This window comes from Lontra canadensis, unplaced genomic scaffold (genome assembly GCF_010015895.1).
Source record: "Lontra canadensis isolate GAN:19392208 unplaced genomic scaffold, GSC_riverotter_1.0 scaffold4, whole genome shotgun sequence".
Taxonomy (NCBI): Eukaryota; Metazoa; Chordata; class Mammalia; order Carnivora; family Mustelidae; genus Lontra; species Lontra canadensis.
This window is the reverse complement of record NW_022630998.1, coordinates 42,974,218-43,046,306: the sequence shown is the minus strand read 5'-3', so window position 1 is coordinate 43,046,306 and position 72,089 is coordinate 42,974,218.

Genomic DNA, 72,089 nt, shown 5'->3' with positions numbered 1-72,089 from the left:
GTAGATCCAGGGCTGTTGGCCGCACTTAATATCTGCTTCCTCAAGGTAAGGTTGCTGCTTTCAAGGAGCAGGGATGGGGTGGGGACAGTGGGTGTGGAGAGAGCCCTGGGTTCAGCCAGTGACCACGTGGTGTTAGCAAGTGCTGTGATAGAAGGAGAGAGAACACGTCTGGGACCTGGGGATGTATTTTGCCAAGGGCTTATGGGAAGACTTCACAGAGTTGTGAGTGACATGCGACTTTTGAATTGGGCCCTGAGGACTATGGAGTAGGTTTCTAGGTGGAGGAAGCAGACAGGGCACTTCAGGCAGTGGGATGAGCTGGGAAGAGAATGAATTTATAAAAGCATGAAAGGGGTGAGGTGCCCAGGGAGGCTGACTGTATCTTGGAGGGAGGGCCCATCCTCAGGGGCTCGGGAGAGAGAAGGAAGAAATTTTGGTTTCCAGACTTGTTTCACTCAGGCACTAGAGAGAACACGACTTCTCTTTTGTGGGCAGTCCCAAGGGCAGGAGAACATATCGGACTGTGCCAGCAGGGAGCTGTCAGCCAAATCCAGATGAAGCAAATTCTACTGGCAAAACGTCGTGAGCTCTTTGACGGATAAGTTATAAGGAAAAAAAAAGGATCGAGGGGGTATTTGCAGGTTTGAAGAGACTTAAAATACACCTTTACTTTTTACTAGGCAAGACTAAACCGTAGTTTTTAATCACTTGAGTGAAAAACTCTAAAGGAACCAAAAAAGCCCTCTTTAAAAATCAGACTGGTAATTGCTTTGGGGGGAATAGAAGGGCTCATGGCTGGGGCATGTGAAGGGGTTCCTGGGGTTTCTAGCACAGTCCTGTTAGCTGACCTGAATGGTGATTAAAGGGCTGTTTGCCTTAGTTGTTCAGTAAACTCTACCTTTAGTTTGCGAGGTTTTCTGATTTTCTGTATGAGAAGTTTTAAATGAGGGATGCTCTTCCAGGAGTGAGCTGACTCTCATGCAGAGGGTGGGTATTATGGATGGAAGAGATCTTGCTGGCACCAACCCCAGCTCCATCTTAACTGAGCCAGAGTGACAGTGACAGGCAATCCCAACGTGCTGACTATGACAGTGATCAGCTGTGCCGCATGCTGGCTGCTCAGAGCCCCGGAGCTGAAGGGGTAGTGTGCTCTGCCTAGAGGACAATTACCTTCCAAAACCACCTTTCCAAAAGGAGCATCTTGTATTAAAACAAAACAACAAAACAAAATACAACCGGATAACACAAGTATCCCTGACCCGGGTTTCTCTTGGCCCCTAAGCCTCAGTTTAGTGCAACCTACTTTGGATGAGTAACTTAATTTTAGTTAACTTGGCTTAGTATATCCGTTCACTCTTTAATTTGCCTTTTAAGATGGGGATCGATGTGGTTCTAGGGCAGAAAAAGAAAAAAAAACACATTCATGTAAACCGCCTGCCTTTTCCTTTTCCCAATAATCTATGCATTGAGCAGTTTGGTGTTAAGTTTCAGATCACATCTCCCGGTTCCTGAGACGCTCACACATGTTTGTTTTATAACAAGGAGTTAAGCCTCTCAAACTGTGGGTTTCAGCATCGAAGGTACATGACCACAGTGACATTACTGATATTAAACAAGAATAATAATAAAGCAATAAGTAATCCGGTTTCCTGTTTCCTGTTCTCTTTGTCTTCTTCAAATACTCAACGCAGAGGTCTCTGTCCTTATTAGCCCAATGCTTTGCTCCCCTGTCTCCCCTTCCTGAGGCACGGGTGGGACCAGTGTGTCTTCAAGAGTTCTTTCCCACGAGTAAGGGTGTCAGACTCCCTTAAATATAAACAAGGGAAATAAGGACTATTTTTGTGCTTGTGGTGTTTTTGATACTGGTCCCTGTAGTAATTCTAGCTTACTCGTTTTAATGAGTAAGGTTTGGACCTTGCTGTCCCCATATGTACATTAAGTTGTCACACAAAGGCAGGGTGGATATGGTGTGAATAACAATTCAAGGATCAGAGGCTTCAGGTCAATAGGGCCTTCACAGACAAACACTGTTCAGTGTTATAGCCAAGGTCAATTGAGACTAAAGCCACTTGGCAGAGGGAGACAAGACCAAGAATGAGTCTTCAAAGTTGGAAAGGGATTAGTTATCAAGAGTTAACCAGCCTGGGGTTAGCTATTTTTATAAAACAGAGCTCACTTTGAATAGTTTTCATGCGGAACTCTCGTCTAGAATTTGTGAGAGAGTAAGAATCTCCTTTTTCCAAAGCCTCACTTCTTTTGGGATGGGTCCTTTCAGAGAGCCAAGCATTCTGACCAGCCAGAAATTCACCTAGTTAAACACAAAATACTTTAAAATTATATTGGTTGAAAAACTTCCTGGAAATTGTTTCACATAGTCCCCTAATGGCCAATAGAAAGAATGCACACTTCGGAGGGCAAGAGGCTTGGAATACTCAGAGCCCTATTTACTCACTGAGCATCTTTGGTTAACTATCCTTACCTGGCCTCAGTTTCTTAATCTGTAAAATAGGTATAGTTGCACCATATAGTAAGTATTAGTTAATTGTACAACACTGTACATACTCTTAGGTATTGGTTTCTATGAGGCCACTGGCCTGGCCCTAATCTTCCAGTTTATGGAATGTTAGATAAATGTTAGATAAACACCTGGGAGAACACCAATACCTAGAAGGGGCTCAGAAAGGATGGAAGGACCCCTGGTTTGAGAGGCCTTAGGGGAGACTGGGGTGGTTTGGGTAAGGTTGGCTCTAATGACTGAGTAGGCAGCATCTTTGTGATGTGATCAAGAATGATCTCCTGCCCCCAGTCTTTCCCATCTACCTATGGGAATCAGGGTGCCTCTTTTGAGAGCTGACTTTAATGCTTGAGAAATTTCCTCTTAAGCAGAATCTTGGAGGATGTGGCAGACGTGACAAGTCACCCAACAGATACCCCTGTAAGCAAGGTCTTGCTGCACAGCTTCAAAGAGTGTAATTAGTTGTAGCTTCCAGCTGTTCTGAAAAAAAATGAACTTCTGTTGTCTGTAAGGCACCCAGTCTGTGGCATTTTGTTAGAGCAGTGGCACAGACTAAGACACCAAGAGTGGGGTGGGGAAGTCTACCCAATTGAATGAGGACCAAAAAAGTAAAATTTCCAGGCAGCCAGGGGACAGCTCCAGGAGTTGGGGTTGTAGGGAAGAGGGTGGGTGAAGGTGAAAGCTGTCTTCCTCACTATAGGCTGAGGACTGGAGTTTGAGGGGATCCCCTTGGGGACACGGTAATCAGACAGGAACACACACAGACAGAAGGAGCAAGGGAGTTTTACATACATGATCTTCAACCTTGCAACAGCTCTACAAGTTTGATATGAATGAGAAAATATGAGCCTCATAGGAGTTAGGTAACTTGCTCCAGCTAGGGAATGGTGCTGGTCTATCTGATAATAGATCCCTTGCCCTGAGAAGTCTCTGGAAAGAATGAGATGTAGATTTATTACTTTTTTTTTTGTCTGCTCAGCACCTTTAGCCTTTGGAAATGGGCTGTCATGTAGCTTTACCTTTCTCCTTTAGGGGGTGTGGGTTGGAAGAGAGGGGACAGGCTTGGATTGGCCCATCAGATGACTCAGAATCCCTGGGTCTAGTGAATTGTCTGAAAGAACATGTGACTCAAGGGGGCCATAATATTTTCAGTGATTGCTATGGATGTTGTGGGGGGGGGGGGTTGTCTCCTTCTTTTTACTGGGATTGGAAGCCAAAACACAGTGTAAACCTGGATCCACTGGGGGCATCTTTCCCATCATATGGAGAGAGCCATTTTGAGGATAAATCCATCAAGATGATATAATTTAAGGTCACTTTAGATACATAAGAGAAATGGATTATTTTTGATTCCTTGGGCTATTTTGGGTCTCTTCTATTTATTGTAACTGTGTATTTTGACAAAGACAATGCCAGTTGTCCAAATCTATCCTGTTGCTAAAACTGATACTGCCTCTAAAAAGTGTTCAGTTGTTAATCAGAAACTAATGTGATTTTTTTGAAAACTAACATCTGTTTCTAAAAAAGATGGCCTAGTCCTGTTTACTTCTTAAAAAGAAGCCAATTATAAACTTGTTTGTAGGTAAAAAATAGTCATTTCTCTTAGATTTGTCAGGTTATATAATGCCTTATTCTGATGCAGGGTGTTCTATCAGGGAAATACCCAATTTTGTAAAAAGTTGAGCATTCAAGAAAAGCAATTGAAATGTGACCATTGGGTAGCAACATGAAACTGGATATCTCAGGGTCTGAGAAAAAATGAAAATGAAGATGTTTTTAGATTCTAAGCCTGTCCAAAATGACATATTTCTTTCTGATAAGTTACAAGAATCTCACTCTTCGAAACTGCTCATTAAAGAGAGGGAGAAGTAGACATCTGGGAAAATCATCCCACGAGTTAGTCTGCCTCAGAAATGATTCGTTAGTGGCAGTACTGCAGAGAATGAGGTATTTCTTCATTTCAGAAAAGGTTTTGGGTGATTCCCTTCAAAGGAAGCCATCAACGTAAAAACACCTACGGTTGTCGACAAATCCTCTGTAATCTTGGAAATGGAGAGGTGTAAGAACAAGTCTTAATGATTCAATACAGAGTATTAAAGAAGAAAGGTTGTTGAATATTAATTCAGATTACTATTCTGAATTAATATTACAGACAGAGGAAGATACTGTGTCAGCCTGAAATCCCAGACTCCAGTGACTGACTTAACACACCCTCTGCAGACTTCTTTGGGTTTGACTGAGCCCCACCTGTTTCATGTTTCACTGGCTTTATGGGATAACTGCACTAGCTGCTGGTTAACGTGGTTGGCTTTGGGTTAAGAGCTCCCTCAGCCCCTCTGGCTTTAATATTTTAATTCCTGTTTTACTCAGATGCTCAATCCCTGTGCTCCCTTCCCCCATCCCTGCCACCAAAGTTTGATTTGAGAGATCTATTCAGTTCTTGGCTCATCTGCAAAACCCTATCACCCACTGACGGCTAACTTGCTCACTTTCCCAAGTTCTCTGTTCTGTCGTTTCCTAACACTGGACAGCTCTGTTAACATGTCAACCAATAATTACTGTGCATTTATATATACCTGGCCCTGTTTAGGTATTGAGGTTGTAATGGTGACAAGATAGACAATTATCTGCCCTCTTGGAGTTTCTATTCTCTGAATAACTTGCAAATACAGTTTGACAAGTGGGAATGCCCTCAATGGATTGCCCCACCCCATTCCATAGATAAACTTCTCTGTGTACATATGCATCCTCCCCCTTCCTCTCATGGACAAGCTGTTCTTCAACCTGTTCAAAACTAACCTTGCTACCTGAGATATGTCTCATCCCCTCCTGATGCCTCATGGCATTTCCCCCCCTAATCAATTCCTCATTCATCAATTTTTGCCTTCTTTACTTTATCAGCTAGTTTTCCTTTGCAGATAAATATAAGCCAAATATAAATGAAGGCCTCGTGCAGTCTTTGGTTGGTAATGTAACAAGGGAACAAGCAACAAGGGGAATACGGGTGATGATTGCATGAAAACAAACACACGTGTACAAATCATAGACCATGAACGCATTTTATTCTTGGTCATGCTTTAAGAATAAGTTTCCTAGCACCCTTCCTCAACTGAAAACTCTTGACCAACAGCAATCCCACAAAAATGCTGTATCAACTGAAAGTCTTAATTAGCTCCCCCCATCTGTCTCCATTCAGGCTGCTATTACAAAATACCACAGACTGGGTGTCTTAAACAACCCATAGTCATGTCTCATTGTTCTGGAGGTTGGGAAGTCCTAAGAGTGAGGTGCCGGCAGATGCACTGGTTGGTGAGGGCCCTTTCTCTGTTTGCGGTGGTTGCCTTCTTGCAGTACGTACACAAAGCAAAGAGGAAAAGAGAGCTAGCTTTCTGGTCTCTCTAAGGGTGCTAATCCCATCAAGCATACCCTATTCATGAACCTCTTCTAAACCTAATTACCTCCCAAAGGTGCCACCTCCAAAAGCATCACATTGAGGGTTTCAACTTGGACATTTTGAGGGGACACAGCCATCTGTCCATAGCACCATCTCCTGGTAATTCAGCCTAAATTTCCTTTGTGTATATTGAGACTATGTTGTTAGATGTGTATTAATTAAATTTTTTTAACATTTTATTTATTTTTTCTTTTATTGGAACTTAATGTCCTATTTTATTTTATTTATTTATTTATTTATTTATTTTTAAAATTTTATTTATTTATTAGACACACAGAGAGTGAAATCACAAGTAGGCAGAGAGGCAGGCAGAGAGAAAGGGGGAAGCAGGCTCTCTGCTGAGCAGAAAGCCCGATGCGGGACTCGATCCCAGGACCCTGAGATCATGACCTGAGCCGAAGGCAGAGGCTTAACCCACTGAGCCACCCAGGCGCCCTTAATGTCCTATTTTATAATGTTATTGCCTTAAAATTTATTTTGTCTGACAACAGCTTTGTTATCAGCCTTTCCTATTATATTTTCTTAGTATATCATTTCCATCTTTTTGAACTTTTCGGTGTTGTTAAGTTCTAGGTGTGACTCTTTTTCATAGCTTATAATTGGATTTAATTATATATATATATTTTAAATATAACCTGAGTACTCCTGCCTTTTAAACAGAGAAGCTTAACCCGTCTGTATTTGATGCAAATTCTTGTATATTTGAATTGATTCCTGCCTGCTTTTTTGTGTTTTCCATATATTATTCTTTGGCTTTTTTTTTCTCTGTTTCCTTTTCTGACTCCTATTGAATTGCAACTTAAAAAGACTTATAATCCTTTTACTGGTTTTGGAAGTTAAACATTTCATTTATATTCTTGTGAGGTTTTTTTCTTTAAAATTTCTACCTTGCATACCTGACTTAAAATCTAAATTACTGTTGCCCAGTATTATGGTTCCTTCTTGTTTTTAAGAACTTCAAAATCATTTATTATTATTAAAGCATATTTAATTTGCCCATTGAAAATGGATCTCTGGTCATCATTGCACCCAACTCCTCCTTTTTGGGATCACTTTTGTTCTCTCTGAAGTACACTTTGCCCTGGCCTTTTCCCTCAGGGTATGTGAATTGTAAACTTCTTCAGTATTTGTTTCAAAATATCTTTACTTTAGCCTCACTCTTGAATGATATTTCCTTTGGGTATAGAATTGTGGGTTGTCTGTTATTTTCCCTCAGCTCTCTGATTTGATCCTTTTGTTTTTTGGATTCTATGTGTTAGTGATGAGAAATGTGCTATCAGCTGTTCTATTGCAGATACTCTGTTCTCCCTGGTTGTTTATAAAGTTTTTCTCTTGATCCTTGAATTCTGAAATTTCATTACAATGCAATTCCGTGTACTTTATTTAAATTTGTTTATATTTAATTTGCTTGAGACTCAATACACTTATTCAGCCTAAAGATCAAGAGTTTAAAACTTCAGGAAGATTATTGACTCTTATCTGACATATTGGCTTTCATCCATTATTTTTGACCAGTGGTCAGTAAACTATGGTTCTTGAGCAAATCTAGCCGCTGCCTGTGTTTGCAAATAAAGTTTTATTGGAACACAGCTATACCCATTTGCTTATCTATTGTCTTTGGCTGCTTTTGTACTAGAACTGCAGTGTTGAGTACTTGTGACAGAGATTACATGGCCCACAAAGTGTAAAAGATCTACACTTTGTAAAAGTTTGCCAGTCTAGGCTCTAGACTTTTATTCTGGAACTTGTATTGGACATAAGTGGACTTTTCATGCTACCCTTGTATCTATTTTTTTCAAGGTTTTGTTTATTTATTTGACAGAGAGAGGGGGAGAGAACATAAGCAGAGGGAGTGGTAGGTAGAGGGAGAAGAAGACTCCCTGCTAAGCAGGGAGCTGGACAGAGGACCTGATTCCAGAACCCTAGGATCATGACCTGAGCCAAAGGCAGACATTTAAATGACTGAGCCACCCAGGCACCCTATCCCTTGCGTCTATTAATTTCTAGCTCTACTTTTTATAATTTTGCTTCTCTATGCTGCAGTCTTGTTAATATTTTTAAGTCCAGTATTTTTCAATATTAAGTTTGGCATATTGTATTTTATGTATCATTTCTGTGAATGTGTATCAAGATTCAGGGTTGGTTAGCTAGGTCCTCCATGTTTCAGAACCAAAAGTCTGCCTATCCTGTTAATACATCATGCTAATTCAAGCACTCATGGCAGCCATTAACAAGTAACCTAACCATCTGGTATATCAGAGTTCTCCAGAGAAACAAAACCAGTAGGATATTTATTTGTTTTAGAAATTTGGCTTGCAAAATTATGGAAGATGGCTAGTCTAAAATCTGCGGGCCAGCCGGCTGGAGATCCAGGAAAGAGTCCGTGTTGTAGATCAAATCCAAAGGCAATCTGCTGCAGACTTCCCTCTTGCTCAGGGTTAGTCTTTTGTTTTATTCAGGCCTTTAACTGATTGGTAGAGGCTCACCCACATGTTGAGGGGCAATTTGCTTTACTCAAAGTCTGCCAACTTAAATGTTAATCTTATCCAAAAATACGCTCACAGAAGCATCCGGAATAATGTTTGACCAAATATCTGAGCACCATGGTCCAGCCACGATGATGCATATACCATCTCAAGTCCACCTTTTATCAATTGAGCACCCATATTCATCTTCTTAAATCATGTTTAATCTCCATATAAAGATAATCATAGAGTCAAACTTGGGCTTCACATGACACAACTATCCTGCACGCAATCAAAAATGCACTAACCCTTTCCCCAGAAAATGATACATAGTCCTTGGTGATGTTTATTTTTCTCTTTGATATCCTGTAACTAAAATATTATGATGTAAAGTTAGCAATTATTAAACACTATGCTCTAAAGTCACTGTATCTTATGTTACATGGTAAGGGGATAAGAGAAGAAAGGCGGCAGAGATATTTGCTACATCAACAATATGTGTGCACACAAATATATTCATAAATCTATAAATACTCATAACAGTTATAGTCCTTGTTTCTGTAACTGGTCACATAGTTGTAGCTGATATTAGAAAATTGTCTTTTACTACCCATTCCACATTATCTTTACTCTCAGTAAGCACCTCATTTGGTTATAGTTCTTTGCTTGGTGGGATGACCCAAAACTTCATTCCTGAAGAATCTGTGCCTTTAGAAGTCCTTCTTGGGTAGGGTTGTTACAGCTCTCCATGGACTTTTATCACAGCACATGGTAACACTAAGAGATATCCTAAGGGATCTCCTATATTCAAGCACTCTTCCTTACCTCCATTGTGGATTAGCTGTCCACTTGCTCCTTGGTCATCAGGATCCATCACCCCAGCCCTCAGTGTAACCTGCTTTTTTGCTGTTGATTGAGAGGCACAAGGAGGCCAGAGTAACTGGGTGGCAGTCTTCACTTCTAGTTCAGTGGAATCATTATTGTGCCTCCTGGTGGAATTTTTCCTCCTATTGAAATGAAAACGTCTAGACCAGCAGCAGAGCATAAAATTGTAGGGACAGAAAACAAAACCTTTGCTCATCAATCTTTTGGGGGTAGTACTGAAAGGTGCCAATTTCCATCCCTAATTCTATCCCTAATTCCTGGAACTCTAAATTGTGTCTGTAGGACAAAAAAAATATAATTAGACATTTATACAGAACATGTCTATCCTCTTGGAGAACATTGACCCAGCCCCACAAGATAATGTCATCCAGCTAGCAGGTGCTGTAACCGAGTCTTCAAAAGGCCATTCCACTGTTCTACTAAGCCACCTGCCTGGGGATGGTGGGAAACACAATGAGACCAGTGAATTCCAAGAGTACAGACCCACTGCTACAATTCATGTGCTGTGAAGTGATTTCCTTGATGAGAAGCAATGCTGTGTGAAAAGGCATTCCATGAAGGCCATGGCCGGTGGTTTTGGCAGAAGCACTGTAGGCAGGAAGGGAAATGTATATCCAGGGTAAGTGTCTTTTTTTCTTTCCAGCACACAATGTACTAAGTCAAATCTCCTTTCTAAAACTGTGTATAATCATAAACACAGCTGGTCGACTTGTTGTAGGTACCAGAAATAAACTGGAGCTATGGGAAGCTTGTGGAAGAATTAACAGTATTTTAAAACCAGGAGAAATATAATAAGTCTTGATATGACACCACTGAACCCACAAAAGTATTGAAGCATTCATATTCCAAAAATCAATCTGAGATACAGAAATGATTAAAACCTCTACAAATACATACTCATTTTCCCGTGTGGTAAACATAGCCATCTTTTAAAAGGAAACACCAGTGATCCATATTTTTAAATGAAAATACTACCTTTAGTAAAAAAGCAAAGCCATTTAAAGCAGCTAATTAAAATGACATTTAAGGCATTACAGTGGCCACCAGGATCACAAAATCATTCACAAAGTAGCAGCTGTGTCTGAAGCTTCCATATCTTCTTGAGGACAAGTCAGCTGGCCAGGCTTCAGAGACATCAGATAACTGAAGTCACCCCATGCCGTTACCTCCTCACATTTCAGTGTCCTAGTTCTTTTCTGAAGAGCACTAGAGCAAAGAAGAAAAAGCTGTGGTAAGGAAAACACACCACGTCCTATGGTAAGGATTGGTCTGAAGTTGAGGCATAAAAGTTTCGTGTTGATTTCTATATATAAGCCATCTAGGTCACCTACACATTACTTGCATCTGTTAGTGCTTAGTGGGTGACTCTGGGGAAAGACAAGAGACCTCAAATGCTGGGAGATGCTTCAGCCTCGTTGGAAAGACTTAGATATTGAGTTAAAGCCCAAGGTGTGTACTGCAGGGCAAAATCAGGTAGTACCAGCTAGGAAGGAATTTGTGCCTCCCACACAACACAGCACTGCTCAGCGGGAGAGGCAGGGATTGCAGCAGACAGCGGAATATGGGGAGGGCCTGGCCACTAGGGCTCCTCACCCTTAGTAGCTCTTGATGCTAGGAATGAACTCCTATCCAGAAAAGCCACGTCTTATTTGGTTCTGATTTGCACAAAACCTTTTCATAATTTAAACCACCCAGTCATTTTGCTGCCTGGAGTGAGAACTTCCCAGGAAGCCCAGCACTCCTGGTCCTCTTCAGTGATGATGCCATGTCCTGTGGGGCTCTTACTTGTTCTCCGGCTATACAGACAGACCTTTAAGGCCAGGACCAGGTACCCCAGAGCAGGTGGTCTCAGGTGTGAAAGGGCAGGATGGCAAACAGCTGCCTTGAGAGCAGCCTCCTTCTTGGTATGTCTTCCAGCGTATTCTCCCTAACTCTGGACTCCAGACATCCCTGAGCCTCTACCTTATAGCTGTGCCTCAGCCTTTCTGCCTTTCCAGGTCCCTGGTTGCTCTTGCCTGACAGCTGATGTCAGCCTTGTGCTTCCAATTCTGTCCATTGCCCTTGATGGTTTTCATGGTTTCTCTGACTTGTCATTCCAACAGATCTGTTCTGTTAGTGGGACTCTGAGTCCTAAATACCCCCGACACCTGAATCCATTGTGCCCTAGATGGTCTCACTCTGGGGAAACTGGCAGAGGAAGATAGTCCTTGAAGTGACTGCCTTCAGGGGCACAGTGCTGGCTTTCTGCCCTGCCCAGCCTTTTCATGTAACTATTCCTCAGGGCCCTGTCCTTGACCCACTTCTTTTTTTCACCCTGACACTTTCTCTGTGGGCCCTGGACACTTTCATTCACCCCTGCAGCTTCTACCGCCATCTTTTCTCTGAGGAATCCCCATTCTCTGCTTCAGGTTCCAGATTATAAACTGGTTAGGGATCTGAGCTTCAAGCTACAGAGGCTTACTCAAGCAAAATGTAAATTATCAAAAATATATCGTGTAGCTCCCGGAATTTTTGCAAAACTTAAAAAGAAAGCCCCAGCAAATGGGCTAGAAGAAAGGGAAGCCAAGAGTCTAGAAGGGTCCCTGCTGTCCTAAGCACTGGACACCATAGTTTGCACTACCAGGGACCATTTTTCCTTAGAAAGTGGGTGTGCTGCTGCCTGCAGAATGAAGACTCCATTTTCCTTGTTCCTTTTTTTTTCCCCCTTTTCTAAGATTTTTATTTATTTATTTGACAAAGAGAGAGAGATCACAAGTAGGCAGAGAGGTAGGCGGGGGCGGGGGTGGGGGCGGGAAGCAGGCTCCCTGCTGAGCAGAGAGCCCGATACAGGGCTCCATCCCAGGACCCTGAGATCATGACCTGAGCCAAAGGGAGAGGCTTAGCCCACTGAGCCACCCAGGCACCCCATTGTTCTTGTTTCTTTAAGTTACTCATTCCTAATTTATAGTCTTGGATGGGTGCAATTGATTGGTCAAACCTGCCTCAGGTGTACATATCCTAGCTACAATGGGGCAGAGAAAACAAAATCTGGCCCTTTAAGATTTTATACTGGGATGTGGGCTCTCTCTCATTGGGACTCATTCAGTGGGGAATTTCCCCCTATACAAAGCAGGAAACATGGGCAATGGGAATAAATAAGGAGGAAAGGGAAAGGAAAAGAAAGAAAAAACAAATACCCACCACAGAAACATATAGCCAATTGCCCACTGTTCAACTTCAGTACATCTCCTACAAACACCTCAAATTCTATGTGTTCAAAAGTGAAATCTCCATCATTTACCCCCCAACACTCCTCCTACTCTCTTTCCTTTCTTGGTATCTGATGGAACTCACTCATCCTGCCACTCAAGCTCCCACACTCAAGTTCTTCTCCCTTCCTTCTTAAAGTCACTGGTCATCAAATCCTATGGATTGTACATTACAAATGTTTCTTATATTTCCACTGTATTTAAATGAGATCCCCAAATCATCAATTCTTATGTAGATTACACAGGCATCCCAGCCTCAAATATCTGTCCATGGCCCTTGGCTCCACCGCCACCCCATTTGTTATGGGATGATTGGCTATCTGTCCCTCCTCATCTCCAGTTCTACTTTCCTCCGATCTGTTCATGCCATGTCTTCATGCATCTGAAAGTAGAACAGTGAGAGAACCATCTAAAAATGGAATTAAGTTTGATCACAACTCAGACTGCTGCTCTTGGCCTTTGCTCACTCTGAGGTTAGGAACGCCATGGAATGGCAATACTCCCCTGTAAAACAGACTCCCAGGAAAGAATAAACAGGAGGGGGGAAAAAGGATAAGAGGCTTAGTATATCAAATTTCTCATCAGGCCAAGCTGACTGCGCTTGGGTCTGGCATGGTGCTTATTCTTATTATTGAGCTAGGAATTTGGTAAAAACCCCTTAAATGGTACCCAGAGGACCACACCTTATAGTATATACCATTTTATGTTTCCAGCCCATTGAACCTGGGCTGGATCTTTGCCTCACTTTAACCAAAGAATTTGGCAGAAATGACCTTATGCTAGTCCTGGGCCAAAGTCTTAGGCAGACTTGGTAGCTTCTACTTCTATGCTTTTGGAAATCCCAGGCTGCCATATTAGAGATGTGGCTACCTTACCAGAGAGAACTCATGGAGAGGCCATATAGAAAGGGAATCCTGTGGGAATTCCAAGCCAACTGCCCCAGTGACCCAGCTGTACCCAGTCTTCCAGCTGTCCCCACCATGGCACCAGTTCTTATGAGGGCTCCAACTTGGAGGATCCAGTCTAATCATGCTTCCAGATGACTGCAGCCTCGCTGACATCACACAGAGCAAAACTGCCCGGATGAGCCCAGTCAACTCACTGCATCATGAGGGTAATAAAATGGTTGTGGTTAAATCCACTGTTTTGAAGTGGTTCCTTACACAGTGATAGATAACCGAAACAGGGGTCATTGATTATGTGTGTGGTCTTGTTTAATTATTCATTTAACTGAATTCCACTTGCAGGCATTTAGTATGGTTTTTCTGTGGGTTAACACTAGCTGTTCAATGCAGAACTCCTTTTGTTCACTACCAAGACAGGACTTTGATTTTTTAAAAGATGGGCTCATTTCATGGCCCTTATCAATATTTGAAGCCCAGGAAAGCACATGCATAACAAAACAATGAGCTTCAGGCTATCGCTTGAATTGGCCAGATTCCTCCTGCCTTTTCTCCATCAGACTTAGCATAGCATAATTACCTTGACCCATAAAGATAGTCGTTTAAGACCCTGAAAGAGATAGATCTAAAATTCCTTTGGTAAGAAATAAGGACAATGATAGGTAGAAGAGGAGTGAAGTTTTGATTTGGAGAAATTGTGTGGAATAGGAGGGGAATAAAACAAACTCTCTAAATCAAATAATGTGCCTCGTGCTTGAAGATGCTATCCTTTGACCTAGTGGCAGCAAGGAATGAATGCTGTATTATATTGACACTGTATTCCCCCACCACAGGATAAGGCTGTCACTCGAAGCAGCTGCCTGGCTAGGGACCGTCCTTCCCAGCACTCTCTGCACCTGGGTGTGGCCGTATATTTGGTTCTTACCCATGGAATGCCAGCAGAAGTCCTGGATTACTCTGAGTCCAGAATTTTATGAAGTCAGTATACCTTTTCCATGTTTTCTTTCCCCTTGTGCTTGCTGGACATGAGTGGCTTTAAGGTTCTAGGGGATGGCAGCACTTCCAAATGGAAGAAAGCTGGGTGTATGAATCATGATGGGGAAGAGAGTTATTTACCAACTGGGAAGCCACCTTAAAGTATTACATGAGAGAAATGATTTTTTTCTGTGTGTGGGCTTTTGCAAACTTGAGTTTTATTTGTTACAGCAGCTAGCATTCCCCTAATGAATATAGTTGTTCATTCTTTTAATTTGTTTCATAGGAGACATCATGGCTAGTTTTAAAATTGTGAGGAATTGAATTCATCTTCCTTAGCTTCTGTGATCACATCTATAAAATAGATATATAATGCTTGTACCTCATAGGACAATTATTGTGCTAAATGAGATGTTATAGTATCTCATCTATTGCAAATTGCCATGTGCCAAGCAGTTTATACTTACTGAATCCTTTCAATTATGCTTTGAAATAAGTTATATTAATATCATGGTTAGTAGGCAAGAAAAAGGAAGCTTGGAGGGGTTACACTCTTGTCTAGTGTTACCTGACTAGTGACTGCAGACCCAGGGTTTTGACCTGAGCAGTCTGACTTCAAAGGCCATGTGCCTAAGCACTAGACTATCATCAGGCTCAGCACAGAGCCTGACATAATGAATACACAGTAAATATAAATTTCATTTCCCTTCCATTTCAAGGAAAGAAGCAATACAAAACAAAAGTAGCAGTGTATGCATTTGCGGCTAAGTGTCCAACACACACGTACACACACAGAAACTTACGTGACTTCACCCCTCACGCAGCCTGCTGTGTTTAAACTGGCAGCAAACTAGAATTTACTTGTGGTCACTGCCGCAGAGCACACGTAGGTCCTCTCACCCAGAAACATTATTTTGTGCTCACAGCCCAACTGCTGTTGCACAGTCAGAAGGACCAGCAAGAACACTGAGGAAATGGATCCCAAAATGACTAACGCATTTTCAAGTTGCTTGTGAAACATTCATGTTATCGACCTGCTGGAGGAAAATTGACAGAAAACCCAGCTCAGGATGAACATTGCTACAGGAAGTGGAGGGAATGCTGGGTCCCTAAAGTCTTTCTTATTTCACTTATTATACCACATATTTCTTGAAGGAAACTAGTTTAAAGCATCAGTCTCAGCTATAGCTTAGAAATAGACTGACTGTCATAGCTTTGGTCATGTGGTATTTTATATACCTGAAGTACTTAAAAAAGAATTACAAAGCATGATAGGAGTGCTAGTGTTTTCTCTAAAGTCATATCAGCTATTATTAGATTGTCTACAGAACCAAGCTCCGAGTGCTTTTTCAAAAAGGTACAGTAATTTCCCCCATTCTAATTGCTGTACCAAGAGTAATTTGTCTTCTGGGCTTTGGGGTGGCTGAACTACTTTCTTCTTTTGCCTGAAGTTTTATCAAGGCAATATGCTTAATCAATGTTTGCTGATGTTTCTGGTCTAATGCTTACTGACAGCAGGTGCAAAAAAAAAAAAAAAAAGTAAATCCCCATCTGCATAAAGATCTTCCTTAAATTCACCAGCATGCTGTTTTGCTGTAATTTTAGTAGACAGGTGATTTTTCATGGCACCTTTGTGCGTTTCATCCACCCCCATAGCTGGCTTCCTTTCCCTACCTGCTGTTCCCAGAAGCTGTGCTCTGCTTTGCACCACCGTGTGGCAGATCCTTCCAGTCTATCCTACTTGGCCTGTTGATGAACTCTCCTTAGAGCTTGGTGTTGACATGCTGGCCCAGGAAATAGACCCTCTCTCTGAGTAATGTAGACTCTGGTGCTAATCCATCAGTTAAGCCAAGCCAGAGGTGGGCTATGAAACTGGGCCTTCTGGATAACAGCAGAAACCCTAGAAGGGCTTTTTTGACCCGAAGGATCTATTTCCAATGATTTCCAACAGATGGAAATTTAACCAAGGGAAGCCCATTAACCTTGATGATAGTCACTTGGCTAATTACCCATCAAAACCCTGGGAATGTGCATTTAGATGACGGCCTCTTCCTCATCAGTATTTGTCTACTGCAGCAAGGGAAGGGGCTCACCTTTCTGCTCCCCACTAGAGAAGCATAGTTTCTAAACCCACAACAGGGCTCCAGGCAGGCATTTTTCCACATTGACGTCCTCATTTCAGCTGGCCTTTGATTCTTTTCGGCAAAGGGAACACCTTGGCTTCCATTTCTGCTGAAGAGGAAAGAAAAGAAGAGGGTTTGTCCCTTAGAGAGTCTCTTCTCTGTTCCTGGAGGTTCCCAGTGCCCTCTGTCAGCTTGCATGTCCGTTCCTGTCCTACCAGTGTGCGGGGTTGTGCTGAAGATCACGTGAGGTCCCACACAGATCTGAAATTTAAAGTGTTATATGAAGGCAAGGCCTTATTTTACTCTGCAGAAGGAAAATTTCAGTAGCACCGTGCACGGACAGCAGCCATGTTTGAGGCTCAGGCTACAATAAAGACAGCAGAACTGAACCGCAGCATTAAGTGACTGTTTGGTTTGCTTGTTCTTATGGAACATATGAAACTGCCCTGCCTCGGTGCACTCCAAAGACTCTCTGAGAATAAGGTAGACATTTTTAAACGGAATGAAGTTGTAAATACACTACTGCTGTTTCATTAATGCGGCTCCCTTCTCCCCACCACACATTATTTCCAAAACACTACATGCAGATCATGCTAAATCAGCTTTAAAAAATAAGAGGAGGAGGATGAAAGAAGAGGGAAGGGTAGAAATCAAGCCTCTCTGGGGGTTCAAAGGCCAGACATAAAACGACAAGCAAGTGAGAATTAAACAAAGCTTTGTGAGAGAAATCTCAAAACAAGATGCATCAGAACCAATAGAAATTCAAGATCAATTGTGTCAGCAGATCAAAGACGAGACCTAGCCTAGTGAAGAGCGTTAACCATCATCAGGGGAAATGCATCCTACTTACTAGAGCGAAATAGACCCTTTCCTTCTCTGTGATGATCGGACTGGCTTTTGGGTAAAGAACCAAATGAGAGAAGGCAGATCTATTCATCCATAGTTTGAGTTTAGAGAAACTGAGAAAAGAGTATATTAGCTTTGTAAAAATACTCTAGAGAGCTTGGGTACTAAAGATTATAGAGGCTAGAGTTGATGATCCTCATTATAGGAGCTTTTCTATTTAAACAGGATCTGTACCCCACCAGCAGGTATTTTGTAGGAAGATTTCCTCTGACTGGGTTTCAATGAGTAACCCTTGCTGCTTATCTGGCAGATAAGCAAAAAACCTGTTCCTCAATTTTAATTTAGCAGCCTTAAATAAATGTATTGTTGGCTGAAAATCAGGACCATGGAGTGATGGTAACAGTCATGGTAGAAAGACTTGGCAGGAACAACTGCACAGATTTGTCCAGACTCTATTTAGAGACCTGCATTACATGGAGGGTGATAGACTGCCAGCACTCTGCCTAGCTGCCAGGAGTCTATATTCATCTCAGTGCTGGCACATTTAAAACAATGCTCAAAATGAACCGTACTGTCCATGCAGGATGAGTGATACACATACCTACAAAAGGAAAAAGTTACAAGTGTAACCATAAAATTGAAGTGTTTTGAAATCTTTGTCTTTTGGGTTAAGATAAGAAACAGTACTCTCTTGCCAAAGATAAGACAAAGGTCCATTTTCTTGTTGGCCCATGGTCAATAGTAAAATAATTCTTGATTCCTAAAGCAAAGAATGGTGTAATCGGAGCTAGAGCATCAGGAGCAACAGGTGTGATTATTATTATATATTTCCCCTTTGTTTGCTTTCCATATCCTTATGTTTTTGATGTTCCCTCTTATAAGCATCATATCTATTTGTCTTTTGTTGACTTCCCTCACCTCAACTTTGCTGCAGTCCTAGATTATACAGAAAAAGTTCTATATTCTAGCCACTACCTGTGCATTGTCTGTTCTGTGGTGAGCTCAGGGATATCCTTGTTTCTCCTGGGCATTCATAACATTAACATTTGAAAACCTATTTTTAGGAGGTCAGACTTCAAGATACCCTTTCAAGAAACCAGTCACATCAGATGTAATTTCTGTTCTCTTTCAAAATTATAGAAAAAAAAAAGCCCCCTACAAAACAGAAAATACGATCCCAAGTTTACTAAAAATGTAGATGGCATCCAAAAACATGGGAGGCTATTTTCCAAATGACTTCTATGATTGTTTCAGAGCAGTGCGTTTTATAGATGGTGCTAGTTTACTTAGATATATATGGATTTGCATATCCTCAATTTCAAAAGTGAAGGTATAATATCAGAAAAGAATAATGCACGTACACATATATATTTGTGGTTGTTTTCCCATGTGTAAGTCTGGCATTTCCATCAGCACTGTATGACCTCAGATTCATAAGACAATAAGTTTAGAAAGGAGAGGCGAGGGGATGTGATTTAATTGTCCTTTAGTAGTGCTCTAGAATTTTATGTCTGAAATGTATTTTGAAGGCCTCTACTGAATAATACTCCTCACAGCTCTCCCAAGAGGCTTTCCCTTTGATGATCAACTGAAGTTTTAAGATGTGCTAATGTGTTGAGTCTCCGTTGAAAGTCAAGTTTCTCTCTCTTGGTGTTCCTTACTTCCTTTCCTGGTTCATGCCGCTCTTCTCCATCCTTAAAATCCAATGATTTGTGCAAATGCGGCTTGCCAGCTGGACTAGAGTTATGGCAAACGAAGTATTGACATCATCTGGCCAAACACATAGCTAAGGAAATGAACAGGCCTGATATACGTGTGTCCTGATTTACTTTGGAACACCATTGCACGGCTCACAAAAAAAGTCAGTTGTATTTTTTCCATATGGCATCCCAAAACCCACATACTCGTGGCCAAAGGTTAGGGTGTTTTTTAAGTGGTTAGGGAAAGACAGGAAAACCGGCCACATCATATGTACCCTGAACTGTCTGATTAGGGAGAGATTATGTATTTGATGTTATGTTTTGAATAGTTTAACTCCAGGATTTCCATTCTAGACTCTGTGACCTCACCTGGTTATAATCTGCATTTTGCCAGAAGAGTCCGCGGAGCACTAACCCCTTTGGAGACATTACCTCATCAGTCCTCCCCGTGATCCTGCAGGAGAGATGGGGTCAAGCGTGTTAGGGAAGAGGAAGCAGAAATCAGGCTTTCCTCTTTGGACTGCGACTCAGAGGCCTGGGCCCCAGTTCAGAAAGGAACGTGGGCTCCTATACCTGGGAAGTCATCAGGGGAATAGCTGTTTCTTTCTTCCTTCCTCTCTTTCTTTCTTTCTTTCTTTCATTCTTTCTTTCTTTCCTTCCTTCCTTCCTTCCTTCCTTCTTTCTTTCTTTCTTTCTTTCTTTCTTTCTTTCTTTCTTTCTTTCTTTCTTTCTTTCTTTTTCTTTCTTCTCTTTTATAGTGTACCTCCTGTTCCTATCTACATGATGATGCTAAGAACCTTCTGATGGGTGTTCTGTTCTTTGTTTCTCTTTTTCCCTATGATTTTTTTAATTTCCCAGCCCAGCCCAAATCCTTTTAGAGTTTAACTCAAACCATAAACCAAACACAACTTGTTTGGTCCCCTAAATGTCATTCTCTGGTGTTTAGCCTCTTGTCCAGACTATAAACTTATGACGGGGGTGGTATTTTGTGATTTATGTTATCACTCATGGCGCCCACCCAGAGCAGCACGACCCATGCCTCCTCTCCCCACTTCATCCCTCTCTAGCTTTCTACTCAGCATTGTTGTTCTGTTTTGTGCTTTTTACTTAGTGTGTGTCTCCATCTCTAGAATGTAATTTTCTTAAAGGCAGGAGCTTTGTCTGTTTTGTTCTTCCCTGTGTCCCAAGTGCCTAGGATGGGGCCTGGGACATAGGATGCCCTCATGAACAAGTAAGTAGTCATTGAAGGATAGAACTAACATTTGTAGGAGAAACTCAGTTACAGGATGGACATATATTTTTGTTGCTATTAATTGTTGGGGTCTGGTTCTCCAATCACTTTGTTCTGATTGTGTTTTGTTTTTTTCTTTTCCTGCTCTGAGAGTGTCCAAGCAAAAGATCACAACTCATGACTTTTGGATTTACAGAAATGATGAGCCATTTTTAAATGGAGAATAAATGAAGGAGGCAGAGAACTCTCAAATGAATGTCATTTTTAGAGCATCTATGTTGCCTGGCATTGAAGAGAGCTATATTCAAATGACATAGAAAATGTACCCTCTATCAGAAGGGCAGGGAGAGTGCCATCGAAATGCCAACAGGGAACAGGACACTGCATATCCATAGACTCCAAGAGGGCCCCCACAAACAGGGATGTAGGCAAGGAAACTGGGGTATGGAAAGATACAGTCATTTACGCAAAGTAACACAGCTAAATAATGTCTGGGCTGACTTTTGATCAAGGCAGTACATTAGATGATCCTTAAGAAGTTTTAATGGAAAAAAAAATCTACTAGGGCCTGTATCTGGTAAGCTCCCATGGTTTCTCAGCAGCCCAAATATATGTTAGCTAGTTTTACAGTTAGTGTTCATGTAGAATCAAGTGTAGCATGTTGTTCAGCTTCTGGTCGTAGCCACTCAAACCAAGTTCACCTGCTTTGGTAAGTGAGGCAGACCTTACAGCAAGACACTAGTTCCCCATGTTATAGAGTGCTCAAGTACAAATCCAGCTGGTCCCGTAGATGCTCAGAACTGCTTATTGCCTGTGAGTACACAAAAAATCACCCTGGCAGGGTGCTCCTCAGGTCCGGCTTTGTGAAAAGCCAAGCAGGGATAGAATCAGGTACTTGCTACGACAGCTTGAGGACAGCGTCCTTTTTTTTTTTTTTTTTTTTTAAGATTTTATTTATTTATTTGACAGACGGAGATCACAAGTAGGCAGAGAAGCAGGCAGAGAGAGAGGAAGAAGCAGGCTCCCTGCTGAGCAGAAAGCCCGATGCAGGGCTCCATCCCAGAACCCTGGGATCATGGCCTGAGGCGAAGGCAGAGGCTTTAACCCACTGAGCCACCCAGGTGCCCCATGAGGACAGCTTCTTGAAAAGGAATGGAGCACGCACTCCCCCTGTGTGGGCTGTCAACGAAAGGTAGTGCTTTCCTTCTCTCCTCGGAGCTCTTGGTAATCCCTGCCCATGGCGTGGCTTTCTGATCTCCCCTCTTCTCCTCTTAGCCTTGTCATGTGAACAGAAGATAACACCGGAATGAATCTGAGAGGCTCAGAAACAACTTAAAACCTCCCTTTCAGCAATTGGAATCAAGTTGACACTCTTTGTGTTGATAGAATACCTGTTCTATGAAAACGTTAACTTTGACGTTATAGATTCATTCCAGAACCTGTACGTCTTTCTTAGTAGGACACAAGTTAGTGGCAAGGTACTGCTCATTACCCACTGTATCTTGTTCTTTGTCTCTCCTTTACGTTCACTCTTTTATCTCTCCTTTTCTCTTGATGGTCCCTTCCTCCTTGCCTTCCCCCTCTGCCTCCCTCCTACTCTCCCTTCCACTCCACTCTTGCCCGGGTCTTGGGCCTGCGAGGGATACTCACAGCTGTCTTAGGTCTGTCATCAGCAGGCAGAAAAGTTCCTGATTCTCCAGTTGTCAAGATGTTCTCCAATATGGTAATTTCTCTTCATTCAAATAGAATATTCTAGGCCGTGGTTTCCTATTGTTGCTGTAACAAATTACCACAAACCCAGTGGCTTACAGCAACACAAATTTACAGTCTTATTTCTGGAAGTAAAGAAAACCTAAAAATCAAAATATCAGGTGGGCTGAGTTTCTTATGGAGAATCCATCCCTTTGCTTTTGCTAGCTTCTAGAGGCCACCTGCATTTCTTGCCTCATGATCCCTTCATCTTCAAAGCCACCAGTATAGCATCTTCAAATCTCTCTCTCTCTCTCTCCCTCTTCCATCATACATGGTGGCTTCTCTGGCTCTAACCTTCCTATTTCCTTCTTATAAGGGTATTTGTGATGAAATTGGGCCTACTCAGACAATCCAAGATGGTTCCCCATCTCAAACTCCTTAATTTAATCACATTTGAAAACTCTGTTCTGCCTTGCCATGTGGATATTTTGGGGGCCATTATCCTTTCGACCTGGGCTGTGAAACCAGTGACCTTGAAAGGAAGTTACTGGCTTGAACATTCTCATTCAAAGAACAAGCAAATTTATTTAGGTCCTCTTGTGGGAACAAGCTCAGTTTCCAAAAACAAAACAAATGAAATAATGAGCAGGGTCTTGCCCAGAGATTGGATTGTAGTTGCTTGTGGGTGAATTCCCATCTCTAGTGGTTTGATTTGGGAAAGATAAAGCCACAGGGTGATTAAGCAGAGCTTTGGAATAACCTAGACCCTGAGTTTGAGGTCTAGCTCTGGCATTTGCTATAGGATCTTGTGTGTGTCTTTCTTAATTATAAGCAAATCTCTACTTAACTATAAAATGGGTATGATAATTCTTCCCTCATAAGGTTGGAAGATTAAGACAATTATATATGTAATATGTCTAGTATGGTGCCTGGCTTATAGAAGTTACTTATTTTAACTCTTTCCTTGGTGATTAAAGGTCAAGAATGAAATTGCAAAGTGGCCCAAAGTAATTAGGTTGAGAGTAATCAAATGGATGTTGAGCAATGGAATTTTAAAATAAACTCAGAGGATATTCTTACACAATCCAATGGGAACTGATAAAATCTATTTCTTCTTATCTGGCTTTATTCTGATTACATTTTATGTCTCCAAATTGAATGAGGATATGTAAGGGAAGATTTGACCTGTCTCATGTCTATACCTGACGAATTGTAGAAACATAGCAAATAGCTCTCATTCTCAAGTTTGACAGAAACATAACATCTAAAGTTCCAGTGAGTCTTTAGGAACCATCCAGAACAACCTCACAACAAATGTTGGTGCTCTTTGCTTGTTTTTACTTAAATGTTTTCTGCAACGAGAATTTTATAACCTTTCGAAATAGTTCATTGCATTGTTTGCCAGTTCTTATTAGAAAGTTCCTCTTTATTTTAGCTAGTGAACTGCTTCCCTAAAGTTTCTTTTCTTTTTTAAATTCTATTTCTTCTCTCTAAACTTACACAGACCTAATGCAGCATTTATAATAACAATCCTACAGATGCACACTCCCTCAGCCTTGTCTTTCCTAAGTTAGAATTCCAAGGTTCCTAAAACTTATTGTCATTTACTATTCTTTTCAGGTCTTTCCAAATCTTATAGTTGCCCTTCTTTTAATGTGCTGTAGTTTATCGATGTCTCCCACAAAGTAAGTTATCCAGAGCTAAACAGAGTATTCTGGAGGTAGTCGAATTAGTATACAGTATGCAGAGACTACTATTTCTGTTGGATCTGGCTTAACTTTCCAGTGATGAAGTCTAACTTCATCAGTTTTTTTAAACATTAGTCTCATAGTTTTGTCATTTGGCTTTTTCTGAGCTTATAGTCAATCAGTGCTTTATAAATAAGCATTTCTTTTCCCCTATCCTTAGCTGTCCAATTGATTTATCAAAATGTTTATTGTACAAACAATATTATGAGGATAGATAAATATGAAATAACTAACCCGGGGTCTTTCTATGCCCATATCTGCAATTTTCAATTATCCATATACTTTTTTAGTCCCTGCTTGTAAGCTTCTGTGAATTTTACATAGTTTTCAATATAATCTAGATTATATTTACACTTTAAAGACTAACATGCTAAAATAGTCCCATGCTGCTACATTATTTTTTATAATTACACTCAAAGATACATTAAATTCTATAAGATGTACCCTATTTACTCATCCATTTCCTGTCCCAGACATTGAAGTTGCTCTATCAATGTCCATAAAATGTTTTGCTTTGGGGAGATTTTAATATAGTCCTTGAAATCAATGACTTTTTGGACCAAAGTTAGAATTTTATGTTTCTCTATTTCAAATTTCCTCCTTTTTAGTTTTACTCCTTGTTCAGACCACTTCTTCATTCTCCTGCTCTTTGCTCTTAACATCGTCTTTCAAGTTTAAACAAATATTAGAGAGAAGTAAGACTAAGAATTCAGATTTTACCATCCACATTAATTCCTACAGTTAGTTCATAAGAACCTCGCCCTGAAACAGCAGCGCCTGTCAATGCCAGCCTAAGAGCTCCAATGTCAAGGGCAGTTAGGAAACCCATTTCTACCCTTCGGTGCTTTTTTTCTTTCTGGTCAGCTGATGCCTGCAATTAGTGGCTGCCGAGTTTGGTTAAGTTGCTTGGGGGCAGGCTCTGGGTTGCTTTCCCTTACTATATAACAACCTCCTCATGGAGGGCTCCCAGTTAATACTTCATGGTAGAACAAATGAAAGAAGATAATTAAAGATAAGACTTAACCATTTAAATCAGCCTGGGGAGCTACATCTTCATTCACATTAATGAGTAATTTGCTGGTGTTAGATATTTCCCTGGGCAAAGATTTCACTACGAGAAACAAAGACTGTGAAGCGCTCCAGTCCTGTTGGAGAGAAGATAGTAATGGACTTGAACACCTCAGATAGGTACATTATAATTTGGCCCAGGGCCAGTCTTGGACTTTACAGACCCAAACTATTAGTGCTGGAACTAACCCCAGAGACTTAGAACTTCTAAGGCTCACAGATACTACTCTCAAATGTGTGGGATGCTTTGTGGCATTTTAGAATGTTTTTTTTTAATATTTTTTGTTTAGATATTTTTATTAACATATAATGTATTATTTACCTCAGGGGTACAGGTCTGTGAATCATCAGGTTTACACATTTCACAGCATTCACGATAGCACATACCCTCCCCAATGTCCATAACCCAACCACTCTCTCCGTACCTCCCTACCCCGCAGCAACCCTCAGTTTGTTTGTGAGATTAACAGTCTCTTATGTTTTATCTCCCTCCTGATCCCATCTTGTTTCATTTTATCCTTCTCTACTCTCCAAACCCCTCACCCTGTCTCTCAAATTCCTCATATCAGGGAGATCATATGATAATTGTCTTTCTCTGATTGACTTATTTCGTTCAGCATAATACCCTTTAGTTCCATCTATGTCGTTGCAAATGGCAAGATTTCATTTCTTTTGATGGCTGCATAGCATTTCATTGTGTATATATATCACATCTTCTTTGTCCATTCATCTGTTGATGGACATTGAGGTTCTTTCCATAGTTTGGCTATTGTGGACATTGTTGCTATAAACATTCGGGTACACGTGCTCCTTTGGATCCCTGCATTTGTATCCTAAGGGAAAATACCGAGTAGTGCAATTGTTGGGTCATAGGGTAGCTCTATTTTCAACTTTTTGAGGAGCCTCCATGCTGTTTTCCAGAGTGGCTGCACCAGCTTGCATTCCCACCGACCATGTAGGAAGGTTACCCTTTCTCCGCATCCTCGCCAACATCTGTCATTTCCTGACTTGTTAATTTTAGGCATTCTGACTGGTGTGAGGTGATATTTCATTGTGGTTTTGATTTGTATTTTCCTGATATGAGTGATGTGGAGCACTTTTTCATGTGTCTGTTGGCCATCTGGATGTCTTCTTTGCAGAAATGTCGGTTCATGTCTTCTGCCCATTTCTTGATTGGATTATTTGTTCTTTGGGTATTGTGTTTGTTAAGTTCTTTATAGATTTCGGATGCTAGCCTTTATCTGATATGTCATTTGCAAATATCTTCTCCTATTCTGTTGGTTGTCTTTTGGTTTTGTTGACTGTTTCCTTTGCTGTGCAAAAGCTTTTGATTTTGATGAAGTCCCAATAGTTCATTTTTGTCCTTGCTTCCCTTGCCTTTGGCAATGTTTCTAGGAAGGAGCTTCTGGGGCTGAGGTCGAAGACGTTGCTGCCTGTGTTCTCCTCAAGGATTTTGATGGATTTCTTTCTCATATTGAAGTCTTTCATCCATTTTGAGTCTATTTTTATGTGTGGTATAAAGGAAATGGTCCAGTTTCATTCTTCTGCATGTGGCTGTCCAATTTTCCCTACACCATTTGTTGAAGAGACTGTCATTTTTCTATTGGACATTCTTTCCTGCTTTGTGGAAGATTAGTTGACTATAGAGTTGAGGGTCCATATCTGGGCTCTCTATTCTGTTCCATTGATCTATATGTCTGTTTTTGTGCCAGTACCATATTTTTTTGATGATGACAGCTTTGTTAAATAGGTTGAAGTCTGGTATTGTGATGCCACCAACTTTGGCATTGTTTTTCAACATTCCTCTGGCTATTCAAGGTCTTTTCTTTTTCCATATAAATTTTAGGATTATTTGTTTCATTTCTTTGAAAGAAATGGATGGGATTTTGATAGGGATTGCATTAATGTGTAGATTGCTTTAGGTAGTATAGTCATTTTCACAATATTTATTCTTCCAATCCATGAGCATGGAACATTTTTCCATTTCTTTGTGTCTTCCTCAATTTCTTTCATGAGTACTTTATAGTTCTCTGAGTACAGATTCTTTGCCTCTTTGGTTAGGTTTATTCCTAGGTATCTTATGGTTTTGGGAGCAATTGTGAATGGGATCAACTCTTTAATTTCTCTTTCTTCTCTCTTGCTGTTGGTGTGTAGAAATGCAGCTGATTTCTGTGCATTGGTTTTATATCCTGACACTTTACTGAATTCCTGTAGGAGTTCTAGCAGTTTTGGAGTGGGGTCTTTTGGGTTTTCTACATAAAGTATCATATCATCTGCAGAGTGAGAGTTTGACTTCTTCTTTGCTGATTCAGATGCCTTTTATTTCTTTTGTTGTCTGATTGCTGAGGCTAGGACTTCTAGTACTATGTTGAATAGCAGTGGTGATAGTGGACATCCCTGCTGTGTTCCTGACCTTAGCTGAAAAGCTCTCAGTTTTTCCCCCATTGAGAATGATATTCGCTGTGGGTTTTTCATAGATGGCTTTGATGATACTGAGGTATGTACCTTCCATCCCTACACTTTGAAGAGTTCTGATCATGAAAGGATGCTGTACTTGGTCAAATGCTTTTTCAGCATCTATTGAGACCATCATATGGTTCTTGTTCTTTCTTTTATTAATGTGTTGTATCACATTGATTGATGTGTGGATGTTGAACCAACCTTGCAGCCCAGGAATAAATCCCACTTGGTCGTGGTGAATAATCCTTTTAATGTACTGTTGGATCCTACTGGCTAGTATTTTGGTGAGAATTTTTGCATTGCTTTTCATCAAGGATATTGGTCTGTAATTCTCCTTTTTGGTGGGATCTTTGTCTGGTTTTGGGATCAAGATAATGCTGGCCTCATAAAATGAGTGTAGAAGTTTTCATTCCATTTCTATTTTTTGGAACAGTTTCAGGAGAATAGATATTAATTCTTCTTTAAATGTTTGGTATGATTCCCCTGGGAAGCTGTCTGGCCCTGGGCTCTTGTTTGTTGGGAATTTTGGATGACTGCTTCAATCTCTTTGCTGGTTATGGGTCTGTTCAGGTTTTCTCTTTCTTCCTGGTTCAGTTGTGGTAGTTTATACTCTCTAGGAATGCATCCATTCCTTCTAGATTGTCAAATTTGCTGCCATATAGTTGCTCATAATATGTTCTTATAATTGTTTGTATTTCTTTGGTGTTGTTTGTGATCTCTCCTCTTTCATTCATGATTTTATTTATTTGGATCCTTTCTCTTTTCTTTTTGATAAGTCTTGCCAGGGGTTTATCAATCTTATTAATTCTTTCAAAGAACCGGCTCCTAGTTTCGTTGATTTGATCTACTGTTCTTTTGGTTTCTATTTCATTGATCTCTGCTCTGATCTTTATGATTTCTCTTCTTTTGTTGGGTTTTAGCTTTCTTTGCTGTTCTTTCTCCAGCTCCTTTAGGTGTAGGGTTAGGTTGTGTACCTGAGACCTTTCTTGTCTCTTGAGAAAGGCTTGTATCACTATATAATTTCCTCTGAGGACTGCTTTTGCTCTATCCCACAGATTTTGAACAGTGGTGTTTTCATTTTCATTTGTTTCCATGAATTTTTTCAATTATTCTTTTATTTCCTGGTTGACCCATTCATTCTTTAGTAGGATGCTCTTTTTCTTTTTTTAAAAGATTTATTTATTTGACACAGAGAGAGATTACAAACAGGCAGAGAGGCAGAAAGAGGGATGAGGGGAAGCAGGCTCCCTGCTGAGCAGAGAGCCTGATGCAGGGCTCGATCCCAGGACCCTGAGATCATGACCTGAGCTGAAGGCAGAGGCTTAACCCACTGAACCACCCAGGCACCCCTAGTAGGATGCTCTTTAGCCTCTATGTATTTGAGTTCTTTCCAGCTTTCCTCTTGTGATTGAGTTCTAGCTTCAGAGCATTGTGGTCTGAAAATATGCAGGGAATGATTCCAATTTTTGGTACTGGTTGAGACCTGGTTTGTGACCCAGGATGTGATCTATTCTGGAGAATGTTCCATGTGCACTAGATAAGAATGTGTATTCTGTTGCTTTGGGATGGAATGTTCTGAATATATCTGTGATGTCCATCTGGTCCAGTGTGTCATTTAAAGCCTTTATTTCCTTGTTGATCTTTTGCTTGGATGATCTGTCCATTTCAGTGAGTGGGGTGTTAAAGTCCCCCTCTAACCAATACTCTATTGGTGCCCTCTAACCAATACTATTATTGTATTATTGTTGATGTGTTTCTTTGATTTTGTTATAAATTGATTTCTATAATTGGCTGCTCCCATGTTAGGGGCATAGATATTTACAATTGTTAGATCTTCTTGTTGGACAGGCCCTTTAAGTATGATATAGTGTCCTTCCTCATCTCTTCTTATAGTCTTTGGCTTAAAATCTAATTAATCTGATACAAGGATTGCCACCCAAGCTTTCTTTTGATGACCATTAGCATAGTAAATTGTTTTCCATCCCTTCACTTCAAATCTGGAGGTGTCTTTGGCTCTAAAATGAGTTTCTTGTAGATAGCATATTGATGGGCTTTGGGTTTTTTAATCCATTCTGGTACCCTGTGTCTGTCCTTTGATTAGGGCATTTAGCCCATTTACATTCAGGGTAACTATCGAAAGATAGGAATTTAGTGCCATTGTATTGCCTGTAAGGTGACTGTTACTGTATATTGCCTCTGTTCCTTCCTGCTCTACTACTTTTAGGCTCTCTCTTTGCTTAGAGGACCCCTTTCAATATTTTCAGTAGGGCTAGTTTGGTGTTTGCAAATTCTTTAATTTTTGTTTGTCCTGGAAGGTTTTAATCTCTCCTATTTTCAGTGACAGTCTAGCGGGATATAGTATTCTTGGTTGCATGTTTTTCACATTTAGGGCTCTGAATATATCATGTCAGTTCTTCCTGGCCTGCCAGGTCTCTGTGGATAAGTCTGCTGCCAATCTAATATTTTTTCCATTGTATGTTACAGACTTCTTGTCCCGAGCTGCTTTCAGGATTTTTTCTTTGTCACCAAGACTTGTAAGTTTTACTATTAGATGACGGGGTGTGGACCTATTTTTATTGATTTTGAGGGGGGGTTCCCTGTGCCTCCTGGATTTTGATGCTTGTTCCCTTTGCCATATTAGGAAACTTCTCTACTATACTTTGCTCCAATATACCTTCTGCCTCCCTTTCTCTTTCTTCTTCTTCTGGAATCCCAATTATTCTAATATTGTTTTGTCTTAAGGTATCACTTATGTCTCACATTATTCCCTCATGATCCAGTAGTTGTTTGTCTCTCTTTTGCTCAGCTTCTTTATTCTCTGTCATTTGATCTTCTATACCACTAATTCTCTCTTCTGTCTCATTTATCCTAGAAGTAAGAGTTTCCATTTTTGATTGCACCTCATTAATAGCTTTTTAAATTTCAACTTGGTTAGATTTTAGTTATTTCTCCAGAAAGGGCTTTTATTTCTCCAGAAAGGGATTCTCTAATATCTTCCATACCTTTTTCGAGCCCAGCTAGCACCTTGATAATCATCGTTCTGAACTCTAGTTCTGACATATTGCCAATGTCCATATTGATTAATTCCCTAGCTGTCGGTACTGCCTCTTGTTCTTTTTTTTTTTTATCCAGATATGAATATATGAACAAGAGAATAAAAGACTAAAAGGGTGGCAAAGACCCCAGAAAAATATATGCTAACTAAATCAGAAGAGACCCAAAAATGGGGAGGGGGGAGTAAAAAGGGAAAATTAAGATAAAAAATTTTATATATATATATATTAGACTGGCAAATAGAACAGAGCCACCCAGTTGATTTTGGTGTATTCTGGTCTCTTAGAAGAAACTAACTCCCAAAATTTAAAGAAAGAAAAACTTATATATATACAGAAAAATAAGGGTAAACACGATGAAGTGATGGAATATGACTGTAAAGATGAAAATTTAAAAAAGGAATTGATAAGTTGGTTGAAAAAAGAAAAAAAAGCAAAAGAGGTGAGAATGTGTTCAGACTGGAGACTAGAACAAAGGCATGTGCTAGATTTAGGGTATATTTTGATCTATTAGAAGAAATTGTATCCCAAAATTTTAAAGAAAAATAAGTCCTATATGTATACAAAACTAAGATTAAATACAATGAAGGGATAAAAATGACTATAACAATGAAAATTTAAAAAAAATTTAAAAAGATAATGTTAAGATAAAATAGTTTAAAAATGTTAAAAGAGGAAAGAGGAAAAGTTAAAAAATAGAAGAAGAAAAAAATAAAGTTAAAACAAATTCACTTTGCGAGTCTAAAGGATCATGGGAAAAATGCCATGAATTCTATGCTTTGCTTTCCCCTAGGTCTGGAGTTCCACTGTTCTCCTTGATTGGTGAGGTTGGTCTTGGCTGGATGTCCTTGCTGATCTTCTGGCATGGGGCCTGTTGCAGTGATTCTCAAGTGTCTTTGCTTGAGGTGGGGCCTTGCCAGGGGCAAGGCTAAGTAATCTGCTCAGGTTTGTGCTCAGGAGCTTTTGTTCCTTGAACTCCTTCCATACAGCTTTGGAGGACGGAAATAAAAATGGCGGATTCCCAATCTCCGGCCCAGAGGAGATGAGAGCTCGGGGCCTACTCCTCAGTGTGCCTTCAGAGAAAAGCAGTCAATCACTCCTGTCTTCCTGGTCTTTGGCTGCACTCCATGCTCACCCGGCCCGTGACTGGGAGTTTCTGTCTCTGGTGCATGGCCCTGTTTGGAGTCTCCAAACCCAATATGCTCCCCCACCGCTCCTCCCAGAGGAGGAAGGTGAGTCTCCCCGGATCTGCCACTTGTGGGGTCCCTGCTCAAAGAGCAGTGGCATGACTGTGCCACGGATCACAGTTTAAGATAACCCTGAGCTGAGAGCTCATTCCTCGGCTCCATCTCTGCAGCCGGCTTCCCTACTCATACCTGCGAGCTCTGCTACACTCAGACACTACCGATCCTTCTGTGACCCCTTGGGACCTGAGACCACACTGTCCCCACAATGGCTCCACCCCCCACCTAGCCTCTAGAGTGAGGTCCCTCAGTGGAGCAAACTTCTAAAAGTTCTGATTTTGTGCTGTGCTGCTCCACTGCTTGCCAGGAGCTGGCTCCTCCTCCTGCAGTCTATCTTCTCGTTGCTTCAGATTCACTTCTCTGCACGTCCTACCTTCCAGAAAGTGGTCGATTTTCTGTTCCTAGAATTGCTGCTCTTCTTCTCTTCTATCTCCTGTTGAGTTTGTAGGTGTTCAGAATAATTTGTAACTATTTAGCTGAACTTCTAGGACCTAATGCTGTTTCAGTCTGCTCCTCCTCTGCCATCCAGCTTCCTTCTTCGCCTTTTAGAATTTTTGACTGATCTGTTTAACTTGGGCTGATGCTACCAAACAAGAGAATTTGCCCTTGCTTTTACTACAGAAATGTCTAGTGGGGGGCGGAGAGAATAATGGGAAATAGTGAAGACTTGATAGGATCTATTGAGCTCTAGTAATTCTTTACCTAGGAGCTAGCAGGATGCAGATGGCAGATCGGTATCATTTCATGGTATTCATTGTTCAATTCAAGACCTGACTTGTGAGAAGGATTATGAGGGTAACCCATCATCTCAGTTTGCCTAGGAGTCTCCTGGTCCTCATCCTGAAAGTTCCACATCTCTGGAGACTTTCAGTCCTGGCCAAACTGTGACAGTTTGTCACCCCTGTCCAAGAGCTTACCAGGAGTCCTGACATGATTCTCTGAGAATTAAATGGAGAAAAGCCAAAGTATCCCCACTTTTGTAGATATCTCTCAGTTTTCTGACCCTGTCCCTTGGCAGTGGCCTATGGAAGGTAAAAGGAAGCTTCTTCTCTACCTCCCCTTTTTGCCCTGAATGTGAGTTTCATACCATGTGACCTAAGAAGTCACACCAAAATAACATCCCTATCCAACCCTGTGTTCGCAATTAGTCTGTCAATTTGGCCAAGACACCTTTGGAGCCTAAATGATTATTTCTAGAAAATCATCTAGAATCATAAGTGCTACTGTAAATTGACTCATTCATATTCCCATTCACATTTGTATGGGTAAGTTTAACGAACCATCACTTAGAACACTGTTCTGAACTTAGGGGACAGCAGATAGGAATATTTTAATGGAGCCAAGGAAATAAGTAAATCAGGGCATCATCCTCTAGGTGGGGCCTCAGTGATACTTTCTGTTCAGCCAGGGCAGGAAGAGACACTGGATCCCTTGGAAGGAAGTTACTCATTGTTTATAAACCAACTTATAATGTGTGTTGACTCTTCTTTAGGTTCCAGAACAGAGATACTCTCCCAAGTTACGAGCTTAGACTTGGACCAGGCATATACTTAGTCCAATGGTATTTTTCCTCTTGGCTCTGCACAGCTGCACTGCCCCTGTGTGTGGGTCTCATTTATGACACTAATGCCCAACACCTCCGGGTGGCAGGCTTATGTCTCTTTCTTCTTTTTCCTTTCTCTTTTTGCTCGTCATAAACTAATTTGTTTCTTCTTCCATACACATATGTTCTTCCTAACTCCTGCCCCTTTTCTTGATTTAAAGTTACCCCCTTCAGCCATATTATTCTCTTTCCCTTCTTGTGTCCCTTTACAAGTATATACATTCCTACATGTGTGTGTAGACGTATGCTTCTATGTACACACACACATACACACACAGATATCTATATCTATATCCTCACAGCCTACTTATATATACCTGTTTCAAGTAAAAATGATGGGCAGAGATTTGAAGTTAAATTCAACATAATAAAGACTCAAGACCTACAATTTCTAGAGTATTTGAAAGTGCTCAGGAGATTTTCTTCACAATTTTTACGAAAATCTCCATCTGTCCCTTTATGCACCACTAATTTACCCAGCCTTTCCTCAAGCACTAGCACTCAACATAAATAGAATAATTTCCTACTCATTTTTCCTTTTCTCCTTTCTTCCTTTCTCTTTTCTTCCTTTTTCTCTTACTTAAAAAATGATAACAAGCATGGCAGCAGCAACTTTTACTACTTCTGTTGTAAATCTAAGGCATATGCAACAATATTGCATGTTAAACAAGGTTTTGTGGGCCAGGTAGAGACGTAAACAGTATTTTACTAGAAATGATTAGAGACAGGGAAAGTAGCTGGCAAGGTGGCTTAATAATGAGACTAGATGTTTGAGACAGTTAAAGACACAAGCAGGAATGCCTGGGTGGCTCTGTCAGTTGAGTGTCCAACTCTTGGTCTCTGCTCAGGTCATGATCTAAGAGTTGTGAGATGGAGCCCCACATCAGGCTCTACACTCAGTGGGGAGACTGCTTGAGATTCTCTCCCTTTGTACCTCTTCTTGCCCTCTCCCCCTTTCTCAAATAAATAAATGTTAAAAAAAAAAAGACATAAGCACATCAGGGTTTTGAGCTGTGATCCTTTATTTGTTGTGGGAGGGACCTCAGATAGCTTCTAGATACCTGAAATGTGGCACGTGTTGAAAATAGAGCCGAGGGCCTCAGTATATTCTGGAAAGTTCTGTTACAGTCCAGTGGTCCTCACCTGAGAGCATAATATCTCCCAGACCTTAAAGAAAAGAGGATAGGTCAGTCTTGCCCTTCCAGCTGGATCTCCTTCCCTGAGGCCCTGGCTGCTGGAATGAGGAGGGCAGCTCTGGGCCATCTCAGTTTCAAATAACGGATTTAAATTGCATCTGTATGCCAGTGACTTCTTGTATTTGACAGAGGTCTTTTTATTAATTCACAGGGCAAACCTGTAAAACACAGCTATTATCACTATTTTATAGATGCTAAGTAATTTGCCCAAGTTAATAGTATATTTGACTTTTCTTTCTCCCTCAGCTCCGAAGAATCAAAGCCTTGTTGATTTTCACTTCAGCATGCTACTCATGCTCATTGATTCTTTTTCATTCCTCTGTCACCCACCCTCTTCTAGGCCTGGGTCCCTTCTTGCCCACACTCCTATAGTAGCCTCCTCCCCACCCTCCTGTCTCCTGCCTGCCTCAGCTTCAGTATTTCCAGATAGCCAAATGCTGCTGCTAGGGTTCAATGTTTCATTCATTGTCATTATGCTGCTCTAGCTGTATCCCTTCCCTATGCACACAGTTCAAGGACATCCCCATCCCTCTGTGAGATGTGACCAAACCCTTCAGCCCTGCATTCAGGGTTTCCTGCAATAGTCTCTCAGCCTACCCTTGCAGGCTTATTTCGCTCCCCACATGCGGCATGACAGTCAAACTCTTGGATTCCTTTTGCCCAAAACACTTGAACTCCACATTCACACTTCTGCTTATTACATTTCTCCGCCTGAAATTCCACCTCTTCTCCCTTCTACCCATCTAAATCTGTGCAGCTCAGAACTCACCCTTCTGTGAAAAGTCATACTTAGGGTCTATAAGTCCTCGAGTGTTCATCATGTAGATCGAGTGACACCTCTGTCATTTCTGTTTAATATTGTTACTCTTTATGGTTATTAACTTTTCATGAATTTCCCCATTTTTCATGTTTTTCCAGTTATATAGGCAGCTGGGAGGCAAGAGTCATGTTTTCTACTGTTTTGATGTGGCAAGATAATATCTTGAAATATTAATCTTTGTGCTTTTGTTTTCCTCTTGTCCTTGTAAGTGATTTTCCTTCCTCATTGCTGTAGGGAGAAAAATAGGAGCAAGAGAAAAAGCAAGAGACTGTTAATGTTCCAGGTTTCTTTTTAACTTCTGCAATAGTGTTTTTTTTTTTTTTTTTTGAGAATCAAAAGGGGCAAGCTTTATAAATAGCCAGAATTTATACCATAACAGTGGAATTGGAAAGAGTGTGCCATATTGCCCGTGGTCTACTTGGCAAAAGAAGGCCTGCATCTGCCTCAAGATTCTTCTGAGACCAGGTTAAAATGATCCACACAGATACCTTCTGCCAATACTGTGGTGCAGGATGTGCGTAACAGCACCAACCCTCAAAGAGGGCTTTGATACCCTGGGGGAGTTGGAAGTGGGAAAGGAAAACCCCAGCACTGAGACTTGGGAGGACAGACAGTGGGAAGCTCCCTCTCTGTTACTTTGTATCTTGTATCTGTGCTGACCAAAACTGTAGTCGCTAGCCACACTGAATACTTGGCATGTGGTGCATGGGACTAAGGAATTGAATTTCAATAACCACATGTGGCTAGGGGCTGCCATATTGAACAGAGCAGTTCTAGAGTGACTGTAGTCTGTCTGATTCCAATGATTCCCAGTGGCTAGCACCATTCCTGATGCATGGTAGGTACCCAATAAATATTTTTAGTATGAATTAGTGGCTGCCACAGTTTAGAAGCAATACATACATGCTGACCACCAGTTTAAGATAGACCTGAGGTCTCTCAGCTTCAGTGTTCTCTGTTCTCCTGTTCATACAGAAGCTCCTGTGGTTTTCCCCATTTAAAAAGCTTTATAGGAATTGATTTTTCCAGTGTTATATAATTCCCAGACCATTGACATCAACAGATAGCTAGCTATTGAGCCTGACAATCACTGCACTGCTTTGAATCTGAAAGCACCTAGACCAAGCTTGCCAAGGCTTTAAATTGCTCTCTAACACCCTGAAGGGAACCTGGGTCACAAGCTTTTTTTCATTTTTCCTGGTTGAGTTTAATTTTGCTTTAGATATTATATTTGGGCCCTCATTCCCGATCGGGACCTTCTTGGTCTGTGGATAAAGAGATACAGTCATATTGATATTCGAATGACAGCAGCTCTGTCTGCCCCTTGCTAGGTCTGTGTCCCTACCATGATTTTTACTGCTGCTGCCTTCTTGGAGAACACTTTTGAACTAGGCAAAGCCAGGTCCCCTGGGAGCTGCTACGTGTCCTTAGAAATGTCTAGGCTCCAGTGTGGAACAGGGCTGACCTCTACTTTTCTACCTGGGTCTTGAGGCAGTGGCTGATGCTCCAAGTTCCAAGACAGCTTTCATTTTGTTTTGTTGTGATGAACATAGATCGTTCAGCTCCTAGCCCTCCCCACCCCTTTGGGGATCCAAACCAGTTGATTAGGCAGAAGGACTAGACTGAATTAAATAATCAACAAATACTTGTGCATTCTATTATATGCAAAGCTTCTGCTTTTTTTTTTCCCCCCAGTTAGTAGATATGGAATAAGTACCCTGCCTACAATCCAGGCAAGATGTCTTCCATCTGTCCCTCCTTCATGTAGGAAACTTGAAACTCCTGTACATTTCAGTTCATAAAGCTAGAGACCCATAAGTTTTACAAGTTAACACCAGTTGCCAGATGTTGAAATTTAGGTTGGGCTCAGCTGGGAATAATTACAAATCATTCCTTTAAGCCAAAGGTTATCAAATCTTAGTGTGTATCAGAATCACCAGGAGGGGTTATTAAAACCCAAGATGCTGGGCTCCACCTGCAGAATTTCTTATTTAGTAGGCCTTGGGTGGGACCCAAGAATTTGCATTTCCAGCAGGTTCCCAGGGGAGGCTCATCCTGGTCTGGAAAACACACCTGAAGAACCACTGCCTTAATCATTTGGTGACTAGCTTTCTGGAAAAACAGTTCATGCATGTATCACAATCCTCCAACTTCATCTTCATTTTCACCTGTCCTAAACCTTAGTTTAGGCTCAGGCAACTTGTTTTGTAAGTGGTAGAAAGCAGTGATTCACCGAGGAGTCAAGGCTTTGAGTAATTTGGGTAAATCTCTGTAGTCTCACCATAAGGACCTGTGAAATAAGGCGGAGTTCTGTCTGCTGTCTGAGCCCATAAGAATGAGTCCACCGTCGGATGGACATTGTTACTCTAATTTTATAATATAAATTATTTCAGAACAAGATCAGACAATAGGACTTTTATGCTTTTCTTTATTTGGGTGAAATTTCCCCAAAGCTGCAAAACGTTTACTGAGTTCAATTAATTCATTAACGAATCACTACCTTACAGCTGTTTCATGCACATGACTTTAAAGGATCAGCTGGATGAAATTTTCACTATCTATCACCAAATGTGTTAGGAAGACAGAGTTTCACTTAAAATATTTTAAGAATATATTAAGAACGTAATATATTAATTAATAATTAATAGTTAATTCTTAATTATTAAGAACTTAATATTTTTAAGAAAAGTATTTTAGATTTTTCTGTGTGCTTACTCTCCCTTCTGGTCAATAAGTTCTTCCCTCCATGCTCAAACTTCACTGTTGCAATTTAAACTCATTCCGGCTTGTTTCTATCTCATATAATGGGAATGAGCTGTACTGTTAATTATCTATTGGTAATTACTCTTAATTTATTTGAAGACAGCTAGTCACTCTTTTTCTTTTTCATGCAGAGTTACCTCCAACCCGTTATAAAGCATCCCTCATAGATCCTAATTTCAGTCTCCTTAATTTGCTCATAACTGTCCTCTAGACCCTTTTTCCCAGGCTTTTTTTTTTTTAAAGTGCAGACCCAGACTGTGAATCCCTGGCTCTTGACAGATGTGCCCTCCTCATGTGGGCCCTCAAGAGTGAAGATTCCTAATCCTGTGGTTGCTGGACCATCAGCCTTGCTGTGCTCAGTCTCCATCCCACGCAGTGGTAAAGCAGGACAGCCATACGTCATCTGGTTTGAGAAATGTGGTGACGTTGCAGGGTTCTCTTTTTAATAGTTTTTTTTTAAATATATGAATTCAAAGAAGCTTTTGGATTTATACAAATTGGCTTGGTTTACCATTAACTAAAATTAATATTGGGTTCAGTTAATGAATGCAGATTTGTCTGTCCTTCATTTTCATCCCTGGGTTCCTTTGGTTTTTTTTTCAGGTGTTTTTCATAAACAAAAGTTAAGGCAGTTCTCATGGGTATGTGACAAAAATAATGATATTTTTTTAAATTGTGAGAAACCTATTGCTCTAGGCTCTCCTAGGGAAAAAGCAAGATACAGACAGCAATAGTAGCATCTTTCACCCTAATTGTCACCACTCCCTCATTACTGAGGTCTGGGGCCCCACCAACTTCTCTTCTCCTCTGGGTTCTGTGTGGCTCAAATCCATTGACTGCAGTCACCATTCTTATATCATTCTCCTACTGTGAGACAACAGAATGAGGAAGAGATCTCTCCTCACAGGTTACACTTAGATCAGCATATGGTATAAAATCTTTACAATGGGTAGCCTAATTCCCGGTTTCTTGTCTTTTGTGATATTATTATAAATTTTACTTCCTTGTATGTATAATTTACATTTTCAGAATATATTGATATTTTTATGTTAAACAATTACTTTAAAAATTTTTTTTGAAAGAGAAAAATGTCTTTTTATCGACATATTTACCATTTCTGGCTCTCTTTATTCCTTTATGCATTTCCATCTGCTATCATTTTCCTTCTGCCTGAAGAACTTCCTGTTGCATTGCTTATAATTCATGTTGGCTGGCAGGGAGCATTGTTTGTCTGAAATATCTTTAGTTTGCCCTCAAGTTTGGAAGTTTTTTATGGTTAAAAAATTTTAGATCGCTGCTTTTTTCCTTTCATACTTTAAAGATGACTTTCCATTGTCTTCTGATTTGCATAGATTCTGTGGAGAAGCTTGCTAAAATTCCTATCGTTATTCCTTTTTACATACAGTATCTTTTTCCCCTGCTTTAAAAATTTTTTTTCTTTATCACTGGCTTTAATAGATTTCAATGTACCTCTTTTTTCATGCTTATTCTGCCCTAATTCATTTGAGTTCCTGAATCTGTGAGTTTATAGAATTCATCAAATTTGGAAAATTTTGACCATTATTTCTTTAAAAATTGTTCCCTCCCTCCTTTTTTCTGAAATTGCAATTGCATAGAAATTTAGCCCACTTGACACTGTGTCCCAGGTCACGGCTGCTCTTTTCATGTTTTTCCAGTTGTTTTGTTTCATTTTGGATATTTTATTATTGTGCCTTGATAATCATTGAACTTTCCTCTTCAGTGTCTAGTCTTAACCTACACAATCTGTTTTTCATTTCATGTTTTCTTTCCTTGAGTCTTTGGGTCTTTCTCTATCTTCCATTTTTTCCCACATCATGGTCATGTTTTCCTTTACCTTCTTAAACACATGGAGAATATTTATAATAGGTGTTCCAGTATTTTTTTTTTTTTTAGATACTTGTTTGCTACTTCCACTCTCTGTCATTTCTGGGTCTGTTTCTATTAATTCAATTCTGTCCTGGTTTTAGGTCTTATTTCTTACTTCTTTGCATGCTTGCTCATTTGTTATTGGATGCTAGGTGTTGTGAATTTTACATTATTGATCGCTGGATTTTGTCGTATTCCTTCAAATAGAGTTAGATTTTGTTCTGGCACCTGAATAATCTACCTGGAACTAATTTAGAATGTTAGAGATTTCCTTTGCTTTTAAATTTAATTAGAGCAAGTCCAGAGAAGCTTTTAGTATATTTCTGATGATAATTTTCCTGGATTCATGTAGTTTCTGCTCAGATATGCACAAATTAGTATTCAGGCAAAGACTCCAGGGGACCCCTCAGTAAATTTTCTGAGCTTTTTCTTTGTACATTCAGTACTCTGTCTCATACATTCTTACTGCCTTAACATCCTGAACTATTCTTTCTGTATTTTCACCTTGCAGAGTGCACTGGACTCTGTTTGATTTCCCCTTTCAAGCTTCATAGCTTGGACCTGTTTCCTGGTAGTAAGCCAAAAAGTTGTTCAACTGACCTGTTTATTTCCTTTCTGTTAGAAATTACAGTCCTTGATAACTGTTATTGAATGCCTTTATGGTAGGCAGTGATCTCTGCCTTCTGGTATTCATATTTCATGTATCCCTCTTTTCTTGAGTGTGGGTGAGATCTAGTGACCCATCAAAGGATATGGCAAATATAATAGGATGCCATTCCTATGACTACAGAAAGTTACAGAAAACTGTGACTTCCTTCTAGCTTGCAGACTCTCTCTTGCTTGCTTTGATGAAGCAAGCTGTCATGTTGGAGTGGTTTCAATGGCAAAGAACTGAGGGTAGCTTCTGGCCAACAGCCAGAGAGTAATGAAGGCCCTTAGTCCAGCTGTCCACAAGGAACTGAATCCTGCCAACAACAACTCGGGCGAGCTTAGCAGTAGATCCTTCCTCAGTCCAGCATTCAGATGAGACCACAGCACTGTCTGACTCCTCAGGTGCAACCTCAGGAAAGACCCTGAGCTACAGACTCATTCTTGATAATAGTAATTTGTGGTAATTTGGTAATAGTTAAGCCATGCCTGGATTCCTGAAACACTGGATTCCTGAAACACTAAAACTGTGGGGTAATAAATGTGTGGTTTTATTAAGCTGGCAGATTTGGGGGTATCTATTCAGTCAGACATAACTAATATAGTCTGAAAGTCATCATTTCACATATGCTGTTTTTGTTCTGCCATTTAAGGCAGGAGGATAAATTAAATTAGGTCTCTATTACGTCATCTTGATCAGAGAGAAGTCTGGATTATTCAAATTAGAATCTCTAGAGATGGGACCTAGAAAATAGTAGTGTATAAAACCTTCTAGGTGAGCAGGATCCTGTAATTCCTCTACTGGATATTTACCCAAAGAGTAAAAAAATACTAATTCAAAAAGACAGATGCACCCCTGGGTTTATTTATTGAAATATTATTTACAATAGCCAAATAATGGAAGTAGCCCAAGTGTCCATTGATGGATGAATGGATATAGAAGATATGGGCTATATACAACAGAATATTACTCAGTCATCAATACGAATGACGTCTTGCCATGTTCAGCAACATAGCAACATAGATGAATCTAGAGAGTATAATGCTAAATGAAATAAATCAGTCAGAGAAAGCAAATACTGTATGAATTCTCTCATATGTGGAATTCTTTGTAAGAAACAAAACAACTTAACAATAAATCAAAAGACAGGCTCCTAACTATAGAGAACAAATTGGTGGGAGAATGCGTGAAATAGGCGAAGGGGATTAAGAGAACAGTTATTATGGGGCACCTGGGTGGCTCAGTTGGTTAAACGTCTGACTCTTGGTTTTGGCTCAGGTCAAGAGATCTGACCTACATTGGGATCCATGCTCAGCATGGAGTCTGCTTCGATTCTCTCTCCTTCTCCTTCCCTCCTGCTTGTGCTTTCTCTCTCTCAAATAAATAAATAAATAAATAGTACACTTATCATGATGAACACTAAGTAGTGTATACAATTTTTGAGTCATTCTGTTGTACAGTGGAAACTATACTGGAGGTAAAATTTTAAAAAAGAAAGAAAACTTTCCAGGTGATTCCAATCTAGTGCCAACTATGAAAGCCACTATCTTAGATTATCATTCTTACCCGTTAATGTTCATGTGAATCTCTTGAGGATCTTGTTTAAATCAAGATTCTGGTTTAACATATCTGGAGTGGAAACTGTGATTATGCATTTGCAACAAACTCCTAGATCATGCTGATGACACTGGTTCATGGACCATACTTTGAAAAGCAAGGTCTTACATTATTGGGTAACTTCTGTTTATTCCATCTACTGAGGAACTTGGAACAAGTTCCTAGTATCTGTTCCAAAGAATATTTGAGTGGCTCTACCCACGTTTTTTAAAAAATTTAATTTCTTTTCAGTGTAACAGAATTCATTGTTTATGCACCACACCCAGTGCTCCACGCAATACGTGCCCTCCGTAATACCCACCACCAGGCTCCCCCAACCTCCCACCCCTGACCCCTTCAAAACTCTCAGATTGTTTTTCAGAGTCCATAGTCTCTCATGGTTCATATCCCCCTTCAATTTCCCTCAACTCCCTCCTCCTCTCCTCCTCATGTCCTCCACGTTATTTCTTATGCTCCACAAATAAGTGAAACCATATGATAATTGACTCTCTCTGCTTGACTTATTTCACTCAGCATAATCTCTTCCAGTCCCGTCCATGTTGATACAAAAGTTGGGTATTCATCCTTTCTGATGGAGGCATAATACTCCATAGTGTATATGGACCACATCTTCCTTATCCATTCGTCCGTTGAAGGGTGTCTTGGTTCTTTCCACAGTTTGGTGACCATGGCCATTGCTGCTATGAACATTGGGGTACAGATGGTCCTTCTTTTCACTACATCTGTATCTTTTCTACCCACTTATTTAAAAACACCGCTCTTCATTAATTGATGTCTCATTTCATTAATTGAACAAATACTCATTTTGTATTTCTTGTATGACAGTTGATTTGCTAGATGCACTCTCTGCTCACCCCCCCACCCCAACCATCCCTTGCAATCTGGAACATCCTGTTTAGTCAAATAAGTATATAGATGAGAATGTACATTATAAAGTAAGCTGATCAGCACAAAAATAGAAGCACAAATTAATTATGAATTCTGTTTTGGTCAGGAAGTCTTCTAAAAGAGGTGACATTTGAAGTTTGGAGTTATGAATTGCCTTCCCTGTGTGAAGTTGGGGAAAAAAATGCTAGAGTGAGGGTGAATCCTAAAACACCAGTCGTTCCTCTCTCTCTTCCTGAGAGCCTTAATCTAGGTATTCCTTGCTCTCATGCAAATTGGATTCACACTGGTCCACCCAGAAGTCCCATACCCTGAGCTAGGTATGCAGATTATGTCTCTCTCTTAGCCCTCACTGTCTTTACCCTCTGTATTTAGGCAAATTTAAGAAATATCTTTATTTTTGCCTCAAGTCCATTTTATTATTAAAAAAAAAGTTTCAACTGTTGGGATGCCTGGGTGGTGAAGCATCTGCCTTCGGCTCAGGTCATGATCCCAGGGTCCTGGGATCTAGCATTACAACAGGCTCTTTGCTCAGCACAGAGCCTGCTTCTCTCTCTGTCTGCTGCTCCCCATGCTTGTGCTCTCTCTCTCTTTCTCTGACAAATACATAAATAAAAGCTTAAAAAAAAAGTTTCAACTGTCATAAACTACCATCTTTCATTTTTATCTCTTCTCGTTTCTCAGAAGGTGGGATGTGGAGTGGACAATGATAAGTTTCACATTCTTTTCATCCCATAACTGAGTTCTAACTTTTCCCTCCAGGGGAATTATTTGTTGTGAAACCCCTTTCAATACTTTCCCAAAATATTTCAAATTAATTAATGAAAGTAACAAATGAACTTACCTATGTTGAAAACAAAGCAGGAATTTCTAAGCTTTACTCAGATGGAATCATAAGTAAGAGAATATTAGTTTATTTTTGTAGAAAAATAAATTTTGTAGAATAGCATAAGTGCAATATACGCTTATGACTGATAACAACCCAGAATTTTTCCCCTTAAGGTGGAAAAATCAGCCCCTTAATATTACTTCACAATTTTTCAATAAAGATTGGAGAGGGGAGCAAGACTCCATCCTCCTCATAGTTAGAACATGAGGTGAGGTCCTTTGCTGTTTCATGTCTGAAACTTCATCAAACTCAGCATCACCAGAAAAAGTGTGGTTAGGGAGGCAAGAGAGCTGGTAAATAGTCCAGCAGAGCCCTTGTACTCACTCACAATTTATAAGAGCATTGGAATTCTAGAACCAAAGTATAAGCAGTGTGGCATCCAGATTTAGAAGATTTGTTTTCTTTTAGTCATAAGGATTCAGTGGCTTACCTCCCCAAAGTCTAAGGACAGAATCCAAGTGAATGATTCCTATCTGATGTCTATTATCCTGATTAGGATTGTGAGGAAGAGAGTAAGTAGGGCAGTGTATCAGTTAGCTTTTGCTGTGTAACAAACCACTCTACAACTTAGTGATTTAAAGCAATAAACATTGATAACTTCTCAGTATCCTGTGAGTTTTATGGGCACTTCTTACCTAGGTCAGCTTCACTGAGGCCAATTAATTTAGGAATGTCTGGGACAGAGCCTCCATCCATTAGGTCTCTCATCCTCCAGAAGGCTAGCCTGGTCTTGTTCACACGGTGATGGAAGAGTTCCCAGAGAACAGCAACAGATATAAATTGCAACATGCAAGCAATTTTCAAGCTTTTGCTTGCATCACATTTGCTAATGACCCACTTGCCAGAGCTAGTTATATGGCCACGCCCAGATTCAGATAATGGAGAAACATACCCACCCCTTGACGGGAAGAGCAGCAAAAGTCCCATTGAAAAGGCCGAGCATGAAAGGATTTACAAGCTATCCCAGGCAGCCACATCTCCTGCTCTCAACACCCTGGTTGAATCATCCCAGGCCTCAGTTAGCCAGGCAGCCAAGTAAGTACAAACTGCCCACGAATGGTACTTTTCAGAGTAATCTGCTATCAGTCTCCAACCACATACCTCCAGGTTTCTCCTACACGTCTTGTCTTGTGGCAAGAACAGCTAATATCTCCGGCCTCTGCATCAGGCTGGAAGGTCAATCCACAACATAGCCATTGAATGAACTCCTGTTAGTACACCGATCCCTGGTTTACAAATCACTGCTCTTGAGTCCTTTCATGACCTCCCCAGGTGGATATAGATGAACTCACTGCCATGTGCTCTTAGATCACATTAGTTTAGAATTCTAGGTTGCTCTGTGACATCACATCAAAATCTTTATCTGTCATTCCCCCTGGGCCACAGAGGAAAGGCGTTTTGTCACGTTCATCTTTATATTCCTGGTGCCTGGCCCAGGGTCTGGTTCACAGTAGACATCTAATAATTGTTGCTTGAGTATGTGATACATAGCATAAATAATGCTGTACTCAGGTAGTTTTTTATTTGGTTGGAAAGGCAATATATTTAAACAGAAATCAAAATAGATTTCTCTCATGCCAGAGGAGAGGACTGTGAAACATGTAGAGAATGATATAAATTATTCGCTGTAAGAATCAAAAGAAGGCGGGGGGGCAGTTCCCAATTCAGTTTATAGCCTCTTGCCCACCTTAACTTCTTTCTTTTCCAGTATTCCTTTTTATCTTCTCCTTCCCCCAGATCTAATTGGTCATCATTTTCCATGGCTGTGGACACAGTCACTTTGGGACCTAATCCCCATCCCTTAGGGACTTCGTACAAGTCACTTAATCTGGGTCTCAGTTTCCTCATCTGTTTTCTGAGGATCCGAGAGGACCAAGTAAGTTAAGACACCTAAAAGGACATGGCATGGTGTAATATGTCACTTTGCATAGATGTTCATAATACTGTTATTGTTACTACATTTCCAACCCCACTCCTGCTTCTGTTGGGTCTTGTCATTCCTTTCCAGTCTGTTAAACTCACCTTCTCCAGACTTTCCCCTAACTTATCCTCTGATCATCTTTTCTAAAGCCACACACCTGACCACTTCTTTTACATGCTTTGAAACCCTTTCTGTTTCCCTTTGCCTCAAGAATCAAGTTGATACTTCTCAGCTCTCCTCCAAGCAGTACTAGAAAATTTTCAGTTCCCTGAATATGCCCTGCTATTTTAAAACCCTTGCTTTGCACAAAGGCAGATTTGCAATGATGACAAGAGGTTTATGCTCCAGCGACTCATTTGCACATGTACCTTCCAAAGCCTGGAATGATCTTCAGGATTCAGGGAGGAAGGAGCAGCCTAGCTAGGACCTGAACCAAAGAGTACTCTTGCCCCCTGAGGTGGTAGTTCTGGGACTGTAGGCAGAGCCATTGTGCTGTGGACCCTCCTTCTCTCTCTGCCCAGAACTCAATGACCACTTCTCCGTGGCAACATCATCAAGCATCTGGGCTCTGTCTTGGACCCCCCAGTAGAAGAGCTGAAGTGGACGGCTTGGGGACAGTATGACTCAGGCTCTTCCTTGCATATTGTACACCAAACCCAGGGTCAGTATCAGGGAATGAGGGGGCCTCTTATGCTTTCCTCTGCTTGAGCCAGAGCTGGAGAGGAAGTTAGAGGAAGTTAGAGATGAGGCATGACTGATAACAAAGTTACAAAATGAAAAATTTCTAAAACCATTAGTAACAAAAAACAGATGTCTCTCACCCATGCCACAGGAAAGACTGAATTGTCTTTCCAGGCTCTCTGCGGACAATAGGAAATCAGGCAAAGGGGCCAAAATATATGGGGGAAAGTATCATAGTATCTAAGTGTCATCGAAGTGGTTCAGGCAGTTGATGCACTAATAATTTTGCTGTTCGCAAAAGAACAGTGTGCTGCTCTTCTAGAATTTGCGGTGTTTGTGGTATTTATCAGCTTTCGAACTTTTAAAATTTTATCTAATGTGTATTTGTGAAGTTGCATTCTTTTTTTTTTTAAGATTTTATTTATTTATTTGAGAGAGAATGAGATAGAGACAGAGAGAGCTAGCATGGGGTGGGGGGAGGGTCAGAGGGAGAAGAAACTCCCTGCAGACCAGGGAGCCTGATGCAGGACTTGATCCCAGGACTCCAGGACCATGACCTGAGCTAAAGGCAGTCGCTTAACCAACTGAGCCACCCAGGCACCCTGAAGTTGCATTCTTTTTTAATCAAGGACCCCAAATGGCATTATCAGGCCCCACAAACTGAATTGCCCCTGCTGCTCACATGAAGTCCCTTGCTCATAGAACACTAACTTGCTCTGAAGACACAGTTTAAACCTTGTCACCTGGATCCCTTTTCTCGCTGTACCCCGTGCACGAACCATTCCTGCTGTATGTAGCACATCGATCAAAAATCACTGATTCCCTCTCTCGACCTCTTCAGGGAAGGAAGCCTCTTTGACCTGTCTTTGTGTTCCCCACGCTTGATGTTGTGTCTATCACTCAGTAATTGCTTCTATAAATGTTTGTTGAATACATGCATGAATGAGGAAATAAATGGGAGAACAGCTGGATCCCTGAGCGGTGAGTGGACATAATCCGAGAGTTTCACAGACCCCTGGAATTTGTGCGATAACTTGAAAGATGAGGAGTGTGAACATTCTAAGTAGTGAGGTCGGCGAAACAGAAGGTTAGTCACGGGAGGTGGCAGAAAGAAGGGGTGACAGACAATCAGGGGAGCTTTCTAGGGTGCTGGAGCCATTCCGTGTCTTGATTATGGTGACGATTACCTGAGTCTGTACCTGTGCTAGCAGGCATCCAACTGCACATCAGAAAGAAAGAAGCACATTTTCCCGTCTGATAATTTCTAAAATAAAACGTATGTTAAAACAACTGGGGCCAGACAAAACCTGGTATTTGGAACAGACAAGAGGGAAATTAATTTGATGCAAGTAAGTATTAAGTTTTATTACTTGCATAATGCAATTTCTAAAGTAACATGAAGCAAGTGATTTCTATTTTGGAGATGGTGGGAGATAACACTGAACAGGCATGGTGACTAGGCTTTCAGTCAGGGCTGCTATCTAACTTTGATCCAGTATGTAGCAGAAAGACACGCAGGTTAGGAGATCGATCTGTGATCACAATGAGCTTAGATTACAGAAGTGGCATCAACAGTACAATGAAAGTCAGAGAACAAAGATGGTGGTGGAGACTGGGGCTTCTGGAGCACTGGAGACGCTAGTAGGAGGCACCGTCACTGTCCCAGCTCCAGTGAAACAGCTGTCATTCCAGAGAGCTCCATTCTCACTGCACGGCTTGTCATATGCCAGGCTGTGCCCTCAGGATGTCCCCTGGCCCGTACCTCCTTTAGTCTTTACGGTAACCCTATGGGGTCAAAGCTCTTTTATCCTCATGTTATAAAAAAGGAAACTGATGCTTAGAGAGTTTAAGTCATTTTCCCAAAGTTATAGCTCGAGTGTTTTAAACTCTTTTTTAAAAAAATTTTATTTATTTATTTGACAAACAGATCACAAGTAGGCAGAGAGGCAGGCAGAGAGAGGGGGGAAGCAGGCTCCTTGCCGAGCAGAGAGCCCGATGCGGGGCTCGATCCCAGGACCCTGAGATCATGACCTGAGCCGAAGACAGAGGCTTAACCCACTGAGCCACCCAGGTGCCCCTTGCATGTTTTCAACTCTTTTTTAAATTGAAGTGTAGTTGATTTACGGTATTGTACTACTTTCAGGTGTTCAAATAGGGATTTGACATTTATATATATTACAAAGTGATCACCATGCTAAGTCTAGTTACCATCTGTCACCATACAAAGTTAGTATAATACTTTTGTCTATATTCCTTATGCTGTATTTTACATCCCTGTGACTGACTTCTTTGATAACTGGAAGGTTGCACCTCTGCATACCCTTATTTCATGCATCGTCCTACCCGCTCCCCCTTCTAGCAACTACAAGTTTGCCCTCTTACTTACGAGTCTGTCTCTGTTTTGCTTATTTTGTTTTTTAGATTCCACGGATAAGTGAAATCATACAGTATTTGTCTTTCTCTGATTTATTTCACTTAGTATAATACCCTTTAGTTCTGTGTTGTTGCAAGTGATAGGATTTCATTCTTTTTTAATGGTTGAGTAATATTCTACCCTGTGTGTGTGTGTGTGTGTGTGTGTGTGTGTGTGTATACACGGCATATCTTCGTGGTGTATTTATTTATCAGTGGACACTTAGGTTGTTTCTGTATCTTAGCTATTATAAACAATGCTGGGTGCTGTATCTTTTCAAATGAGTGTCTTTTATTTTCTTCAGATGAACACCCAGAAGTGGAATTGCTGGATCATATGGTATTTCTATTTTTAATTTTTTGAGGAACCTCCATACTGTTTTGCATATTTGCTACACCAATTTACATTTCCACCAACGGTGTTCGAAGGTTCTGCTTTCTTGGCATCCTCCCCAACACTTGGTATGTCTTATCTTTTTGATAGTAACCATTCTGACAGGTGTGAGGTGATACCTTGTTGCAGTTTTGAATTGCATTTCCCAGATATTTGGTGCTGGTGAGCATCTTTTCATGTGTCTGTTGGCCATCTGTATGTCTTTGGAAAATGTCTATTCACATCCTCTGCCCATTTGTTAGTCAGATTGTTTTTTGGTCCTGAATTGTGTAAGTTCTTCATGTATTTTGGATATTAACCCCATATTGGATGTATCATCTAGAAATATATTCTCCCATTCAGTAGATTGTCTTTTCATTTCCTTGATAATTTTCTTCACTACAGAAAAGCTTTTTAGCTGGATTTACCTATTTGTTTATTTTTGCTTTTGTTGCCCTTGCCTGAGGAGGCAGATCCAAAGAGAGTTCTTTAAACTCTTCAACTTGACCTGTACTTGTTACCTCTCTCCAATAAAGACATCATTAAGGTTCTATTTATTTAAAAATATTCTTAAGAAAAAATCTGAAGTGGTAATTAATGCTTAACAACATCACAGTTTCTACTCAAGGGCATAAAGTCCATTGTTACTTCATTTGTGCCCCAAGTTTGCTTCGTTTAATGAGATAGGTTTTATTGTCTTTTATACACATAGCAGACTGCAGTTACATTTGGTGTATGGTGGAGGCTTTTCCGAAGAACCAAGGTGCTTACAATTTAAATCTTTCTAGAACTGTGTGCATCTCTGTCCGGGGGATCCATTTCCCAGAATTCTCTGTAGTTGGCTCTTTGGACATTGAATTTACACTCCGTGCAGAGTAAGATTGCACCCACTTCTCTCTGGCCATAGTAGGCTAACGAAAACTATTTCTCTCTTGGCTTCATGTCCCCTGGTATGTGGCTTTCTGCCATTGCCAAGGCCAAAGATGAGTAAAGCAATGAGTCACATGAATAATCATTAATGTTTTCTTGACATATCGCAAGGGAATTTGCAGATGCTTATATGTTCCCATTCTTTCAGCTGAGCCTTCTTACATGGAACAAGAGATCAGAGCAGAAGGATGTGAATCACTTTGAAATGATGAACAGTGGCCTGTGGCAGAGAAAGGGCTATGTCAGGTGTACGATTTTTCTAACCCCAAAATATTTGCTTTCAATGCACTTAGCAGGATCATAATTATAGGGTGTTAAACTCTGAGGAGTGTCATGCCTACTCAGCACTCCACTTGATGATAATAATAAAAAAAAAATAACAGCTTTATTGAAATATAATTTACATATTTACAAAGTGTGCTATCATTATCTCTCATTTACCGGGCAGCTATCACTTTCCATTCCTCCCTCTTCCAGCCCCTGGCAACTGCTAATTTACTTTTGGTCTCTATGGATTCGCCTATTCTAGACATTTCATATAAATGGAATCATACACGATGTGGTCTTTTGTGACAGGCTTCTTTTATTTAGCATAATGTTTTCATGTTGTATCGTGTATTGGTACCACATTATTTTTTATGGTTGAATAACATTCCATTGCATTGCATGGCTATACCACATTTTGTGTATCCATTCATTAATTGATAGACATCAAGTTGTTTCCACTTTTTAGCTATTATGAAAAATGTTTCCCTGAATACTCATGTACATTTCCACACCCTGTGGAAATTCTCTAAGGTATATATCTAAGAGTGGTATTGTTGATAATATGGTAACTGTATGTTTAGCTATTTGTAGAACCTGCTAAACTGTTTTTCAAAGTGGTTATACCATTTTACATTCTTACAATGGTCTATAAGGGCTCCAATATCTTTACATCCTCACCAGCACTTGTTATTACTTTTTAGTTATGACCATTCACTGGTTGTGATGTAACACCACTTCATGGCTATTCATTTGATCATGGTAAAATATACATAACATAAAATATGCCATTCTAACTATTTTTAAGTGTACAGTTCAGTGGCATTAAATACATTGACAATGTTGAGCAGCCATCATCATTGTTCATTTCCAGAACTTTTTCATCATTCTAAACAGAAACTACCCACCAAACAATAACTTATCACCTCCCTTTGTCCCTTCACTGTAGTTTTAATTTTTGTTTTCTTAATGTTTTCTAATGGTTGATCATCTCTTCATTTGCTTATTGATCATTTGTATATCTTCTTTGGAGATATGTCTGTTCAAAACCTTTACTCATTTGTAAATTGAGTTGTCTTTTTTTTTTTTAAAGATTTATTTATTTATTTGACAGAGAGAGATCACAAGTAGGCAGAAAGGCAGGCAGAGAGAAGTGGCAGGGGGTGGGGAGCAGGCTCCCTGCTGAGCAGAAAGCCCGATGTGGGGCTCGATCACAGGACCCTGAGATCATGATCTAAGCTGAAGGCAGAGGCTTTAACCCACTGAGCCACCCAGGGGCCCTGAGTTGTCTTTTTACAGTTGACTTATAGGAGCTCTTTACATATTCTGGGTACAAGTCTACAAGGTATTTGGTTTGCAAATACTTTCTCTGGGTTGTTTTGCTTTCTTGAAGAAAGCACAAAAGTTTTAAATTTTGATCAAGTCTCCTTTACCTAATTTTTCCTTTTGTTGTTTGTGCTTTTGGTGTGGTAGCTCAAAAACCATTGCCTAATCCAAGGTCATGAAAATTTACTGTTATTTTTTTTTCTAAGCATTGTATAGTTTTAGTTTTTACATATGGGCCTATGATCCCTTTTCAGTTAATTTTTGTACAGAGTGTAAAATAGAAATCTGACTTCATCGTTATATGTGAATATCCAGTTGTACCAGTATCATTTGTTGAAAAGACTATTCTTTCCTCCACTGAATTGTCTGACGCCATTATGCAAAATTAATTGACCATGGGGAGCTGGGTGACTCAGTTGGTTAACTCTTGATTTTGGCTCATGATCTCAGGTCATGGGATCAAGGTCTGCATTGGGCTCCATGCTCAGTGGGGAGTCTGCTTGGGATACTTTCTCTCCCTCTGCCCCCACTTCAAATAAATAAATCTTCAAAAACATCTAATTGAACCATAAATGGACTTTAATATAGATTCCATTGATCTACATGTCTGTCCTGTCAGGACCACATAGTCTTGATTATTGTAGCTTTGTTATAAATGTTGAAATTGGGAAATGTAAGTCTTCCACCTTTGTCTTTTTTTTTTTTTCTTCAAAATTGATTTGACTCTTCTGGGTTTTTTGCACTTTCATGTGGACTTTATGATCAGTTTGTTAAGGATTTTGATAGGGAGTGCACTGAATCTGTAGATCACTGGATGCAGTATTGCCATCTAATAATATTATGTCTTTAGATTCATGAAGTTGGGATATCTTTTCATTTACTTAGGTCTTATTTAGTTTTTTTCAACATTATTTTATAGTTTTCAGTGTATGAATCTTGCATTTCTTTTGTTAAATATATTCTGAAGTATTTTGTTCTTTTTGATACTATTAGAATTGTAATTGTGATCTTAATTTCATTTTTGGATTATTCACTGCAAGTTTATAGAAATATTACTCTTCCCCCTTTATCTGAAGTTTAATTTTCTGGAGTCAGCTGCAGTCCAGAAGCAGGTGATCCTCCTTCTTACCTATTGTCAGAAGGTCAGTAGTAGTGTAACAGTACATCATAAAGTCTGTGTCATTCACCTCCCTTCATATAATAAGGTAAATATTATTTCACATCATCACAAGAAGAGTATATATAGTACAGTGTTTTTAGAGAAGCCACATTCCCATCATTTTTATCAAAATATATTGTTATAATTGTTCTATTTTATTTTTGCTAACCTCTCACTGTCCCTAATTTATAAATTAAATTTTATCATAGGTTCGTATGTATGGTGTATTTAAGGTTTGGTGTTATCTGCAGTTTCAGGCAGTCTTGGAATGGGAGTCTTGGAATGCATCCCTCTCAGATAAGGGAGGACTACTGTACAATTAATTTTTGATGAGACTTCATCAAAATTTAAAACTCTTGTGTTTTCTTCACCAAGAAAATAAAAGAAAACCTAGGGAAAATATTTGCAAACCGCATATCTTGTGGACTTGAACCCAGGATATATAAATATATCCATTTATATTATATATGTAGATATATAATATATTTTTTAAAAGATTTTACTTATTTATTTGACAGAGAGAGATCACAAGTAGGCAGAGGTAGGCAGAGAGAGAAGTGGAAGCAGGCTCCCTACTGAGCAGAGAGCCCGATGCGCGGCTTGATTCCAGGACCCTGGGATCATGACCTGAGCTGAATGCAGAGGCTTTAACCCACTGAACCACCCAGGCACCCCAGAATATATAATTTTTGAATATTGATACTGCATCCTGCAACCTTGCTGAACTTTTTTTTTTTATTAGTTCTAATAGTATTTTTGACAGATTCATAAGGATTTTTTATATATAAGATCATGTCACGTGCTGGTAGAAATAGTTCTCCTTTTCCAATCAGGAAGCCTTTTATTTCTTTTTCTTGACTAATTGCACTAGCTCAATGAGTGTTTTAAATCCAATTTAAGAAGAGTCAAAAGAATTTAGAACTTATTTTGTCAGATAAGGAAAAGATCAGCAAGGCAAGATCAAGAATATCTAGGAACCCACTGTCTTGCAAAGAAATCTATTTGTTGATGTTCCTATTTCCTCAGTTTCCAGTTAAACCATCTCTTCTCTGACTTCCCCAGAAGGTATATTTGAAGCAGGGTACTTTTATCTTTTCTTTTAAAATGTGTGTATTCCCATTGACCTGGTGACCAGCTTTCATTCAGTCCTCTTTCACCCCCCAATCTCCTCTCTTATCCTAAACCACCATACTAGATACAAAGGACAGGAAAATGTAAACTTTAAACAGTAGAAACCAATGAACTTAGGTTGATTTTCATTTATAAGCTTGGACTGGAATCCCCAACTACCAGAATAATGAATATCAGTTTTTCATTTTTGGTCTTCTCACCCTGACTTGGGATACCTCATTTTTTATTTATTATATATTCCCATCTATGTCAATGTTGGGAAATAAATGTCCCAACTTAGAGACTGTGTTTATGATTGGGCCCCTACAGCACATACATTATTTAACCTCCTTATTACCTGGCCAATGTAGAGAATTTAAAGCATCAACATAAATCTGATTTTAATTTTCTCCCAATAAGAGCTGAAAAATACATCTAATTATAAGGATGCTATAGACTACAGTGGGAGAATATTCAGTTCCTGCTAATAACCCTGACAAGTCTGAAATACTGTGTGATTTTTGGAATTGCTATATTGTGCTTTATGCTGGTAGAGCTATTTTTCAGGAAAGCAGCTAAAAAATCATAGAAAGCATTGCCTGCTAGGAGTGCAGTCCTGGGTTCTTGTTCTTCTGCAACGGGCAAGTTGTGTAGCCTTGGCTAAGTTAAGTCACTTGAGATCTCCAGGCCTGAAATGAAGGAATAGGACAGAAGAATCCCAGCAAACCCTGATAGCCTGTACCCTTGCTTTGACTGAGTGTGCTGTATGCAAGCTAAGTACCATGTCATTTCAAGAGGTGCGTGACTTTCAGAACGTATAGTCCAGGTGTGGGGCACAGTCACAGAAGGTCAGCGGAGCCTCCTGAAGGAAGGCATGCCTCAGGTTTGATTATAAGTCCCTACCTACAAGTCTGTACAGTCTTCATCTTCAAAGATCACAGAGCAGTGGTGACCATACTTCGATTGTCATACTGAATGAAGCTTATGTCCTACCTGGGAACTTGTGTTTCCAGATAATTCTTAAGAACAGAGTTCATCTTGGGGCGCCTGGGTGGCACTTACGCATCTGCCTTCAGCTCAGGTCGTGGTCCTAGGATCCTGGTTCAAGCCCCACATCAGGATCCCTGCTCAGTGGGAACCCTGCTTCTCCCTCTTCCACTCACCTTGCTTGTGTTCCCTCACTCGCTGTGTCTCTCTCTGTCAAGTAAATAAAATCTTAAAAAGAAAAAAAAAGAACAGAGTTCATCTAAGCAGGAGGCCACATAAACTTAAAATCTCCTGCATATTGCCAGCACACAGCCTTGGGATTTTCTCATGGATGTTTATTATTCCTCAGCCTAATGACCATCCTGAAGCAGGGGCTTGTGGGCCAGGTGAGGGTCCAGAAAAGGTCCCATAGCTATGGGCTCACACCTCTGTCTGCTGGTAGGTGGACTCCACATCCCTGTTTGCCCGGGACAGTCTGTTTCTAACCTGTTACCCCAGATAAATTGCTAATAGGGCCCTCTTCTTCTCTAAAGTCCCCTGGTTTAGATAATAAATTATATAAAGACCGTAAGAGCTTGTTTATTCCTAGGTCCATTTGCTCAAGTGGGTTTTTTAGTAGTAAAATAATTAAAAATGTTATTCGATTAAGTTTCCTCACTTGCTTCATCTTCTTGCCTTAATAGCATAATGAACTTCCGTTTATTCTCTAGCCACATGCAGCACACACTGGGCCAAGATTCTTATAGAGGAATTCTTTTTTTTTTTTTTTAAAGATTTTATTTATTATTTGACAGAGAGAGATCACAAGTAGGCAGAGAGGCAGGCAGAGAGAGAGGGGGAAGCAGGCTCCCTGCAGAGCAGAGAGCCCAATGCGGGGCTCGATCCCAGGACCCTGAGACCATGACCTGAGCTGAAGGCAGAGGCTTAACCCACTGAGCCACCCAGGCGCCCCTATAGAGGAATTCTTATTCATAGAATCTGGTAGAGTGAGAATTATTAACCTCCTTTATAGATGAGGGAACTGAGGCTCTGGGCTCTGAGAGCAAAAGCAGCAGATCCAGAATTTGAACTCAGGTCTCCTGGCCCTAGAAGTCTTTCATCATCATGCCTCTGTGTGTGCAAACCACAGACTGTTTTAAGTTTCAGGAGGAGAAAATTGTCTCATTTGCTATTTTAGATTCAGAGGGGGTGATGATGAAATGAAGGAAGCATTTCAAATCCTGGCAGCAATGCCCATTGTGTATTCTCTGTTCCTCAGTTTCCGTTTCAGGAAAATGGGGCTATTCGTAGTTCCTACCTCATAAGGGTGATAAGGGAAAATCTGTGTTCTGAGATGGCAGACCGAGTCAGTAAAGGAGTCCCAGCCACTACCCTGGGGCTCTTCCGGGTTCTTCTCTCTGCCCTGCTTCCTGCGTGCAAAAGTGCTGAGTATGCAGCAATAGAAGTATATAAATTACCCCCTTTGTCTGTGCTCAAGGCTCAGACCTTTGGAGACCATTCTCCTCTGAGCCCGCCGGTGTTTTAATAAACCTCTGGTCCTCCAAAGTCTCTGAGTGCCCCTTTGTTCTTTTGTCAGGACCCAGTCCAGGTTCCATAACAGGGGTATTGTCAGGATTAAGAGCTAATACATGTAAAGTGCTTAGAAAGGAGCACCCGGGCACCTGTGTGACTCAGTCGGTAGGGAGTCCTACCCTTGATTTTGGCTCAGGTCATGATCTCAGGGTCCTGAGATTGAATCCCCTGTGGGGCTCCCTGCTCAGCATGGAATCTGTCTTTTCCTCTCCCTCTGTTCTTTCCCCTGCTCGCCCTCACTCACTCTTTCTCTCTCTCTCAAAAACAAAACAAACAAACAAACAAAAACCAACAAAAGACAAAAAAAAAATCAGTGCCCAGAACTCTGAAATCTCTCCATACTTGCTAGCGATACCATCATCATCACCATTTCCATTTATACTTGAATTCAGTGCTACTAGTATGCGTGATGTACTGATCAAGCTGCTGGTCCTCTGCTCTCACAACGGCCCACCTTATCCTCCCTGCTGGTTTCCACTCACCTTGCCGTCTGTCTTGGCTTATGGTAACTTTTCATTAACATGTCTTCACTATTATAATTTCATGAATACAAAATACGTAAGAATTTAATGTTTTTACTGTGTAAACATATGTTTTTTGCTCTCTCTATGAACACATTTATCCTACTTTGAAAAACTAACGGGGTCTGTGGTAACCTGAAAAGACTTGAAAAGGAAACTAAGGGACCCATGATGACCTCTCAATTTGGCAGTAAATCACAGTGTTATTTCACTCCTCTGTTTCTCTGTCCCTAAAATGGATAGGAACAACAGTCTGAAGACTCTTTTTTTTTTTTTTAAGATTTTATTTATTTATTTGACAGAGATCACAAGTAGGCAGAGAGGCAGGCAGAGAGAAAGGGGAAAGCAGGCTCCCTGCTGAGCAGAAAGCCTGATGCAAGGCTCGATCCCAGGACCCTGAGATCATGACCTGAGCCAAACGCAGCCACTTAACCCACTGAGCCACCCAGGTTCCCCGGATACATATTTTTTAAATCGAATTTTTAAGCAATATTGCAGAAATTGTCTTTTAGAAAGTCTGTACAAATTAACCTGCTAACTATGGGTATTTTCATAAAAAGTAACACCCTGGCCAATGTATTGGTTAATGGCAAAATAAAAAAACTTGGAATCCCCCCCAACAAAAGAAAACTTAGAACCCACTCAGATATCTTAAAATTAGGAGAGGCAGGGAGATAAACTCTCCCACACGTTAAAGGATTTTGTTCTTAAATGTTTGCAGAAAATTTAAAGACAATGACCTTACCCTCAAAGCTCTTGTATTTTACGGTAAAAATAAAATAAAATAAAATAAAATAAAATAAAATAAAATAAAATAAAAACGTGGGGGAAAATCTTGTTCATTCCTATGAACTGGGGTTAGGAAGTTTTAACATAACAAATACTCTTAAAGTAGGAATCCAGAAGCTCCAACTGGCCTGAACAATGTTGGGCCTTCTGTGGGCACTGCTGGTAAGACCAGATAAAACCTGACCATGTCATGTAGCTGTAGCCAGCATGATGATCATACAACTAGGCTTCCTGGGTCCCAGGCCCAGTAAGTAGTCTCACTCGTGCGTAGGGGCAAGTCCTTGAAAAAGCCATCTTGAACTCCCTTCATGAAGTCAGTTTTGGTTACCTGACAGTGCTCTCTTGCTTCCAGGCATCTGCCACATGGGCAGTCCTCTAACCCTGCAGTGCTGTGGTGTCAGTAAAGTCACACTGGGTGGGGACAGCAGCCTGTGGTGATGTAGCAGCGAAGCATCATCTCATCCAAGTTGGGTAAAATTTTTCTTCCCTTTGTCCTGTGAAGAAGAGACTGACTTATATTCCCCAGGAGATTCTTGTGTTTTTTTGCACTGACTACCTTCACAGTCATGGAGGTCTCTAGAGATCTCTCTGAAGAGAGAAACTACTTGTTGAAAAAATTGGTGTAGGGGTACACTGGGTACATTATACTTTTATTTGATTCCTCCTGTTCCTTTATTTGATACTAAGAGTCCCTATACTAGCGCTGGACAAAAATTTCCGAAGTCTTTTTATTAAACCAAGGGAAAGTCTTGCCATAGATGATTTCTTAGATATAAATTACCCTTGCATTTCTTTTATGCTCTAGGTTACAAGAGACTCCCATCTCCAGGCCCCGTACTGTATCTGGTCAGGGGTCCAAAGCTAACCGCCTTTTTAGAGACACAAGGGACACCTCATCAACCTGGCTCAGCTCTCCTGGAGTCTCAGCCCTGGCTACACACTGGACTCTCTTGGAAGCCTTCACGTGCAGATACCTTGATCCAGCCCCAGACTTCGACATAATTGGCCTGGGATGGGGGCTGGGCATGGCACAATTTAAGGAGCTCCCTGGATAATTCCAGTGTGCAGCCAGGATTGAGAATCTAGGCTTAACCCAGTATTTTTTGATCTCGTATTTTTGTCTAAGAGCTGGTTTGAATGTATGTCACTTGAGGGAAACTGGGGGAAAGAGGAAGAAAGAAAATGGAAGAGAAATAATTTCTCTCTTTTAAGAATGTCTGTTTGACGCTTTCAAATAAATACTGGGGACAAGATCAGGGTTCTCTGTCGTCATCAACTTAACTTGCCTGGACGGAGGTTGAACATCAGGGCAAAGACATGGGCAGTGTGGGAGAAGATGATTTGAAATTAGTATCAGTTTAATATAAGTAACGCCTTCTTACAGCATCATTGCTAAGTGGCCAGCATGCCTAGAACCATCATTCCAAGCTAAGTTCTTGGCAATTCGGAAGGAGGCCTTTTTCCTCTGAATCAAGCGTTTAATTATTTAATTTGTCTGGGATCTCGTTGTGGAGCTCATTACTAGATTCATCAGGACCAGAGGGTGTCAGAATGATTTAGGAGTCTTATAAATTTCTCTATATTCACTAGTGATTCTCATCATATGTTAAATGCTGCAGAATGGCAGGAAGATGTAACTTATCAAAATGACTGGGGATGATTTTGAAAACTTTTTTTTTTTTTTAAGAGGAGAAAAGAGCTGTGGAAAAAGTCTTTTAAATTCCCAAATTACTATTTAACTAAGTTAGCACTAACCCTGTTCTCATTCAAACCCTTGATTGCTTTATTAGGAGTAATTGCTTATCTAGGTTTCAGAAATTTGGTTGAAGCAGGTTTCTCCTTCACGTCTCATTCACATAAACCCTTTATTAACTATTTTATATGTGTTTTAACTGTTAAAATTTTGTGAATTAGACAGGAACCTACAGAAGGAAGAGGTATTTTTTTTTACAACAATATGTTACTCCTATTAAAAAAAAAAACATTCCCACTAATGTCAAATGGTCTTTTGGTACCTAATGATCTTGACAAGAACAAATACAACCATGCAGACTTGAAATTGGGAGAGAATATGGTCATTTATCTGTGGTGCTGTGGGAGAGACATTTTCCTTTTCAATTTTCTCCCTCCATTTTCTTATTACAATTACTGTTTTGGGTTCATTATGACAACTCCCATCATTATGACTTTTCTAGCTCACAAGCCAGAGAAAGATTAATGACAGAAGCAAATACAGTCTTTGGCATGAGAGCTACATCTAGCTGTTAATATAACAGAAATACAGGAAATCCATTTATAAGATTTATGCTTGTGATGGAGAAAGTGGTACAAGGTATAAAATGTTAAGGTGTAGAACCTGAAATCTTGGCATAGAGCAGGTGTATTTCCTTCCTTCACTCATTCATTGAGCAGATCTTCAGTGCCAATTAATTGTGCATGTCACACACTGACATAAAAGTAAGCCCTAATAAGATGAAATCTTGAAGGGATGTGGGGTGAGGTGCATGGGGGGGCAGGGATGGGGGAGCTACTTACATGGTTTTGTGCATTCTGAAGGTGAGAAGTTTGATTCTCATTATCTGGCAGAAATCCTTAGGTCTAGGGTATCTATGATAATGAAGACTAGTGGTTGTTTAACACAAAGCTCTGTTGAGAATAACTGAATCCGTAAATGAATCCGTAAATGAGAACTGTGTATTTACTAATTCATCCTATAGTACCCAAACAAAAAAGGATCCGCAGTGAGTCTGAGATAAGCCTCTAATTTCTCCTCACCAAAGAAATTGGTCTTTTTTTTTTTTTTAAGATTTTATATATTTATTTGAGAGAGAGAGAACAAGAGAAAGAGCATGAACAGGGGGAGGGGCAGAGGGAAAGCAGGCTCCCTGCTGAGCAGGAAGCCTGATGTGGGGCTCAATGCCGGTATAGATCCTAGGACCCTGGGATCATGACTTGAACAGAAGACAGATGCCTAACCAACTGAGCCACCCAGGGGCCTCTTGGTAATCCTTTTTTAACCTTTGTGACAAAAGAGTTCTGGCCCAGACTGGGTTATTTTCCTGTAATGTCGTTGTATATCTATGTGGTGTCTTTTCATGCTGGGTTTGGGGATGCCCTCCTTGCTGCAGGTCTCTTACTCCTGGCCCCAGAGACTTACTAGACTGTTTCTTCACCTCGGGAGGGAAGGCTCCAAGTCTTTCTTACAAGGGCCCTCCACATGTTCTCTCTGTGGCATTTTCTTTCTCAGCCCTATTGTTTTGGGTGGGGCATTTTTAAAATACTAGAAGGCAAAGAGTTGTGTCCTACTTACAGGTCTAACTATAAATGCTTTTGTCATTGCTCAGCAATGGGGAGTCTAGGACAATTGTTGTGCAACACCATTTAACAGCTTCCCAGGTGGAATAGATTAGGAGTTAGCTTAGGGTTGTTGCCCTTCATCACTTCTTGCTCAGTCTCATGTAGTTTACAGTCAGCACTTTGCCAGGCACTAGAAATGCAACATTGACAGCAGTGTCCTTGTCCCCAAGGATTTCACAGTCCAAGGCTGTCAGACAATGATAAAACTGTGATGGGGTGTGCAGGTGGTGGTGGGGGTACTATGGGATCACAGAGAAAGGTTACTTAATCCAGTAAGGCTAAAAATGCTAAAAGTTATGTTAAATAGCATGGTTTTTAGAAAGTTCATCTTCCAAAATAACCTGGAAACTTTCTCCACGGTTTTGTAGTTCTTTTTGAAAATACAAATTGGTGAAACTTGTGCTGTGTTTGTCAAGGTAGTATCCTGTTATCATTCAATTTCATTAACTTAAAAATGTGAGATGTATTTGGAGGTAGTCAGGGATGGTTTCCTGCAAGAATCCTGCCAGGGCAGGGGCTTAAGGAGCAAATGACAGTAAAACAAGAGAAAACCAAGAAGCGGAGAGGGAGTGTTCTTTGCAGGGGAAACAGCACTCACAAATGCTGAGTTGATGGAGACATGAGTTGAAGGGTCAGGAAGGATGTGGCATTAGGGAGGGGAGCTTAGGGCAAGGAAGGAATGAGGCTGGAAAGGTAAGCAAGGGTCTGACCATGGAGAGCCTTAAGGCTCCCCATTCAGATAAGGAGTTCCCACTTTAATTTGAAGGCAATGGAGGAGTGGGACAAGATCAGATTTGTATGTTAAATAGAACATTCTGGCAGTACCCTGGAGGATAACTTGAAGGGCCAAGGCTGGAGGCAGGAAGACCAAAGGGAGGCTGATTCTATAAAGCAGGAAAGTGAAGCTGGTAACCTAAATTTAGGCAAGCACAGTGGGGCATAGAAAGAACGGATGGATAGACAGATCATTCCCTGAACAGACTGGGTGACTAGTGAATAAAAGGATGAAGGAAAGGGGAGCATCTTTTTTTTTTTAAAGGAAAATACAGAGGAAGAAGGAATATTTCCTATTCTTTCTTTTTTATCTTTAAAGATTTTATTTATTTATTTGTCAGAGAGAGAGAGAGAGAGAGAGAGCACAACAAAGCAGAGTGGCAGGCAGAGGCAGAGAGAGAAGCAGGCTCCCCGCTGAACAGAGAGTCCAACGTGGGGCTCGATCTCAGGAACCTGGGATCATGACCCGAGTTGAAGGCAGAGGCTTTAACCCACTGAGCCACCCAGGCGCCCCTGATTATATACATCTTTGATAAATTCCCAGTAGAGAGAAGACAGCTTTTCCATTCAAATCTCTGCTGCATGAAATCAACCTCTAGCTTAGATCTTAGAATGCAGATCCCATGAAGCTTCTCCCTTCAAAAGGCTTATCTGTTCTTGCTACCAGTTGGTGTGAGATTTGGATGTGGATATCCTATGATACAGAATAGTGTTACAGTCTCTCTGCTAGCTAAGGCCACACAACACTTCCTTTCTGTCAACATCCAAGTTAAGAAGCCCTGCCTATGTCAACCCCAAGTCTGGAGTTTGAGCCTGTTGACTCTGTGGTGGTTCTTTCTTTCTTTCTTCCTTCCTTCCTTCCTTCCTTCCTTCCTTCCTTCCTTCCTTTCTTTCTTTCTTTCTTTCATTATTTTTATTAACACAGGGGTACAGGTCTGTGAATTGTCAGGCTTACACACTTCACAGCACTCACCATAGCACATACCCTCCCCAATGTCCATAACCCAACCACCCTCTCCCTACTCCCCCACCCCCCAGCAACCCTCAGTTTGTTTGTGAGATTAAGAGTGTCTTATTGTCTGTCTTCCTCCTGATCCCATCTTGTTTCATTTTTTTCCTTCCCTACCCCCACAACCCTCTGCCCTGCCTCTCAAATTCCTCATATCAGAGAGATCACTTGATAATTGTCTTTCTCTGACTGACTTATTTCACTCAGCGTAATACCCTCTAGTTCCATCCACATCATCGGAAATAGCAAGATTTCATTTCTTTTGATGGCTGCATAGTAGTCCATTGTCTATATATATCACATCTTCTTTATCCATTCATCTGTTGATGGACATCTAGGTTCTTTCCATAGTTTGGCTATGGTGGACATTGCTGCTATAAACATTCAGGTGCATGTGTCCCTTCAGATCACTACATTTGTATCTTGAGGGTAAATATCCAGTAGTGTGATTGCTGGGTGGTAGGGTAACTCTATTTTCAACTTTTTGAAGAGCTTCCATGCTGTTTTCCAGAGTGGCTACACCAGCTTGCATTCCCACCAATGCTATTTATAGTCAGTAGGAAAACTGAGAGGATAGTGAATGTCCCTAGGTGTTACTCAGAAGCTCAAATAATACTTGGACACCAGAAGAAGGAAAATGCTGTGGCAAAAACTGGGGGTTGTCTTTGGATTTTCTCATGTCTTGCTCACTGTTAACATAAACCCTCTGCACTCCTGCAGACCTGCTCAGTGCGTGGTGTCTGTTGATCTTCACTGGGTGCCAACTTGTCTTCCCCACTCCTCTCCCCCAGAAGTTCATATGTGTTGCCTCTCAGTATTGAAATGTCCCTAACTCCCTGCTCTCCCTGCCACTATTTTGCTCATGTGTTCTCTTCACAAGACAGGGACTCTGGGATGAATTATCTCAGCAATTTACAAACTTCAGTATGCTTCAGAGTCACTAGGAGCACTTGTTAAATCCTTGGTCCAAGGCCTAAGAATCTGGATTTCCATCAGCAGGCACCACCTTACACCTCCTGGCCACACTTGGAGCAGCCCTCAGCTTTGCTGTGGGAGAACTACACTGTTTTTCCAATAGGAGACCTGGGTTTAGTTCCATCTCTGCCCCTGCCAGTTCTTTGGCTTTGAGTGTATCCCACCAGCTTCCCACGCTTCTACTTCCTCCTCTAAAGCATGGCGACCCAGAAGAGAAATTGCACTGGAGATCATTAACTCCCTTGCCCTACTGTCTTTTCTTTTCAGCTGCTCAGGAAACCCCAACTTTGAGAGGTCCTGTAATGTACCTTCTCTTCCCTGTACCCTGGCTGTTTAATGAAACTAGAAAAAAATCATTGACCTAGGCCCACTGGTACTGCTCAGCTAAACTCTCCCCACAGTGCTCCAGCCACTCTCCCATTCTGCCCAAGCACGGTTCCAAATGTTCCTTTCTCTCCTCAGAGTTCAGACCTGACCACTTCCCCCACATCTTAGCATGTAAACCCACCTTCCAGCTCACAGAGAAAATAGAGGCCATGAGAAGGAAATTCCTTAACTTCCTGCCACCAAACCCACAAACGTTCCTGTTTCCACTCTTGTCCTGTCCTGCTTCCTTTCACGACATTGTCTCTTCTCCTAGCTAAGCCAGTGCCCTTGAATTCCCTGGATCTTGTTCCTCAGGGCTTCCCCATCTCTCTTGTATCTTCAGCATCTTCCTCTATGCAATTATATTCCTGCCACCCAGAGGTTAGTACTGTTAAAATATTGATGTATTTCCCTCCAGTCTGTCTGTCTATCTATATCTATCTATACATGGGTATACATTTTATGCATCATTCAGATTTTTATCAGTTTGAGTTCAAACAGGAGAGCAGAGCCACTATGCTATAGGATTTATTATAGGAATTGGACCTTACATGATTGTGGGAGGAGAGAAGTGAAGGTCCATGATGGGGAGGTGGGAAGAAGACAGGAGTCATTAATCAGTCAACTCAGAAGCCAAGGACGTTATCTTGGATTATCCAAGTGGGCTCTGTGTGGGAATAGGCGTCCTTATAAGAGGGAAGGAGAAGGAGATTTGACCACAATAGTAGCAAATGCGATGACAGTTAGAGCAAAGTGAGGAAGGGGTCATGAGCCAAGGGATGTGGGAAGCCTCCAGAAGCTAGAAAAGGCAAGGAAACAGATTCTCCCCTAGAGCCTCCAGAAGGAACCAGTCCTGCAAACTTATTGGCTTTAGCTTAGTGAAACTGATTTTGGATGTCTGGCCTCTGCACCCCTAAGAGAATAAATCCGTGTGGTTTAAAGCCACTAAATTTGTGGCAATTCAGGTATAGGAACAAGAAGAAACAAATGTCACAAAGTGAGATCACAAGGAAGTCTCTAGAAAGGGGTTATTTCTGTGTGACTTTGTCCTCTGTGAATCTACAGGCAAGCCTCTTGTGCTGGGTCTGAGGCCACTGTTGTTTGGTCTGCAAGACAGGAGCAAGAGGTGCTGAATGTTGAGGGGAGAAGAGCTAGAAGCTACTAGACATCTCTCGATCTGTCCTTTGTTACATGTGACCACAAATGCCTTCAGAAAGCAATGGCAGCTTTGTCGTGTTTGCCTTCTAAATCTCACACAAGTCCTTGCTTCGGCCAGCTCCAGCCCACATAGGGAATAGAAATCGAGTTCTGGGACCCACAGTTCCCAGCTTAACCAAGCTGGCACAACACATTCCAACCTAAATTGCATGGTTTTAATAGGTTTTCATCGGGACTTTTCTCCCACTAACATTATAGCAAGACCATTTTCTATGTCACTGAATATTCTCCCAAACTAATTTGGGAAGAAATTCTGGTAACCTGTAATTCATTTAACTATCCCTCTATTATTGGTGACTTAGGATGTTTTCTTTTATTCTGTGTTACTAATAGCCCTCCAGTAACTCTGTGTGCATACATATCTTTGTCCGTGTCTCTGATATTTCCTGGGAATGGATTCCTAGAAAAGGGTTTACTGAGTTAAAAAAAAAAAAAAAAAAAGTGAATTGCTACAAGTTGTGATGATTCCTGCCAGACTGCTTTCCAGAAATGATGTATCAGCTTTCGTTCCTATTAACACTGGGCCCTGACCAGCCTTGAAAGCTGTGTTTTAAATCCATTCAAGAGGCACTGTTGGACTATTTCTGATGCTGGTAATCATTATTGCTTGAGAATTGGAAGTGAGATGAGCTGGCTGCAATGCTTATTCCAGCTGGCTGGAGAGGCTGGTGACACCTTCCTTCCTTTACCTTCACAGGCGCCTGCATCTTCAAAAGCTGGACTGTCGCTCTAATAGGCAGTCCAGCATTTTCCATTCAACAACTTGGGGAAATATATTGCCTAAAATTATATATGCCCTCGATAAACACTTGTGTGCAAGGAAAACTGCTATTCCTATTTCACAAATAGAGAAACAGAAATTAAATGAGAGTACATTATTTCTCCAGCTATAACTAGCAATCCCTAGCAGATTAATAATGCTAATTATTAATTAGCATAATTCCTGAAGTTTTCCCGATCATTATTTAGGACATCTCAAAGCATCTCAACTGTACCAAAAACTAGATTCTGGATCAAAGGTAGGAAAAGCATATTCTCTGGTTTACTGCTTAAACACTAAAACGCATTACCTGGCTCATTCCCATTGCAAATATTCGAAATAATAAGGATGGCTTTATGGCACACTATTTTAAATAGTCTTTTTGATTGTGAGCTTTCCTGCAACAGAAATGAGAAATAAAATGTGATTGTATAATGCTGAAGTGACCCAAGGAAAAAAACCTCTCACATCAGAGAATTTTGTGCAGGGAATGATTAAGCGGTTTGTCTACATGTTTTCCCAATTTTATATTTCGGCTAAAATGTGATGGCTAGATGGATAAGAAGTAATTGGTACATTGAGAAGAGAAATTAATACTGACTTATCTTCTCGCCAAACTGCAAAGTTTATTTTTATACATAATTTCAGAATGCTAATAAAATAATTTAGTTTACATTTTAAAAATTAGAGATGCCTGAATTTCTGATGACAGTTTTGCTTTATGAAAGCCTATTTTAGAGTTAACTGGCTGGTCTGTGATCTTTAGAGCTTTTGCATTAAGCAAGCCAACCAGCAGACAGGCACTTAACACATACAAAATCCTAGGAAGCTGAGCTACAAGGAACATGGCAGAGATGGTGAGTCGTCCTCAGGGCGGTCCCTAAACTAGCAATATCCGCACACCTTGGAATTGATCAGAAAAGCAAATTCTCAAAGCCCAACTCAGACCTATTGGATCCAAAACCCTGGGGTAAGGGTTGGGCAGCTTGTGTTTTAACAAGCCCTTTCTACACGCTGAAGTGTATTTAAGAGCTTCTGATCTAGGATGATGCCTTCATTGTGCTGGTGAGGAAGCCAAAGCCCGGAGAGGTTGGATAATAGTCCTTGAATCACATGAGGAGTTAATGGCATAGCAAGACCAGTCTCCCTAGTCTCTCCACAATTTCAATAGTCTTTTTTTAAAAATAATTTTATTTATTTATTTGAGAGAGAGTGAGCGAGCTTCTGTGTGAGCTTAAGAGAGAGGGAGAAAGAATCTAAAGCAAACTCCACGCTGAGTGCAGAGCCCGACATGGGGATCGTTCTCACAACCCTGAGATCTTGCCGAAAGTGAGAGTCTGTTGCTTAGCTGACTAAGCCTCCAGGCACCCCAGTAATTTCAATAGCCTTTTACAACATGTGGTTTCTTGGAGATACCCAGTGAGGATAAAAGTGTATTTAGCATGCTCTGCCAATGCAGCCAGGCAAGCCGCATGGAAACTTTCTCAAGAAAGGAAAACCATACTACAAGAAACAACCTACACAAAGCTTTGCCACAAAGAAAATTCACTCCTGTGGAACAGCCAACCGATCCTTTGGTTGATGAAGGGACTAGATCAAGGGACTGTTGAACTAGATGGAGGGTCTATTATTATACCTCTTGATGAGGTATTTTAATCATGAACATTAGGGAAAGCTCTCTGTTGAGATCACAAAAATTCTCATACAGGTCTATATAAAATTGGATTTGTTATCCATCTTGTAAAACACGAAAAACTGTGTAGCTCTACCCCTTGAGGGAAGTTCCCTGTTCAAATGACCTTCTTCATTGGAGGCAGATGAAAAAGGGGGGAAAGTTTGCCAAATTACATCTGCAGAGTTTATCTCTGATTTCTAACCAAAGGGAAATTTCTATTTCTAAAAGGAAACTCTTGATATATTATTTATGGGAAGAGGATGTGATGTAACTGATTTTTGTGGTATGTTAAGAATTCCATAGTTGACAAAGAAAAGGAAAAAAAGTAATTTTAACTCATATTGTGACCTTATTAAATAATTAACTTTCTCTTCATTTAATCAAGTTGTATATCACCAGATGGAAGAAGGGATTTATTTGATTGAAATTCCTTCATAGTCACCAAGGACTTTCTAAGCCTCACAAATATCAAGGATATGATACCTCCATTTTAACAGTTTCCCAGTTTAGCAAGGATCAAATGATCCATGTGGCATTGTCTTTGCTAAAATACAGGTTTATCTGCACAACATAAACACATAGCTCAAATATGCACCACATTAGCACTTTTCTGTATATTGTGGACATAACCGGTGCCGTAAGAAATATTTGTAGTAAATACCTCCGAAATTCTCACATAAATTCAAGAGTACTTTAATAGAGCACAGTGATTTTTTTTCTGGAAAACCAGAATAAGACTATGAGCAGAACATTCTAGGCTAGCCCAATAGAAATAGAGAAAGAGAAGTGGAATGTGAATAACATATGCAATTTCAAATTTTCTAATAGCCACATTGATGCAAAGAAACAGGTGAAACTAATTTTTTTAAAGATTTTATTTATTTATTTGACAGAGATCACAAGTAGGCAGAGAGGCAGGCGGCGGGGCGGGGAGCGGTGGGGTGGGGAAGCAGGCTCCCTGCCGAGCAGAGAGCCCAATGTGGGGCTCGATCCCAGAACTCTGGGATCATGACCTGAGCCGAAGGCAGAGGCTTTAACCCACTGAACCACCCAGGCACCCCTGGGTGAAATTAATTTTAATGACAGTTTTACTTAACCCAATATATCCAAAATATTATTTGAACATGTAATAAATACAAACATTAGTAGTGAGATTTTACATTTTTTCCAATTCTTTGAAACTCATCGTGTACTTTATACATTTACACATCTCATTTCAAGAAGCCACGTTTTAAGTGCTCAACTAGCTACGTGTGGCTAGTGACTACTGTATTGGACAATATCAGTATAGAGTCAGTAGTCGACTGAACATATTTCTAGATGCTTCCTTCAGCCTATTTTTATCGCAGTCCTAATTACCAAAATGTCAACCTTACCCTCTGATCTCTATAGGTGACTCTTTTGAAATGCCTCTAGGTTACATTCTTTGTTCCCTTTTTCTCGGCAGTCTCTCCTTAGGTCCAAGGCTTTAAATGCTAGCCATATGTCAATGACTCTCAAATTTATGTCTTCACCCTAAAGCTCCATTCTGAGCTCCAGACCCTCATATACAACTATACACTCAACATTTCCTTGTAGATATTTAGTAAACACCAAAAATGTAATGTAATTAAATTAAGTATTAATCACCAACCCCCGGTATAATCACCCTATTTTCTTCTCCATAATCCTCCCTCCTGATAAGAAATGGCACTACTACCTACACAGTTGTTCAGTGAAATAGCTCTCTTTCCCACATACACACACCCCATATCTAATCCATTAGTCAGCTCTGTTGGCTCTACCTCCACAATGTATATGTATTCATACTCCTTTCTGCCTCCACTATTATCACCCGATTCTAAGACACCATTATCTCTCTCTGGATTACTGCAACCATCTCCTAACTAACTTTTTGCCTATAGTCTAGTTACCATTTAGCAAACACATTGAGCTTTAAAAAAAACATAATATCATATATTTCCCTTGCTCACAACTTCTCCATTGGCAATAAGGGCATGAAAAGATGCTCAGCTTCTTTAGTCATTAAGGAAATGCAGGAGAAGCCTACGATGAAATACCATTTTGCATCCAGTAGAGCATCTCTTATAAATGAGACACACAAGAACACATGTTGTTGAGTTTGTGGAGAAATTGGAACCCTCATGCACTGTGGTCAGGAATATAAAATGGTGTAGCCACTCTGGAAAAACAGTTGGGCAGTTTCTCAAAATGCTAAATGTGAAACTACCACATCACCCAGCAATTCTATGTCTGGGTATCTACCCAAAAGGAATGAACACAGATGTCCACTCAAAGACTTGCAGGAAACTGTTCATAGCACCATCATTCATAGTAGCTAGAAACTAGGACAACCTACCTACTCATCAGCAGGTGAATACATAAACAAATGGTGATGCTTCCATACAATGGAACACTATTCAGCAATAAAAAGGGATGAACTACTGACATGGAGCCTCAAAACTATTATGCCAAGTGAAAGAAGCCAGACACAAGAGACTAGATATTCTATGGTTCCCTTTATATAAAATGTCCAGAAAAGACAAATTTAAATAGACTTGGACTTGCATGGGGGCTAAAGGTGGGACTAGGGAATAACTGTAAGTGAGCGTGAAGGGTCATATTAGGAAGATGAGAACATTCTAAAATTTCTTTATGGTGGGGCGCCTGGGTGGCTCAGCCATTAAGCGTCTGCCTTTGGCTCAGGTCATGATCCTAGGGTCCTGGAATCGAGCCCCACATCGGGCTCCCTGCTCAATGGGAAGCCTGCTTCTCCCTCTCCCTCTCCCCGGCTTGTTGTATTCCTCCTCTCGCTGTCTCTCTCTGTCAAATAAATAAATGAAATCTAAAATAAAATAAAATTAAAATAAAATAAAATTGCTTTACGGGGATGGTTGTGTTCTTCAGCTGGAGTTATTAGAAATCATTGAACTACATAGTTGAAATTGGTGAATTTTGTGATATGTAATGTATACCTTAATAAAGGTGTTTTTAAAAACCCCAAAAGGCGCCTGGGTGGTTCAGTGGGTTAGGCTTCTGCCTTCAGCTTGGGTCATGATCCCAGAGTCCTGGGATTGAGCCCCACATCGGGCTTTCTGCTCAGCGGGGGACCTGCTTCCTCCTCTCTCTCTGCCTCTCTGCCTACTTGTGATCTCTCTCTCTGTCATATAAATAAATAAGATCTTAAAACAAAACAAAAACCCAGAAACTTCCATTACGCTTGGACTAAAACCCGGACTCCTTACTGTGGTCTACAAAGCCCTACGTGATCGACCCCTACCTACCGTTCAGGCCTCATTTCCCCCTAACCTCCATTTTGCTCACCATACCCCATGTACATTGATCCTTTATCCTACTCTCTAACATCCCAAGTTCACTGGTGTTTGTTCTTCTGCTAGGATTGCTGTTCGTTCAGTTCACACACCTGCTTCCTTCTCAAAATTCAGGACTCAATTCACAGAACTTCCTCAACTCCACCAGAGCTAAAGCAGCTGCTCCCCTCCCCTCCCCCGCACCACAGTCCAAGTTCTGGGCAGTGTTGCTTCTTTCTTATCTCCATGGCAATTACCAGTACCTGACCTTATCTTTCCTATACTTGCTGTCGTGATAGGAATGTTTGTGCCCCACCTCCAAAATCATACATTGAAATTGTAACCTGCGAAGATGATGGTGCTAGGAGGTGGTGACCTTGGGAGGTGCTTGAATCATGAGGGTGGAGCCCCAGTGGGTGGGATTAGTGCCTTTACTAAAGTGGTTCCAGAGAGATCCCTTGCCCCTTCTACCAGATGAGGGCACGGAGAGACGTCTTTGATCTAGAAGAGGATCCTCCCTCCCCCGAACACACAGGCACCATCATTCACCCTGACTTTCTTACTTCCAGTCTCCAGAACTGTGAGAAGTAAATTTGAGTTGTTTGGAGCCACCCAGTCTGTGGTATTTTGTTATAGCAGCACCAATGGAATGACACCTGCTTAAGACACATGTTTACCACC